We start from the raw sequence: 71,766 nt of genomic DNA on the forward strand, positions 1-71,766 counted from the left end.
CCCAGGAAGGCAGAGAAAAAACATCACTTATAGAACACCAAATATTATAAAATTATCTAATTACTTATGTAATAAATAATTACAGGTAAGGATAGTGATAATGAAAGAACCTTATGATTCTTATTTTCCATGGTAAAAGGAAAATTTGTGAAGATGATCTTGCTTTTCAGAATAACTACAGAACACATAGCTGTGTTCATAGCTGAAGATAATATACTTTTGACAGGGCAGCTTGACCCAGAATGCCCAGATAGGTTCAGGTATTTTTTTATTGTTTAGCAAAGAATTGCTTCAGTTTAATTTGTTAAGTGTTGGGGCATTTTCTAGTCATGATCGTAGCACTGATGTTTTTTATGCATTCCCACAGAGCTGAGCCCTACCATCTGGTCTCTGTGAAGATACAGGCTACACATCCTGTAGATGAGGAAAAACTACATATGCTGCTAGAGCTGCCTGTTTTGCTGCAGGAGGCACTGGTTTATTAGTTTGTTAGATTTCCTCAGTACTAAATCCAAGCAACATTAGGACCGAAGGCAGGTAACTTCATTGACTGTGTTGTAGGCCCTCAGTCACACAGAAGGAAACCTCTGCTATGTTATCTTTTAACTTCAGGTAGATTTCCCAGTTGCTTAAAAGACAGATGTTTTAAAAGAAATAAGAGGGGGTCACTGGGAGAAGCAGGGTAGCTGACAAGAGCTGCTAATGCTGGAGGTGGCCTGGAGGGAGTCAGTGTGGTGTGGCCAGACTGCTCTCAGTGATTTTTGTCTTTCCCTCCCAGCCACCACAGCATCAGGGCTCTGGATGCAGGCACAGCCTTGGGAAACCAAGTAATGCAACTAATGAAAATAGCAGCCAGCTCTATGTTCCTATCTGAACTCTTGACTTTTGACCTCAGTGCTATTGTGACTGTAGTTCTGCCATTGTGACAAAAAGAGATGATCATGGTGCTCAGTTCTGCCCTTACTTCTCCTTTATGCAAACTTTGTGTGCTGAAGAGTTATGTTTGCAAGTGGTTCTGACAAAATTTACTTACAGTTCTATTTTATAATGAATTTGTAATGAAACCTGAACAGTGTGCATGACCATCAGCAGTCAAGAAGGAAAATTATTTTGCTTGTAGTGTGGTACTGAAGGTTTGTTTGGCTTTGAAAGAGAGGAAGAGAAGTTATGAACAAAAAGTATTTGTATATTAAAGTATATATGTGTGTGTGTATGTATGTATATATATTAAACAGTAAGTTGATACCTTGTCACAATACAACTTACTATTGTAAGGAATATGCAGGCCATTAATTTTTTCAAAATAGGTGTTTTAAAGCTGAATTAGATCTTAAAACCAGCCCTTCATTATTTCTTCAGTCAATACGCACTTGCGAGTAAAAGCCCTCAAGATAGTTAAATGACAAGTAGTCCCCAATAATATTTAAAAATTGAAATTTTAAAAATCATTGATTTAAAACACCCTCTTTTCCATTTTTAGGAAATGTTATAATAATTGTGATAACTTTGAACTCATTAAAAAGCTATATGCTATGCAGCAAATATGCAAATAATATTTTAAAGCTACTTTTTAACACAAATTGTACATTTTAATGAATAATAACATAATTAACACTTCTCACAGTTCTATTTTTCACTTACACTGTATTATTGAGCACATATAGATGCATAGTTTATATATGCTATAGATACATAAAGAATTTTTCTAGATTTTCCTGGTGGGAACTTTGAGAAACCTGTTGAGAGAGGGCTGGTGAAACTCTACATGGTTTGAGGTAAGCTGCCTGAGACAGTGGCCATTTAGCTCTGTTGATATAATCTCATTGTTCTGGTTTTAGCATCACAATCCATTCTCCTAGGTTTGCCAGCAATTGGTACTCAAATGACTTTCACAGTCCCTCCTCACAGGACACTGTGTTGTGACACTGTCATTTGAGGAGTTGATGTTGGGCATAGTCGGAACATATTTTGGCATGGCTGTGACAAAATTCCATTTGATGTAATCAACTAAGGACTCATATATCCCTAGCCTCCATGAAATCCAGGTAATCCCTTTTTTTTTTTTTTTTTTTTTTTTCTTCAGAAGTCAAAGATGTGTTCTCCTACTGATATCTCTGTTGAGATCTTGAAACTTCTCCCAGACTCGACCAAAAGCATCTACTTTATGTGCCCAAAACACATGCACCTTTAGTCTCATGCTTGGCACCTGTCTGCTCATGTCTGAGAGTCTGCGCTGGTTCCAGGCAATGGGTTGACATGATGGGATGTGGTAGATCTTATTATGGAGTAGTGTTTCTCCCATGACAAAAAATTTCCGTGTTCATTTATGCCATCTGATGGAGAAGCCCTCGTTTTGGTCAAGTCAGGGATACATTTCCAGACATGGGATGAGGAAAGATCAGGGCATATGGCTCCTTAGTACTGCTCCTGGATTTTGTCAGGCACAGGCTGGTTGGTAGTCAGAGGACAGCTGCAATAAAGCACTGCATTAGGTGGTGACTCCAAGCATGCATTCGTTTCGTGCTGATCTGGGTGCCAGACGAGCAATGACTTCCTTGATAATAATGTCATTTTTCCATGATCAAATTACACTTTTTTTACATCTTCTCGCTTGCATTAAAACGTAAAAATAATAATAATAAAAAAAAATGGACAAGGAGTTCACCATTTCCACGGCAAAGCAACTTACTACAAGCTTTTGTTACCTGTAGTGAGTAACATCATTAGCGTTATCGATATTGGGTAGCGCTACTCTGTCTCTCCAGTGAACAGAGAGGAGAAACGTGAAGCTCAATACTCGGGAGGAGGGCAGGGCTTTGTGAAACTTCGCCAGAACCTCAAGTTATCGCTGCGGTTTCTTTCTGCGGCGGCGGGGCCACGACGGAGAAGTGGATCCAGAGGCGGGAGGGTGTCACCAGCACGGCATTAAGCTTCGGGCTGAGTCCGGGTAGGACAAGCGGAGGGACGGGGGTTAGTTTGGGACAGGGAGGGATCGGAGCAGAGAGACGACCGGGCCCTGCCCGTCCCGCCTCTCCCTCCTCTCCTCTTCTCTCCTCTTCTCTCTCCGCCAGGCTTAGTCAGAGGAATGTGGGTGGAACACCCTCCTCCCCCGGCGCCTTAAAAACCCGCTCGGACCGACACGCACGCAGTGTCCCGTCCCAGCGGAGCCTCCCCGCCGCAACCCCCTCCTCCACGCCCGGGCTCTCTGGTTGCCCCTCCGGCCGGGCAGGATGGTGGTGTGCGGCCTCGCCTGCTGGAGGTGCCGGTGGCTTCTGCCTCTGCTGCTGGGGTTGGCCATCATCATGGGCATCATCGCCCTGGCGGGCAGGGGCTGGCTGGAGTCCGAGTCGGAGCCTTACGTCCAGCAGGCGTCATTATGGGAGAGCTGCACCCGAGGCGATGGGGACCTCAACTGGAACTGCGAGTCTCTCATGGACTACGGTAAGAGAGGAGCCCCTTCACTTCCTCTACCCTCCCTGGACCCCGGCCTTGCCACCAACTGCACCCGGCGGCAGTGACTGGCAGGGAGCGGATGGGGCTAGTGCTGGCCCCGGAGCGGTCGCCCCGACGCTATGATGGGGCAGCTACCTTCCTCTGGGACGCGGTTTCCTTCGCAGAACAGTACTCACACTGTTTCAGGGCTTAAACTAGCAAAAAAGCATAGGTCCGGGTTGCTGCAGAGCAATTTTTTTTCCTTTGTTTTTCTATTTTTTTTTTTCCTATCAGTACAACACTGTGAAGCCAGGTTGGCTTGTGTTGCTTTTTAAAAAAAGTTATTTTACCACCAAGGTGACCACAGGTTCCTTGGGCTCTGCAGTTTTCTTTCTCTCAGTGATTCTCAAACTGCAGTGTCTTGGCAGTCTGGTCTGGCACACTGGCCAGTGCCCCCTCTCCACTCCAACAGCCTCACGGGCGAGATGGTGAAAGTGGAAACCTTCACCCAGAGTGTCCATTGCAGAGCCACACCTGGGGGACAGCGAAACTGCCTTACCCCAGTCCTCTGGAGGAAGAGAGAACCTTAATTTAGCCCTGCCTAGCCAAGGGAACTTGAATATTCAGATGCCTCCTGATCTGCAGCTTGAAATGACCTGGGTTTGCAGATGGAAAGAGCACTGTTTCCTGAATACACATCTCTCTTCCACGAGGGCCTAAATCAGGTGGTAATGCTGCCTCCGTTTAATCTTGCTGAGCTGCTTCTGAATCTGGAAATGCCAGCATAATATTTTCACTGCACACTCCCAGTTGCTCAGGTTTTGGGGGACTTTCTGGTTTTTTACTAGAACACGTGGGTCTGATGACATCTGCTTTTCACTCAAAATACTTCTGGCCAAATAAGCAGACCCGCCTTAAGATCCTGGATGAGGGTGCTTAGAGGACTGGGAAGCTGGACGGGCGTTTCAGCTGGGAGAGCCGGGACTTGCTGCCCTGTGCCATCCCCTCGCTGCCCGAGCGCAGCAACCTGGCTCCCAGCAGCTTTCCATGGCAATCCTCCCGTGACAGCTAAGCTTTGAGTGTGTTGTGATGAACATCACTCCCCCATTAGACAGAGGGGAAAAGCTAGTGCCCTAGAGTTGCTGGAATTTGCACTGCACAGCGAAGAAGTGCTAGCATTGTAGAGCTGCTGAATTTACTTTTACACTGCTCCTCACACCCCTGAAGAATGATGGGTGCATGCTTGGTGTCTCTTCTCAGTGCTTCGGGGCAAAAACAAATTTCTGCATTTTTGTCCGGTTAACAAGCTGCCCGAGATCGATAGTATTTTGACTCTATTTATTCAAGCCTCGGCTTATTTAAACCAAAATTATTTTAAATCCTTGTCTTATTTCGACAAACCTGACTTTGCCTCTTTTCTAATTTTCATGACGAAGTACTACTGTCTACTCAAATATGATTTACATTTAGAGACAGGATATAACACGTGAATTCAGGTCTGACTTATTTTGTTTCCTTTTTTCTATGCTAATGCAATTAGCATAAATAGATGAGGGCATTTACAAAGAAAAAACGTCTAGCAGGCTTTTACAGCACTGCTGCAGGAAAATGAAAGTTAACTGAGATGCATAGCTTGTGTTTTGCATACAATAACTACTATGCATTAACTATCCTGTGCCTCTCCTGGTAAAATGAAAACTTCAGAGTGAATTCCCATTAAAAGCTTGATTAGACAGCTTTTTAATTGAGGCATGGCATGTGTGCTGAGAAGAGGAAGAGAAAAAGCAGACAAGTCACTTATTTTAAGTGGGGAAAAAAGGGGCAGGAACAGACAAACAAAGATTTGCAAATAAGAATGTCTCCTAAACTGCACTGCTTCTTAATGAACAGTTGAAAATGCCACATGAGAACGAAGTAAATGGAAAGGGAAAAAGAAGACTGGGACATCATTTGGGACAAAAGGAGAGGAAGAATTTTTGTTTCTAACTCTATACTGGTTTGGATTTGGGGAGTACCTGACTGGCAGCGTCTATGGACAACGACCAAAATGTTGCAATGCAGAGCTGGTGTACTGCACCATAATATGACTCAAGATGACTTAGTGTAGACCATTGCAAGATTAAACTGTTGACTGTGTGTTGAAAAGGTATCAGGAAGCCATCAGATATGACAAGGATTGCTTGCAATGTGGTTACTCTGAAAGGGTGGTTGTCTTTATAGTGATGAGACTGTAAGTTTAAGAGCAGTGTTTGTGGGTAGCTGCGTCCTCCTGGATCTGAATGGCTCCCAGTGACTTTCCTTTGAATTGTCACTGTAAAATATTGGTGTGTCTGTGTGCAGTAAAGGAGATTCCACGGAGGTTAACTCTTTCTTATATTACAATCAGCCAGTTGGTATTCATTAAGTGTACCTAGCAGCCAGCCTAGAAAAAGGGAAGCATTCATCTGAATCCTTAGTAAGTGCCAAAAAACCCCACAAAAAAACCAACCAACCAAGCCCCCCCCCCCGCCCCCTCAAACAGGTAGAAAGGGAAAAAAAAAAAAAAGAACCTAGAAGTAGGAACCCAGCCTTTGTGAATCATGCTTCACTGCGGCTGTGCCACTGTACCTGCGTCCCTAGAGGCATGGACTTTGACACCGCAGATTATTGTTGAAGCTGAATACATGTGGCAGCTTCACTGAGGGGCCAGGTAAATAAGGGAGGAATGTTATAGGTATGCTTATCTTTTCAGCACGCCTCTTTTCAGGCATGCTTCTGTCTGATTTACGATGCCAGGATGTGCTGGAGACAAACTTTGTTTATAGTGTCATCCAAGTGCAGGCACAAAGAAAATCCTAATGGAAGCAGTGTAGCAGTGGGTGTCTCAGTCTGCACCCAGAAAATATTTACTGAATCTCCCTAGTAACAGATCCCAGCAACCAGGTGAGGCTGGCATCCCTGCCAGTGGGATTTGCTGGCCCCTGGGCAGGTATGCTTTCACTGATAGCAACCTGCAGGAGTTAAAAGCTGGAAATTTATAGGATTGTGCCTTTCCTGATCTCCTGTGTGATGTACAAGAGGCTGAAGCCAGGTTTGTACTAGTGAGTTTTTAAAAAAGTTTTGCTGTATAGCAGTTGCTTTTCCTGCACTCTGAATACCAGAATAGAGCTGTGATTCCCAACATTAATTTTCAACCCACCTTTCTGACAGACCTTTGTCTCTGGCCTGTCCTGTGCTCATAGTGGGTATGCACATACCTGCCCTTCACCAGTCATGCTACCATGGAAGTTTTCACATTTTTTGAGCAAGAAATAATATTGACAGTGCTCTCTTGTTAGCAGTGCTCTAGTCCTTTGTTTTTGACAACAAAAGCAGATATCTTTGGGCATTCTGTTTAATGGGGTCTCAAGGTCAAACACGCATTGCTACTGCCATTTATATACAGAAAGATATTACAACTATAGTGTAAAAATGTGCCTTGTCTATGTCATGGTAAATACTTCTACCCTAAGATTCCAGTTATTCACAAGCTAACAAACTACCTTCTACTTTTGTAAATAAATGATTAAGATGAGAAAGGCTTCAAATTCTGTAGTAGTTCATCTTCCTGCTAGACTACTTTGCCAGTCCTTCTATTAATTTCTAAAGGGAAATCTAGATTTAAATATCCTGCGCTGTAGTGCTTCCAGTCTTCCCCCTGGTGAGGCTGAGCCATGGCTAAATACAATCAGGAAAGACACCTAGTACTAAGGCTCTACTGTTTTGTTGTGTTTTCTTTTGTTTTGTGTTAAAATGTGTTTCATCATATTATTCATGCTCATTATTAATTTTAAATAATCCTGACCCCTCCTAGTTAATTGCACGATAACATTTGCAGCTTAGTTCCTTTACATACTCATCATTAATCAAGCCATATAATAAAGCTCTTCATCCTTTCTAATAATTATAGACCTTCAGCCCCTGAACAGTTGGAGTTTAATGTTCTTTCAACACCATCTAATTGCTAAATACTTTGCTGATTAGATGAAAAGAACTTGACTCTGCTTTGAGGCAAAGCCGACCTGGGAACTCTACTACCTCCAACTGTTCTTCTGCTCTCCTGCTTATGCAGCCCCAAATTACTGTGGTGTTATTATTTGATTTCATAAAGAAACCTCCTTTTTATGCCTGTTTTCAGTAAGAAATACTCTACCAAATGAAGGGAGCCGAGATTTTTCCATTTTTATTGAAAACTTGAATTCTGGCTAAATGTCTCCTGATTTCAAGGTACTTCTGAACACAAGCCAGCTAAAAACTGGGACTGATTTGTCTGTCTCTGAGTCTGAGCAGGTCTCTCCAGCTCTCAAGGCAGCAGTGGAGTGTAAATCTGCACTTCTCCCCTCCCAGCAGCCTGGAGCCATAGGCCGAGTATCTTGCAGAGAGAGAGCTGGGTGCCTGCAGGGATAAATCAGCTCTTGGGAGCCTCTGGGAGGAGAAGGAGGTGGGAAAGCCTGACTTAATAAGGTATGAGGATGAGGGGGGTCCCCCACAGTGAAGCATCAATTTCAGTCAGAGCCCTGCAGGAGCCCCTCCTGCTGTCTTGGTTGGTGGGGGAAGCAGCACTTTGAGCTGGGAGCATGGAAGGGCTGCACCCGATGAGTTGTTAAGGCTGCAGCCTTCTACCCCCACCTCTTCAATCTGTCACTTCTTAAAAGACTTCCAAGTTTTTTTTTTTTGAGGTTTTTCCTACATTCTCTATATATACAAGTACAGAGCTTTTTTCTGCTCTTCATGTGTCTCACATGGCAGGCTGGCCTTTCCATGGCTGGTGTCTAGGCTGACCCAGAGTAGACCCATTGACAGCACTGTGGCCAGCACTTATGACTCAATTTTATCAGGTCTTATCAGTATCAACCCGCTTGAGTTGATAACCCACTTATTAACTATTGCTTGAGAAGACAATCCAGCAGGAGGAGAGGAAAGTATGGGGTCACCAGCACCAAGCTCTGTCACAGGTGAGCACAAAGCCCGCTGAAGTGCATAATGGTGGCATCTGCTACTGCCCTGTTTCTGAAGACCCAAACCAAAGCTTGCCTTGATATTAATCTTCCTGACAAGACATCTCCTACAGCTGTATGTATTGTCATTTTCATATTGCCAGAGTTTAGAAAATAAATCACTGTGAGGAGAGCCAGGGCTGACCTGTATCCAAAAGCTTGTTACACTTGTAAAGCAAGCACAGAGGATATGAAAATATCAAGGACAGCACTGGGAGCTTTCTGGCTCTTATCTCTTCCAGTCATGTTTGTGTTGCACCAAACCTCAAGGTGTCTAACCTGCAGCTGTATTTAGTTTGCAAACTAAATTTTAGCAGATGGATGCCAGACTTTGCTTCCTACGTTGTGCTATCACATGTAATGCATCTGAAAAGGAATGAGCCCTGGTAACTAACTGTCCTGGGATGGCTGTGTGTAATGTTTAAATATGCCTTTAAATTAGTTACCTAAATTCTACTGTGGAGACAACATCCAGTACCTGCATTAGGTATGCCAGAGAATATTTTCTATGGGAAGATTTTATCACACCACTGACGTAGCTTTCATCTCCAGGTGCTCATTGGGTGTTCTCCCTCCCTCCTCACCCTGCAGCATTCTCTTAGGGAAGGGATGTGAAACATGCAAAACTGGAAAGCTTTTGCTTTCTTGAGTAGCTCCACAAAGGGAGATGGGAAAGAAAAGCCTTGCCTTTACCCTTTCTATGCTAACGTGACTGTCTTCAGGCGAGAGCAGTGGTTTTGGGGGCTTTGGGCTGAGATCTGACTGATGGATGCTGTGCTTCACTTTTGCTATTGGAATAGGGGGAAAGAAACCAATTCAGACTGATCTAATGAAAAGAGCTGTGAAACAATGCTTTGCTTTCAGAGAGTAAATTGATGCACCTTTACTAGGCTTCTGAGAGTTTTACTAATTCACTGTCTCAAATTACTAGGTTTTCCCCATTAGAGGATGTGAGTTAAGGTGGAAGATTTTAACTCTTTACGAAAAGGTTCTCTGTCTCACAGTCTATTTCCACTTAGTTTTTACACAGGAAGAATGGAGACCACATTGAAAGGAGGGTTTCTCCAGAGTTGCTTCAGCTGTGTTAGAACATGCAGCTGTGACGAAAGAGATTTTTTGGAAAATCTTCTGGCCTAGATCTTGCTGCTCCCTTTATTCCTGTGTCAGAGGGAGCTCAGGATCTGTCCCTACCTCTGTTGGAACGTGTGAAAGTAGAAACCCAAATTATGCAGATGTGGGAAGTGAGCTGTGATGACAGCTGACTGGAAAACAAAGCAGTAGCCAGTATGGCTTGGCCTTTGTGGGCAGGTATCCTGCCTCCAGGGCAGCAACAACTTTGCTTGTTGTGGCTTGCATTGGGCTCACTTGAACTCCTCCTTGGCTTCTAAAGAAGACGAGGTCTGGCTATACTGAGGACCTTTTCAGATGCCTGTGTTACTGTGACGGGGGGAGTGCCAGATGTGGTTTTTTTTCTGTGAGGTTCTTCTTACCTTTGTTTTCCTGGCCCTGGCCTGTAGTGGGGGAGTTCTGAGCACTGGTGCTGCTCTGCTGGGATTAGGTCACTTTCTTTGTGCCTGAGCCTCTCCAAACTCCAGTTGCTTGCATCACCCCATCCCATCAAATATCAAAGTAATGATTCAAAGAGGAGCAGAGGATTCTTCCATTTTATGTCAGATTCTGACATGTCTTCTCTACCTGCTACACTGTAGCTGTTTCTATTTTTTTTCAGCTGTGAATAAATAGATAATTATCTTCAAGAGCTTTCTCTTTGTCATCTCTCACTTCAGCTACTCTGAATCTTTTTTTTTTTTTTAATGTTAATTTTGCTCCACATGCATTATTCTTGTCATAAACAGGCAAGAAGCTGTATGCTAACATCTCTAGTATTTACAAGCAGTTATCTTCTGTGATGGTACTCTCTTGTCTGCTCTAATACTTCCCCAAGCATGGAAGTGGCTTTGTAAAGTTGCATGTCAAACAGGAATGGTAACGATAAAGTACATTCTCAGTGGGTGTGTGCCCTCACATAGTGGTTGTATCCACTCTGAATTGTGGCTTCATAGAATTTGGAGGTGTTTTCTCCACCACCATGATGTGCTATGCCCTTGTTTTCAGCAGATAGGTCAGCAGGCTGGGAGTTCTGTGCTGTTCTACCAGTGATAGTGCCTCTGTGCTCTCCAGCTGCATGTTTGGACACATCCAGTACTGCTTGCTTCTAACATAAAGGATTTCAGCAAACTATGATTAAAGGAAACCGAAGACCTGCAGTGAGCTACAGTTCAGTGCGTTGCTGCATGTGACATCTTTCTTATTTTCTCTTCAAGGATGGGGAAGAGCAGCGGCTGCCACGTACCTCGTTGGCTTTGTGATCCTGGTCATCTGTTTCGCCCTGGCAGTCATTGCCTTCTCCATCGAGATCCTCCGCTTCAACTTCGTGCGAGGGATTGGAGGATTGCTCTTTGTTGTTGGTAAGGCTGGGAGCAAAGACAAGGATTTTTTTACATGTGAAACAGGCATCAGCAGATAAATATGCGAGATGGAGCCTCCCTTTATGAAATAGCTGTCTTTGTCTGGTTTATGACTCACTTTCATGGGAAACAAGAGAAGGCTGATTTAAACTCTGAGGGGAGAATTGTTTAGGGGAGCTCCAGTGGCCTTTTTCAGCTTTTCCCCAAAAACCATGCACAGGAGCAACCGACACCTTTATCCCTGCAAGACTGAGGAGCTGAGAGCCCAGGGTGCTTCCCACCTTCCCAAGAGGAAGAGGAGTGACAGGGCTGTGGAGCAAGCAGGAGGCAACCGGCTGGGCAGGGATCATTATGCCTGGCTGTAGGACAGGGCTGGCTCTGGCAGGCAGGTGAGTGCCCTGGCAACTAAAGAATATCAACTTTAGCTGCTGCAGCCAGATAGGTGTTTGGGATCTGCCTTGGCCAAAAGTCGTGTACCTCTGTAAGAATGCAGATTTTGCTGTAGGATTGAAACTAATCCTTACAGATCTTAAAAGGACATAAGAGTTACCTAGAGGTACCCTTTTTCAGTGGGAAATGTAATATCATTCATTATAATTTTCTCTTGTTTTTCTTTCTTTCTCTCCCCAGCTGCGTTCCAGATCATAGGCTTGGTCATCTACCCAGTGAAATTCACAGAAGACATTCCACTGACAGGAGATAATATGTTCAGCTGGGCCTATGGCTTTGGCTGGGCCAGCACTGTTGTTGTAATAGGTTGTGCTTTCTTCTTCTGCTGCCTCCCCAACTGGGAAGATGAAGTCCTGGGAAACATCAAGCCTACCTATTACTACTCTTCCCCAGAGAGAGCACCATACTTAAACTGAAAGATTAAATCAAAGTACAAACAGCTGTCAAAACAACAGAGGAGCACTCTGCTGTAAATTAGTGCCATTATAGGAGTCTTAAAAAAAAAACCAAAACATCTTATTTTTCTAGAGTATTCCTTACTAGCCCTGGCAATAAATCAGTAAAAAAACCTTTGCCACCTTTAAGCAAACAGCTTTTACCTAAAGTATTATTTATGCATTCTCATGTCAATTCTGTTTGGCCTTCCCCTCCCAACTAATTGAGTCATCCTTATTTTCTTCAAACTTTTGCTTATGAATAAAGATGGAGTGTTTCAAGTGTAGAAAGGAAGAGGAGAGATTTTAAACAACCCATTAGAGGTACCTGCAACTACTTTGTTTCCACCTCTGACAGAATAGCCTTAAATGGAACTAGAGAAAAAAAACATCCTTTCAGAGAATGCCTTTTCTTCCACCAAAATCAGTCCCAGGGAAGGAATTTCCCTCTGAGACTGTTGCAGTCACATGCTGCCTCTCCTCATTCCTGTTACTGGACTATTGTTGACTATTAGCTATTGGAACTAAGGGGAAAATAAAATTAAAATTTATTTTCCACCGATTGGTGCTGTTGGATGAAGTTCTCATCTAAAGCATGGAGCTGGTGTGTATAACAGTGGCTGATGGTGTTTTTGTGGCCACTGCAGAACTTGTGATGGAGCCACATACGATTTAATATACATTGTCACAGAGAGAATCAATAAGCCTTCAGCTGTTAACCTACATACATCTTTACATGGTATTTGAGGAATGGTGATTTAGAAAATGCCTTTGAATTGAAACGTGCACTGCTCTTTATGTCTACATTTTTAAAACTGCAGTGCTTTAATTATCAGCTGTGGTTTGGAGGGAAATCTTGGCTTAAGATGTTGTAAACCTCCACAAGTTTCAAAAGCACACTGTAGGTACTCCAGAGTTTTGTAAACTTGGGGATGCTTTGTGAGTCACTAGGGCTAGCAGGTAAAAATAGAAAAGCAGTTCTGTGGGCAGTTAACATATGCAAACTTCATACAGACACCTAGATCTGACTCAAGGAGTAATCTGGCTGGTTCCTGGGTTCTGTTTCTGGAGCCAGCAATTCCAAATAAATATTCCAGAGAGGCAGAGCTGTGTCCGTGTTGGTCATGCAGCTGCAGCAGCTTACAGCAGATTAAGCTCTTTGTCAGAACTTTTTCCAGCTGGGGAAGAAGAAGAAAGAAGCTCATTTGTGAAGCTTCTCTTCCAGCTATGGGGGAAGTAGATCTAGCAGAGGCAGATTTCTTAGGGGGGGTACAGGTAGGGTGGAAAACAAATGAGCCTTACTCTGTGTAACAAGCAGATGGGGACTTAATTCTTAGCATTGTCAACCTAGTACTCAGGAGAGGGTAAGTGTGGGTATATGTATTCATCCATGTACACAAAATAGAACTTCAAAAGCATTAAACGTAAAGCTAAAATAGTTTAGAACTAAGACTTTTCCATGCCAGGTATTTCTTGTATTATATATTGTATAGCTTTCTGTTTTGTGACACCTTTTTAAATTTGGTAATTCTGTATATTGCATGCAATCCTGTTTTGGAAAGGCCAGGTGGCCCTTCCAGGCCTGTCTTTTGTAACTGCAGCATAAACATCTGCAGACTTCAGAACTGTGTTACAAGCTCAGTCGTGGCATATACAATCAATTGTATTTATGATTCTTGCAGAAAAAGAGAATCCTGTGACAAATGTCTAATTTTTTTTTTCCTTTTCTGTACAAACTGGCTGGTGTGGAATACTGTGTAGACTTCTTTGTATCATGAGTAACGTTTGTGCCTAAGTTTCTAGTGAATTTAAAACACAGCAGAGAATCCCAAGTCTGGAAAATCCTTTCACAGCTAAAGCTGAGGAGGAGAAAAGATGTAAGGAAATGGACACCCTTCCTAATGAGAGGGAGAATGGTATGGTAATAGGGCTAAGCATAACTTAAAGTATTTTTTACATTTGTTGTTTTTATTTTTCCTTTTTTTTTTTTTTTTTTTTTTTTTTTTAATAAGCATTGTCATAAGTTGTTAAAAAAGCACAGATGTAAAATAAACTTGGCTCTGAATATACTGGGAGGGGTGGAAGCATAACCAGCATGTTACACAATTAAGATGTTCAGGAGAAAGCTATTGCAAATAGTCATTAATTCCTCTCAAGTGATACTAATGTATGTGGCACTCCTTTCAAATGTGGTGGCTTAATTAAAACTGTTTTAACTGATGGTTGTAGGAACTCAGTGGTGTTTGTGGTTCACAATTCATTTCATAAACTCAAGCAAGTAGACATTCCTTACTTCACATGAATATCAGTATCCATGAAGTATCAGGTTAACAAAATTAATGTTAAGACCTCATATGTCCAGGAGGGAAAAACTTCATTTTCTAGTCAATTAAGGTACAAATAAAAAATAGGTAATATTAGGTAATATAAGGTAATAGGTAATATAAGGTAAATTAGGTAATACAAGGTAAATAAATATAAGGTAAATAAGGTAATATAAGGTAAATTAGGTGTACTCTGCAAAACATGGCCATGAACCTTCATCAGAAGCACGAGGCATAGAAAACTCTAAGCCAAAACCTCTTAAATGCACCACAACTTGAAGGGGGAACCCGGTAAGTTTTAAGAATGTTTTGGTCTAGAGGAGGCCTCAGATGTGGGAAGCCTATTTTTTTAATCAAAACTGCACCCAATAACTTTCATGTTCTGACCAAGAATTTCAAATATGGAGAAAAAGATGCTCTTTTCAGTGGAAGACTGCACTTGTCCTGTGATTAGAAACCTTCTCATTTCTAACCTCAGATTATGCATGGCCTATGTTTTCTTTTTTTTTGGTTGTTTGTTAGCTTGGTGGGTTTTTTTTGTTTTGTTTTGTTTTTGGTCTTTTTGTTTGTTTGTTTGTTTTCCCACTTTTCTTTAATTACTTTTACTTTTAAATTCACTGCTAGAGAAAATACTTTTGTTCCCTTTAGATTTTCCCAAATGCTTTGAAGATAATTGGAGGGTTTGTATAATACCCATTCTTTTGACATGAAAAACATTTGTACTCTTGTTTACCTTCCAGTCTGTATTCAGCTGCAGCCTAATTCCAGGCTTACTAAAATTCCCTGAACAACCCTGGTGAGCTTCAGGCTGCAGGGCAGCTACTTCTAACCCAACCCTGGAGAGGAGAGAGCAGTTTGGGAGGACTGCAGCACACTTTGCTCTCATCTCAGGAGGAGATAGGAGCAACCAAAACCATGTGTGACTGGGTGTGAGGAAAGGCAAAATGCATGAATACAGGCTGGGAGAGGGAAAGGTTACAGACAGCCCTGAGGAGAAGGACCTGGGGATGGTGGTGGACCAGAAGTTTAACATGAACCACCAATGTGCACTTGCAGCCCAGAAAGCCAACAGGGTCCTGGGCTGCATCAAAAGCAGCACAGACAGCAGTCAAGGGAGGTGATTCTCCCCCTCTGCTATGCTCTTGTGAGACCCCTCCTGAGGCACTGTGTCCTGTTCTGGAGTCCCCAGCATAAGAAGGACATAGAGCTCCTGGAGAGTGTCCAGAGCCACTAAAATGATTAGAGTGCTGGAGCACCTCCCCTGTGAAGACAGGCTGAGGAAGTTGGGGTTGTTCAGCCTGGAGAAGAGGAGGCTTTGAGGTGCCCTTATAGCAACCTTCCAGTACCTGAAGGGGCCCTACAAGAAAGCTGGGGTGGGGCTTTTTATGTGGGTGTGTAGTGAGAGGACAAGGGGAAATGGTTTCAAACTTGAAGAGGAGATATTTAGTTTAGACATTGGGAAAAAACTCTTTCCTGTGAGAGTGGTGAGACACTGGCACAGACTGTCCAAGGAAGCTGTGGCTGCCCCTCCCTGGAAGTGTTCAAGGCCAGGTTGGATGGGGCCTTGAGAAACCTGGTCTGGTGGGAGGTGTCCCTGCCCATGGAAGGAGGATTGGAGCTGCATGATCTTGAAGGTCCCTTCCAACCTTAGCCCTTCTATGAGTCTGAATTACCTGAATGGGATGATTAATTATTAAATCTTATGGATATGGGAAGCAGCTGCCAAACCCCACTGGGACTTTGTATTTTTAGTTAATATAACAAGTGACTCATTTTTTAGACAATTCCTTGGCAGGATATAATTCTTAACAAATATTCTCTTGACCCTCACATCCTGCATTTAAGGACTTTTGGACCTAGAATATATACATAAATCAAGCCAGTGTAGCAACAGATCAGTCAAAGTAATTTCTCTTGGGGGCGGGGTTGTTATGGTGCACTGTAGAAACAAAACCACCCACATACTAAAAGGAAAAGTTACACACAAAGAAGAGTAATTGACATCACTGAGCACTTATTAATGATGTAACAAGCACATATATCAATGGAAACCAAAACATTCTAGGGGTACACAACAGCCAAGAGAGCTGAGGTGCTGGTCCCACACTGCAGAGCAGTGGAGGTTACTGGCGATAAGGGACAGCACCCTGAAAAATCAGAGTTTTTAGTGCTAGTAGGTGAAGCTGCACAGATTTAAAAATGAACTTGGAAGATGATACTGACAACCAGAATAGAGCACAATCAAATCAGGAGGTGATGTTTGTGATGCTGACTTTCTGAATGCAATTCTTGTAAAAAGTACATGCAGTAGTGAAACCCATCAGCAAAGAGTCCACACTGTCTGGGATAGGTCAGCATTACTGAGCAGGTGCAGCAGTTTGTCTGTGTAGAGCCCAGTGACCAAGACTATATCAGTTTTGCTGTGCATGTGAAGTGTATTTAAATGATAGGCCTGATGCATCCAGGTCTGTACTGGTAAGTCTGTAAGCAGACTTTTGTCAGAGCTTTCCTGGCATCCGAAGTTGTGGGCCAAGCTGCTCCAGCTATGAAGTGTGACATCCAGAAACTCCAGGCAAAAAGTCAATGGACTCAAATTTTGTCCCTGTGAAACTGTTGCAAGTTGTCAAGAAGAATAACCCAAAGGGTATTTTTAATGATGATTTTTGAATGCCCAAATTGAATAAATTGAATTTCTAATAAAGACTGTAGTGGAAAACATGCAGGCATATCTGCAGCTTTGTAATACAAATATTGTAACGATAAATAATATAAATAAATAATAACGCATGATAAGCAATATGAATTGTGTAATGTAAATAATAAATATAAACATTTCCCTGAATTATATTCCTCATGGGTAAGCCTTTGCAGGATTGGATAATATTTAATAGAAGGATTCATATCACTGTTGATTTTTATGGAATTGTAGACAACACATACTATTTTTCACAATTCACATTCTTTGTGAATATGGACGTATTTTATAAGTATTGAAAATTACCTAGCATCAAGGGGAGATACCAGAAATCAGAGTTCACTGACTTTGAGAGGACCCAGAAAGGGGCCTCTGGAGTTAGGGGGTCTGGAGTGAACACTTGTCCATGAAACTTTGGGTCTAAAAATCCAGCTAATTTCTTCCCTCTGCTGTACTGCCCCAGTGAATGATTACAGGCTAAAGTACATAGGCTGGCTGTCCTGGTCTTGAATACGCACAGAGGCATACAGGGGCAGGAGCTGACATGTGGCCACTATGCTTCCTTTTCAGTAGACAGCCTCTTTTAATTTCTCTTTGGGGAAGCCATCTCATAGGCCAAGAAGTAAGCAGAGCTCACTGTTAAAAAAAAACCCAACACTTTAGCTGAGTCATGATGTTTGAAAAATTATTTCTCTTCTGATTCACAATAGAAAGAAAAAAACTTGTGACATAAAACTTGGAAAAATCGTAACTGTCATTTTGTATGAAGACTATAGGAAAAGTTGAAAATGTTGATGGGAGATCAGCATTTTTATTTCAGCCCACATCCCAGGTTGTTTCCACATTAAGCATTTAAAACTGAAGCAGTCACTTCTATATAATATTTGGATTCAGCAAATCCCTACTTTTGGGTGGAGAATCTCAAAGTGAAAATTCAGGGCCAAAACTCTTAAAGAAGTATGATTGGTATGTGTGCCTTATCTGTAAATCTCGAAGTGCTTAAACAAGTAGCCAGTGCTGCTCCCAGGTGACCCATAAGGCACAGTAAATGAAAGCGATTTCTTTGACAAAGCAAGGTAAGTAGCAAAGGTGTGGCACCTGGGAGCTACCTAGGTAAGGCTGATTTTATTCCTTTCCTAAGGCAGCTGGGCTGTATGTTTTAAGTGCAGTCACTGTTAGGATTCACTGCAATGGGACAACTATTTAGGCCTATACAACTATATTAGGCCTAGATAGGCCACAGAGAAGTTGTGAGTTCCAAAGCAAGTAGCTTACATTAGAAAGTTGAGGTTGTTCATCCTGCGGAGATGTCACAGTGATCTTCCAGTACCTGAAGAGGCTACAGGAAAGCTGGGGAGGGACTTTTTATAAGGGCATGTAGCAACAGGATGAGAGGCAAGAGTTTCAAACTGAAAGATAGTGGATTTAGGTTGGATATTAAGCAGAAATTCTTTAGTGTGAGGGTGGTGAGACACTAGAATAGGTTGCTCAGGGAAGCTGTGGCTGCCACCTCCCTGGAGGTGTTCAAGGCCAGGTTGGATGGGGCTTGGAGCAACCTGGTTAAAGGTTTGAGCATCTGGAAGGTGTCCCTACCCATGGAAGGAGGATTGGATCTAGATAGTCATTGAGGTCCCTTCCAAACCAACCCATTCTATGACCTCAACTGGTTCATTTCTTAGGAGGGTGTTCTTGTTTTGTAATGAAATCAGGTCCTGTTCAAAACACATGCCCAATATCCTTCTATTTAAAACAAAGGAATTGCAGCTGGATTACCCTGTGAATAATTCTGAAGGTATTTTTCTACATGTGTTTACTACAGATGAAATATTGGTCATGTTGAGAACACTACTGCCTTGGTGCCCAGGTGGTGAAGAGTACAGAGAGTAACTGGAAAAAACAATTTAGCCTGGGTAGAATTTGGCTGACTGAGTTGCATCCTGCTATAAACTGTGATTATAATGATATTTGCAGTGCAATATTCCAGTTCAAGGTGCAGACTCCTCCAAAGGGAAATGGCAGATTGACATAAACAGAAAAAAAAAGACCTATGCTTATAAAGGAATTAATGAAAATAATTATAAATCTCTTAAGATTTATGATAGCTCATGCAGAAAACGTTCCTCAGTTGCTCAGACTGACTTGATAGATGTAAGATAGCGCTCAAGACAATTGGTCATAAAGTAATCCTGGCAAAGATTTTAAAAACATCTCTGTGGTTTCTTGTTTGTAAACTGTGCAAATAGTAGAGAATGAAAATACTTTTGCTGCAACAGCCATGAACATGCACCACAGCTGGTCAGCCCTCTTCAAATTAGTGATTTATATAGATCAGCTGACCAGGTTGGCAGACTAAAACTGGATGAAAATGTGCTGCCAATCATTTGTGACCTTCTAATTCCACTAAGAAAACTGTTTCTGTCTTGGCTGAAAAGAGCCTCATTTTATTTTTAGCTCTAATGCCAAAGCATTGTTTGTTTTATCCATATCCTACTGCTTACTTGATTACTTCAAGTAGCAATGCAGGTTCATTAGGAATATTTTCAAGCTGCAGAAAGTGCTCTAGAGTCTAGCAATTTAAACATTGACAATATATCTTCATTTTCAACAGATGATATTGCTAATAACCAGGAGGGAATATCCACAGAAAGCATTTGCTCTCACATAAACACCCAGCTCACAGGTTGCAGAACACAAAGGATGTTGAAGATAAGTCATTAGTTCAAATGATGACTCTCTGACTAAAGCTATTGGTCATTTTCCCTGTTTGCCATTGAAGTGCCATGTTTACACAAGACACTTTCTTTTGTCACCTTTGAATATGTCTATACCTCAGCTGCTCAGGTATCACAAATTACCCTTGTATTGAATGTGATGATTGCTTGAAGTTTTGAGTTACTTAAGGATGACAAATCTGGGCAAGACACAGAAACACCCACAATGACTGAACACTACTCATCTTTCTTTCGTAGGGTGATAATGTATATTGTGCCATCATCTCAGTATGTTAATGTTAACATTTGTGACAATGGGCATTTGTCCACAGGGGAGCTAGAAGAAAAACGTGATGAGAAATCCTTCAGTCATAAATGTCTATCTGAAGTGGGGCTGAGTATTCAAAAAAGCAGGGAAGAGAATTTTGTTCTGCAACAAACGAGGGGTCTCAAATACCTGACAGTGCCTAGTTCATACTGGATTTCAGCTACAAAATTGCTTTATTTGGCTGTTTTCTCTCAGGGCAAAAAAAGAGAAAAGACTGAGTTTTTAGAAAATTGTAACTCTTCTTGAAGGTTTGAAACCTGGAAAGAGACTGGATATAGACATGGGAATGAGGATTCAGCTAGAGTCTGCTGTCACATGCATGAGATGGTCCTGAAGCCATTTTAAAAAAGAAAAACCTTTAATATCCAAATCCAAACCTGTGCTCCCACAGCTTTTTACAGTTTTTTGTGCCCATTCACACCTCAGTTTTGGCATCAGAAAGAACATGTGTAAATAGACCTGGACAGCTTGCAGGTACCAACATATTGCACTAAAGGTGATCTTCATAGTTGTTTTAATGTTAATATCTTTTAAAATCATGCAATAAATTATATATTTCAGTGTTCTAGAACTGGTAAATGGCATTTTAAACATTATATTTAGGTTATCAGTAACTGAATCTGTGGATAGTACAAATGTGGACTACAAGGGAAGATATATAATATTCTGATATGATGGCTTTGTGAATTGCCCTTAACAAAAAAATACTTGAGGTTGTCTCTTCTAAAGAGCAAGTGAGGGGTCCTCATAATTGGCTTTTGTCCTAAGTAACATTCAGATTCAAAGGCCATATCTATAAAACTGTTCATTGCTCTAACAGAGAGATATTAGGAAGGAATTCTGTGAGGGTGGTGAGAACATTGGCAAAAGTTGGTCAGAGAAGTCACAGATGTCTCATACCTGGAAGGCCAGGTTGGATGGGGCTTGGAGCAACTTGGGCTAGTGGGAAGTGTCCCTGCCCATGCAGGGGGGGTTGGAAGTAGATGGACTTTAAGGTCTCTTACAAACCTATGATGCTATGACTTCTCAACCCATAAGGAAACAGCCTGCACTGACTGGAGAGAGGCAAAACAGCTACACCACTACTAGCCTACACCAGGCAAATAAGCTAGCTCTGATTAAAGATAAGGCAGGGTGTTGCATTAACCCGTTCAAGCTACTTTCATGACAGAGCTGCTACCTTTTCAAGGTGCTGCAGCTCATTACTATGGATGTCCCAGTATGGGTCTATGCAGGCTCAGTGCCCGTACAGTGTAAAAATTCTATGTGCATTATTAATTTATTTTATTTAGTCCATTATTGAACTGTGACTATTAACCCAGCAAGCTGCTGTGGAGTTTGCAGCGCAGTATGGGTGTCACATTTCACCATGAAAGCTGCAGTGCAGTAGCAGATCTCTGTGAGTGATTAAAGTCCGTACTTGGATGCAGACCCCTCTGACAAACTCCACCATGAGAGCAAAGGGTACCGTGCATGCTCTGTGCTTAACTATATTTCACAGAAACAGTTTCAGTCTGCAAGGGGTGCAACTGCTTCCAGATGTGGACATGTCCGAGTCTACATCTGGGTTGCAGCTCGTGTTAGTTCAAAGGGTGAATGCAACAAACTGGGCTGACAGACAGAAACCTCTGCCCACACTCATCTGATGGCCTCTCAGTACATGGCAAGATGATGTTTCATCACTACATTTCTCTCACAGCACACTGCAAACAGGCTCTGACAGGCCCTGGGCGGTGTACCTACAGCAGGGCCATGCGCTGAGTATGTTTGTCAGGCACAGACAAATCCAAGTTTTTGTTCCCCCACTAAAGCTATACTCAGACAATACTATGTTTTTAATGATAAATCTTGTTTATTTTCCCCTGCAGCTATGCCCCACAAGCAGGAGAGAGGGCAGTCATACATTCTTTATTGCCTTGTTTTTATAGCAGCTCGAGGAATTTATTTTTTTTTTTACTTTAGATAATAAGGTGTATTTTTGTTTAAATATAGTCCTAGAAAAGAAGCTTCCAGCCTCCAGGTGGCAAGTTTCAGAAGCAACCACTCTCTAAATGCAAATGGTTTCCTGGCGTGTCTTCAGTATTCCTCTGCCATAAAGCAAATCCCTTAGGAGATAGAAAGGTGTCAACACAGCTGTGAGATGCTGCTGCTCATGGGGAGTGGTAGGAAGGAAAGCGTTAAATGCCGAGGGTGAGCAGCACCGATTCATTACCTAGTCAGCAGGGCAGAGAGGATCCCACAGGTAAACCCAGCCTCAAAGCTTCTCCCCAGTTCAACTGGTTATTGCTCAGTGGCAGCTCTTACTCATCTGAATTTAGGTGGAGCTCCCTCCCTCCTTTCTTCCCTCCCTTCTTCCCTCCCTGCCTGCTGCGTTCCTCCTGATTAAAAAGCTTTTCTCAAACATCTGCACAAAGGCCAGCAGGTACCAGCACTCCCTTCCCAGAAGCTTGGCAGAAGCACCCTTTGGGTCAGTGGCAGAGACGGCAGCCCGCATCCCACCGGCCTTCTCCTGCCCTGGAAGATGGTGAAGTACGGCCTCAACTACACACGGTGCCGATGGATCCTACCCCTGCTCCTGGGCATAGGAGTCATATTTGGTATCATTGCACTGGCAGGCAGGGGCTGGCTGGAGTCTCAGACCTTGCCCTACGTGCACCAAGCATCGCTATGGGAAAGCTGCAGGAGGCTTGAGCAGGGTGGGGACTGGAGCTGCGAGTCCCTGATGGGTTATGGTAAGTGTCTGCGAGGGTGCTGGGGAGCGGTCTCGGAAGCAGTGGGTCATGTTTCTGAGCTCATCTTCCCTCAGCTCACCTAACTGTGTTGCCTGATGTCTGGCATTTATATATGGAGTTATGGGCAATAGGGGCTGTCACAGATACATATCAAGGCTTTTGACTAACAGGATGAAGAAGAAAAATGCTTTCCCCCCGGTGCAGAAAGAAACCTGGTTGCTTTAGATGATGGATTGCATGCTAATGCTCACAGTAATGTACCAGTGCAGAAAATATTACAGCGTTTAAGGTTTTCTTCCTCTCTTAGAAGAAGCTAGTAAGCCCTTCTCAGCAATCACTGTTTCCCAAAACTCAACAGCTACTGTTGATCAAAAGTCGAGACAGCAAGTTACGTAGATAACCCTGGCATTAATGTGATAAGCCAGTCCTGAGTGCCAGCAAGAAACGGGGAGGTAAAAATGTAAGATGGTAGAAAGATATTCCCAGGGAGTGTCAAGCTGCAGAATGCTGCCCTGAAACTGCTCTGCTAGGTGGGTCGTGTGAAAGAGTCTCTGTGATTGTGAAAGAAAGCTTTAAAAGATGAAAAGATTTCTTGTTTGCACTAAGTTTTGGTTAAGTATGGTATTAAACATGTTGACCCAGGTACAACCTTCAACCTGAAAAGATGTAAACCGCTGCATCTGGGAGAACAGGCTAAGAGAAGGATCATTCTATGGATTATAGGGTCCCTGTTCCCATTTTTTCTGTTGTTGTTTTGTTTTTTCTCACTTTCTTTTCCCCTATATATTTGCTATTGGCCAGTCAGAAAAAAATTGTTGTGAGTGATGGGCTGTTAGCCTGATCCAGGAAGAAAGTTCAATCATTCTTACATGCGCTCATTCAAATTAAAAACAATGTTTTCTCTAAGGCTCAGAACCTCAGCTGCTCTTGCTAAAACTGAGCATACAAACACTTGCAGAAGCAGTCGCTGGGATCCCTAATTATAGCTTTTCAGAATTGGTCCTTAGAGTTTACCGTCTATGGTCAAACTCTACCTTCTATGCACAAAATCCAGTTGTAATGAGTTAGGAGGCCTCTGTGAGTGCAGAGCTACAGCACAAGCTCCATTGGGCATCATGCCCAGCCCTGCCATCAGAGTTGCTGTGCCAGCTGTGTGGCTGAGCACTGATCAAGCCAGTTTGATGCCTCTGGCGAACGGTGCTGAAGAGCTGGAGAAAGACCACGGTGCTTAGCAACAGGCTTAGGGGTTCTTTCCAACCCTGAGTTTTCATGGAAGTGAGCCCTCCTCCTGATCTCCAAGTTTGGCCCCACCTGTGCCATAAATGTCAGCTTTAACTGAACAGAAAATATTTAATTTCTCCTCGAATCTCTTGTTAATACAAGAGAAGTTTCACCTTGCTTCCAACTTCTACACAGTAACTTGGCATTTCACCAAGTGACAGTGGATTATACTGCCAGGTTTTTGTCTCTCAAGATGATGCCATCCCAATGCAGATCTCAGCTGGTGCAGGGGTGGGCTACTCCTGACCCATAAAAGGGTGAAACTCATGCCATTGTCCTGATTCTTTCCTGTCCCTTCAGACACCTTGTCTCTAGAGGTGGGATCTGTCCAGATCCAGTCTTGTTCTACAGTTTTCCTATGATTCTCTCCTTGCTCAGCTAGTGTGGGGTTGAAATTTTTCTTCTGGAGCTGCTGCCTTTCCTCACACAGGATTCAGGTGCCTGATGCTGGGCTTGGATTTCATCCAAAAGACCAGGCCACGAGACAGCATCCAGGTCTTATGCTCAGCCTGATTCTACCTCCCTCAGTGCTGAAACATAGGGTTTTAATAATTCTGGGATTACATTTATCCACACTGCTCCAGAAGGGTCATAGTAAACAAGCACTCAGCATCATGTTCTGTGGGATGTTTCACTTTGTCTTGTGCCAAGCTAAACACAGTGCTCAATAAACAAAGTCTAATTAGCACATTTTCCTGAGCAGAGAGACAAAAGGTGTGATGTAAACAGAAAGGACAGAAGTGGTTTACATCTTTCCTGAGATGAACTCTTTCTCTTCCCTCTCTGTTCCACAGTTCCTGCCTCCTTTCCTCTGGGCTTTACTCTCAGCTTCCCTCTCTAATTTGCCACAGGCTGGGTAGGTTCTGAAATTTGGTCTTCCTGCAGGGATGATTTCACTGCCATACCTGATACGCATGTGTACCCAGCAGCTGCCAACGAATATTCTCAAAGGGATTTGTACAGTGTAGCTATCTTAATCCACTGCAGATGTCTTCATCCTGTTGTAATTAGACATAATGATAACATTCTTGCAAGTTCTTCAATATAATGTGTGAATTCAAATTAAATTATCCACCTGCGGTATCTGTAATTCCTCCTGAATTCCTCTTGAAGCAGAGGCTCTTTGGCTTAATGTATGCATATACACAGACAGAAGACAAAAAGACATCACTGAGATCAGTCAGTTTGAAGGGAGGGTTGAATGATTCATTGGTTGCACCAGTGGAGTTTGGGGTCTCTGAATAGCTTAAGCTGACACAATTCAAAACTTCACAGGGAAGACAAGATGCCTGTACAATTTATTTTGGAAAGCCAGGAGAATAACTCCACCAGTAAGTTATCTTCTGTGGACACATCTACCCACCCTATGCAGTTTATGAACTCTATACAAAGTGAGCATATGAAGAGTTTATATACCCTATTATTTTTTATATTTTATAAACCCTATTATTTTCCCTATTTATTATTAGATCTTCTGCTTTAGCCATATGACACTTATCTAGACTTTACCAGAAATCTTTTTCTGTCAAGCATATTCAGCTCTAAAAACAGAGCTTTCTAGGAAAATCTATCTCATGCATTAGGACATTTTCTAGAAGTGAAGAGAATCCAGTATGAGGAATTGAGAGAAGCAAACTGGTAGTTCTGTAATTTTCTGGCACTTGGAACAAATAAATGTCTCAATCTGATAACATGCGTGAACCTTTACAGAGACTAAAACATTTTGGGCAGATAATGACCACAATATGGAATGGATCTGGTTGGACATGGCTCAGCTTGCAAATAAAAACCAGAGATTAAATCCTGTTGGGAAGCTAACATAGCATTTTTTTGTTCTTCTTGATTTTTGGCCATATATCCTCTCTTGAACAAGTTGTGTTTCACAGACCATAGACACCTGTGTAATTTATTCTACTGCAGGCTTTGAAGATGCTCAAATGTGTGGGTTTGGTTGGGGAAAATAGATGATTTTATTTTATGAGTCTTAATGTGATACACACTAGGACGAAAATCTCCTGGCTACACTTGCCTGATCTTATGTTCCACCTGGCTCTGCAGCTCTTCAACATGCAAATGATGCCATCAAAATAACTACAAGCTTAAAGCTCTAAATCTAGAGGTTGGCTGATCTGCATGGTGCAGAGATCCTGGGGGAGGAAAATCCCATGCCCAAAAAGGCATTTCCACATGACAAGTGTAATCCAGATCTTCAGTTATTTTCACATCATAGTATTCCACTACATCCTTTTCCAAGTGTGTGTGGAGGGTTCCATAGTTGTGGAGATTGCTGGAGGGATGAATGATATTTCCATCTGAAAAGGGCACTTTTCTTCACATTGTCTTCCAAACAACTAAGAGGTAACTGTGTTCTAGCTAATTCCATTTTTATTTTAGTCCATGAATATTAATGCAATACTGCAAAATAGGATTACTAGTATCATAGCAAACAAAAAATACTTCAAATGTGGCAGCAGATGAATATGTCTACAGGATACATGTAAGATGGGAATGCTGCAAAAGACAGTATCCTCTTGAGGAAAGAAATATTCTGCTTTAGTCTCATAAGAACCCCATTGATAAGTTGATTTTTCCCCAGTTTTGCCTATATCAGGATCTTTGGTCTGGGAAATCTTTGCTATGCTGAAGCATCATTTACTGTTCTGAAGGAATGACAGAATAGAAATCACTTGATAAAATTCCCCAGCAAAAGTAACAACGGTGAGGTACATGGTGTGGTCAGGGTCAGTCCTGGACCTCTCTTGGTAGGTATGCTGCACCTACCACTGGCTGCACAACTCTCCTTCTGGAAATCTTGAACAAATTAGTGACACATCACATCCACGGTACAGAATAGACCAGACACAAATTTTCCGTGTTGCCACACTGCCTATGTAAAACTGTTTTGCTTTCCCCCGCATTTACATCACATTTGATAGCCAGCACCTAATCTTAGGAATGGGGAAGCCCTCACTTGCCTCAAGTGCCCTGAGCAGAGTGATGCAGGGATATTTCCAGAGGGATGGGTTGGGAGACAGCCCCTCTCAGCAGGGCCTGGGAGGAGAAGCAGCCTGTCTGGTGGCTCTTTGGCATCCCAGGGTATCTGATGTAGGAACAGAAATGAGGCAAACAAGTAGCTGTGCTTTTGAAGCAGGGACCAGCCCCTATTGCAGGCTTCCCCTGAAGTCAAGGTTCTGCACCTAAAGGCTTTCAGAATTTGGTAACATTCAAATAGATTTGGGAAAGTGTCCTTGAAGATTTTTTTTTTTTTTTAACACTTCCATATGGCTTCTCACTGACAGCTTGCATTGTTCCAAACAACCTTCAGTGAGTCTTGTAATGCTGTGTTTCTTCTTCATCAAAAAGGCTGAGGAGGTCTCTGACCAGTCCAAGGGAGCCTGTGTGGAGAACGCAGGATGGAGCCCAGATAATGCTCTGTGCATTGCCTGGGTTACAGGGCAAATCTTGACTCCTTTGACAGAGAGTGAACTGAAAATGAAAGCTTTTTGTTGTTGCATTGTAGTGTGGGACAGTTATATTTATGTATGGTGATTGCCAGTGGTTTTAATGACAGTGTATAGAGAAGCACTTAATTTCCTAAGTCATCCATCTCTGAAAAGTGTTACATGACCTGGGACTAACCAGTGAAAAACAAGATTATAACATTAGTTACTAAATAATGTATACTTTTCAAGCATTAGTAAAACTTAGAATGACAGAAAATACAGGCTTAATTAAATGAATGTATGTCACAACAACAGTATATTTAAGGAACTCTGATGCAAGAAAGAAATAACAAATTTGATTTTTCCCCTTGTAGGACACATTATGTTGTTACTGACAAGTTTTAAGAGGAGGGAATCAAGCCCAAAGCATTTAATTACCATGGCAATTTTTATTCCTTATGCTTTCCCTTGTAATTTTAGGGTTTTCTTTTATACACCCTTTTATTTTAGGGTGTCCTTCTATACATTTAGTCACAAATCCATTTATTCAGTCTCTTTTCTTAATAATAATAATTTCTTAATAATAATTATGCTCATTAGAAATTAACTCTACTGAGAGCAATTGCAGATGGCATCCTGCTGTGTGTTAGCCATCCTCACTTCAATAATTACAGATAAATTTGGTGGAAAAATAGCAGTTGTGTGGAGGGTTCTCATCTCCTCATCTTGAAATATTATCTGCGGGTATTGAGGACTTCATGAAGATCCTCAACATTTTGTATTGTCAGGACCTTACATCCTTGAAGAGGATACCATTCACTCACACAGTTAGATCTCTGCTGAAAATGTATGGAAATTTATGGCTGAATTCTCATTTCCCTTAACCTCATCTCTTCCTCTTGTTTATTGAGGTAATCTGATACACCAGGGCTATAATAACCTGTCCATATCTGGAATGATGATAAGGGCTGTAAGACAGATTTTTAATTTTACCATACGATTAAACAAGTCAGATTATTAAGCAGGAAAGCAGTTAAGCAGGAAAAGAAAGCAACCAAGCCACCTCTCAAAACATTTTTTTTTTTTACAGTTCCATATTACTTCTCACTGACAGCTTGTATTGTTCTAAACAACCTTTAGTGAGTCTTGTAATGCTGTGTTTCTTCTTCATCAAGCAGCGTTACAAGATTTCTAATCGGTCAAAAATTCCCAGGAGCTCAAGTGGTTGTGGAGTGATGATGGCAGCCTATGTCTCAGAGGTTTCTGGCTTCCTTTTACTGGTACTAAATAACACTTCAGATCACACACAGTCCTCCTGAAGTACTACTCTGCAAATGAACACATCTAATGTCACATATTATAGTGTGCCTATATGTACACTGTGTCTAAATCAGGCTACCAATGTAGGAAGCCTCTGTGCAGTTCATTGACAACTCCATCAGTAATGGAGCAGCAAGTGATAAAGACCTTGAAGTCGCATTGTAAAAGCTGTTTCATTCACAAGAACAGTAAGTGGAGCTTATGATGTAGTTTACAAACACATTTTGCAAATGGTAAAATCCTACTTCAAACAGAAGGTTAGATCCAGATTCACAGCTGCTGTCTGTAAGGAAAAAACTCCCTAGTGCAAAAGGTGACTTTTAGCAAGGTTTCAGAACAAGATTTGCCCACAGCATAGAAATTGCAGGTTAACAGTGAGAACAATACATGCTACATATGGAAAAAAAATGTAAATTCAGGTTCTTCATCCTCCAATTGCCCTGCAAAAATAAAACTTAAAAAGAGACTTTTGGAAAGGTTCCAAAACTCTGCTGTTTTGATTTGATGTCCGACTTCATACCCTATGTTGTCATGGAAGTGGATTCTGTTTAATTCCCATGAAGTATTTTAACCCACCTGTAACTCAGGGGTAGTTAGGAAGAAGGAACATATTGCTGCTCTGATTAATTGAGCTTAAGTATTTGTACTGATTAATCAATACCTGACCTGTTTTATTTACATGACCTTCCCAACTCCCATATATACATGCAAGTGTAAGTAACCCTGCTTTAGTTTAAAATAAGTGGGAAAAATATAGGAGAAAAGAATGTTATAGCATTGAAGTACATAAAACTGAGCTTTAATCTCAAGATATTCTCAATGTATTCAACTGCTTCTGAAGATAATGTGAGATAGGGGTACTCCCTAACTCTCTCATGAGCAAAGCTTTAATTTTGGTGCACTACATGTACATTATTTTAATAGCTAACTTACTCCCTTGGTGCTCCCTTTGATGATGGCTCTACACCCTCTGCCACGTCTACCTCCATAATGCTAAGTAAGCAACAAGGAGCAGCCTTTATTAATACAAGATTTGCAGAAGGCAGCTTCTAAGTCAAGCTGGCACATGCCTGGGCTTATGATGAGATGAATCTGAACCACTCCTTCAAGAAGTAACTGCACCTCCCCTCAAAATGAAGTCTAAATAGGTTCTAAGATGAATTGCTTACCTCAGTAAGAGATTTGCAGAAGTAAATCCTTGGTTGCAGGTTTTACCTCTATATGTTTGTAAATAAAGTCAGTGGTGGTGAATTAATAGGCTTTTGCTTTAAAGAAAGTTAAAAGTTCGCCAAACCAAACTAAGCTATCACCTTAGCACTAAACTATGGCCAAGGCCATATTGTTGGTAAAGAAATGACTGCTTTCTGCTAATGCATACAGTGTTTTCCTGATAGGTAATCAGTCCATAAGGTTCTTTTCCTTACTGCTGTCATCTAAAATAATATAAAATGGAAGTCCTAATTCTTTCTCACTTATGTGGGACCATTTTTGCAATGACATTTTCTTGTTGTTTACCTATATAGGTCATTCTCTGCTTCCATGATTGTCTTAAGAAGTGGAAAGCTAAAAGCTGGTTTCTGCTCACATAAAATTAGGCTAAACTTTATAGGAATATACTCTGTTATGAAATGAGAAATTCATACAATCTGCCAGTGAATTCTAAAGAAGTAATGGTAGGGGAAAAAAGAATGGAGTTACCAAACAGGATGCCAAACACAAGGACCAAAAATTTCTTATTACACTCCAAATGATACTAGCTCACACACACAAAATACCCCCCCAGAAACAAAAAAACCCACAAAACAAACAAACAAACAAACAAGAACAACAAAAAAAGCCAATCAAAGAAAAACAAAGTATTGGCTTCCCAAGGGAAAGATGTTCAGAGAAAACATTTGCTTTAAGAATGATCCAAATGCAATGTAGAAACTCAGAGAATAATACACACCCAATCACACCTTTGATTTTTCCCCTCATTTTATAGTGTTCATAAATTATCCATGAGTAACATGATTTTCTTCATCTGCATAGCTTTCCTTTGAAATTATTTTCAGTCACTAGCTTTTAGTCTGCATATACAGTTTATTCATGAGGCTGTTTTTCATAGTTTCTGATTTGTCTTGACTGTGTACATGCACAATGGTATTTCAGTGTCAGTTCATGTGAGCAGCAAACACTTGCACTTGTTTTCAAAAAAAAAAAAAGCACAGAAATTTCCTGTAGTTGACATGTTACAGAGCTGTGATCTCCAGAAGATGGGATTTTGCACTGTCCAGTGTTGCACAGGTAACATGGGGAATTCAGAGACCTGCATGACAGTGCCTTGCATGTATACCAACAACTCATAAGCTCATAAATTGAGATGTGGACAAATGAATTGGATGGGCCATCTTAAGATTTGAGCCATGGGGAACATATGTTCTTCTGCAGACATGCTCACTTCCACATGGAAACTTTCTCGAGGAAAACAAACCAAAATGAAATGCATAAAACCTGGCTAAAGCAGTTCCTTTTCAAAGCATACGCTCTGCAGAGTTCACCACACCCTGATGAAGAGCTGCAGGTTGGGAAACCTACGTGAGTTCTGCTTTGTTTCCAAAATAATGCTCTTTCCCTTTAATCAGAGAGGTGTAAAACAGGTTGAGCTCTGCAAACTCAGCCTGGAAACATTCTCATTACGTACAATACAGGGATGAATCATCACCAGGGCAGATTTTAGTTCCTGTAAGAATTGTTTTTCAAGACTGGAGGTCAAGCTGCAAGATTTGTGTTTCTTTCCCTCGGTGGTATGAAGGAAAACAGAGCAAAATATTAGTCTGCTACATTTTATTCCCCCCTCCTCCCTGTTTCTTTTGAATTAAAATTGTCCTTCCTAGAATTGCTGCACAATTCACTGCAGTGGCTGATGTGTTAAAATGATCAGTCAGCAAGAACCTTGAAAATAATTGTTGGTGCTTGCAAACTGTCAATGAGCATTTTTATATTCTTTCCAGTGCCAGTTGTGTAAAATTTGGAGAAATATGTTCTTATTGATTAGACCAGGAATACTTCTGAACTCTTGGGCTGCTTTCATAAAATATCACCCAAAGAGATTTGGTAGTTCATGTGGTTTGAGGGCACCAGATCAAGAACGACATGAGGGTGTCACTGTAAATGTTTTCCCATGTTTTAAACTCTATACACCAGAAACAGAAATTTGTATTTGTCATGGGGAAGTAGATGGCACATGCTATTTTCAAGGTACAACAGCTCTCTTCTCAAGGCATGACAGCTCTTTCTTGAAGGCACTGCTTAGAGCATGAAACATAGCGGGGAAAGACTATCTAGGCTCAACTTACTGCTGAGCAAGGAAGTTTATTTCCTTATGTGTGAAACACAAGGAGCGTTCACATTTTTGCAAACTGGGAAATGCATGAAGGAGTAAAATCAGGAATCACAGAATCATAGAATGGTTTGGGTTGGAAGGGACCTTAATGATTATCTAGTTCCAACCCTTCTTCCATGGGCAGGAACACCTTTCACCAGACCAGGTTGCTCCAAGCCCCATCCAACCTGGCCTTGAACACTTCCAGGGAGGGGCAGCCACAACTTTCCTGGGCAATCTGTGTCAGTGTCTCACCACTCTCACACCGAAGAATTTCTTCCTAATGTTTAATCTAAATTTCTTTCAGATTGAAACTGTTACCCTTTGTCCTTTAACTACACACCCCTGTAAAAAGTCCCTTCCCAGCTTTCCTGTAGGAAGACAGGAAACCAAAGACATTATTGATACTGGGTCTCTAAAGAAGTCCATCAGCTTCCATATGGCTGCAGTTAGCACTAGGGTATTCAGAATGTGTCTAGGTGGTACAATACAAGACACAGTCATGCTACCTCTAAACTCTGTTAAATTTAATAGCAGAATAATAATAAAGCTACTTTATTATCGTGCACTGTCTCAGCTAATTATCTCACTGGTAAGATAAGCTCTGGTCTCTAAATTAGCTCAGACATCTCCTCACACAGCAGGGAGTTTAGAAGGGAGGCACTTATTTTCATTTTCCAGCAGTCACACATTACTGCATTCCAGGGTAGCCTGGACTCTCACAAATTTCTGTACAAATCACTTTAACTAGAAGTGCTGTCCTCCCTCTGCTTGAGATAGGCATGAAAACATGGGTTCCTTTTCCCTGTTTTGGGGAAAAAAGGCCTTGTTTCAAGATTAAATTGCTCAGTAAATTGCTAGCTAGAAGGAGTTTTCTCAAAAGTGGACACACCATTCTTTTCATAGTGCTCATTTGTGTACTTTCAGCTGATGGAGGAGCTGAAAAAAGGAGAAATAGAACTGACATGAAATTGTTACAGGATCATTCTGGTATTCAATGGCATTCTCACATAAACACTCTTTCTTTTTTTTTTTTTTTTTTTTTTCCTGATGAACATGATTTAACTCTTAAACAACCAAAAGCATCACAAAGATTTTGAGGGATCCTCACAAATAGCTGAATATTTTCACAGACTCAGCCTGATACCCTATAACCTGCTGCTCCCTCTGTTTCTATTTTTGATTTTTCTGAGAGGTGGGCTAGATCCTTTCAGCTTTTAACTGTATGCTCTCGAGTCAAATCTACTTGGCATTAGTGTTATACCCATGATTATTCTTAGGTCTGGATTCACATTTTTTAGAAAAAAGCTTTGCTGTTAGAAAAATTATTTACACTTTCTTCATGTTAAGGTAAAAAAACCCAAACAAACAACAAAATACTCCACAAAGCAGTAACAGCAGATAGGGGAATATTTGGGACCAGATTAGTCACTCACTTGCCAGTTTTCTCTGACCACTTTAGTTCTTCTAATGCTGTCATTTTAATAGAATTCTGAGTATTATTCTGAGTTATATTGGTAAAGATGCTAAGCTACTCTACTACTACTGACTGGCACAAGTCAAAATAGTATCTCAGGTATAAACAGTCACAGTTATTCCTACTCATACCTTTTGCTACCTTTTACCCCAGACAGGTAAGATGTTTGCACACCATGAGCTTAGGCTACTGGTAACATACTTTTTGCAAAGGTCAGCTCAAGTCAGGGTACTGTACCTCAGAAAAACCCCACAGGAACTCTTCCATATAATCCTATTGCCTTACTTGGAGCCATGTATTGGTTTCCTTACAATGCTGAGTTGTTTTTTTTCTCTTCTATAGAAGTGAGAGTCAGAGGATTGGCTGTTAGGTTGTATTAAGCAATGCCTCCTAAGGTTGTAAGCATCCTGCCACAAGCATGTTTATTCTTGCCATGGAGCTGATGCCCATGGGGCTGGGTGTGCACCCAGTCTGCTTTCATATAGTCACAGCATTTTTTACTCTACTTTAGGAAAAACACCTGGAAAATCCTGCTGGAGGAGGGAGATGGTGGCATGGGCAAGGTGTCACCACACATGGCCATGGCCAGCAGGCCACTTGGGCTCCCCTGAGTAGCCAGCCCAGGAGATGCTCCCACCTCAGGGAACAGTGCTATGCCATAGCTCCTCTTTGGAAGCAAGGCTCAGCTCTGACAGATCATTTGCTGCCCACAGCAGTGCCAGTGCCAGTGCTAGTGTCTGAGATGACCTCCCAGATCTTGGGGTGCATCAGCACTCCCCAGGTGGGCAGCTGTGTTCTGATGTTGCTATGGGAGGGGACAACCCTTTGCCTAGGAGTTTTTCACCTAACCACAACCAGTTTCCACCTAACAGAAAACCATCATCTCCAGATGTCCTTGTCATTTTAATCTTCTGCCAGAAGTTAGAACACTGGTATCCAAAAGCAGGGAGGTCACTGCTGCTGGGCAATTTCTCTTACGGCCAGCTGTCCCTTTTTTTGCTGTTTTACAGGGGTGTCTGAGAGCATGGGATCAAGAGCACCCTCAACAGGGTAAACTGAGGTTTTTCAAGATATTTCTCTTCCTGGAAGTTTCCTTCCACACTCTGCTTGGGATTCTGCCCTCTCACCTGTGTCTCCACATTGCATACTCTACTATATGTGTGCTATATAGAGGCCTTCAAGTCTCTTCCCAAGAGAAGAGATTGGGCTAAAATACTGGGCCAGAAGCTGAGATGCTGGCACATCTTTGCTCTCCTTTTGAGTCTTCCCAGGTACTGCTTGTTTACAGGAAAAATAATACAATTGAAAAGCCCTATGAGCAGACAGAAACCTTTTGGCACAAGGAGGGAAAAGGACATGGCATGTAACTTGAAAATGTAGTGCAGCAGGCAGTATGAGATGATCAGTGGTCATTGGTAGGGGAAGGTATGGTGAAAAGCAAACAAAATGGGAAACTGGTTTTGATGGACTGATGGGAAGAAAAATAGAGCTGGAAAATCCTGATCCATTTTTCTAGTTTAGTAGGAGAAGTGGTGTGGGACTGATGGAAAAGAAGTTGAGGAGTGTCATTCAGCAGTAGGGACAGGACTGTGGCTTTCATGCCTACTCAACACTAGCCAGGGAGGAAGTGGGACACTTTGCATTTTATTACTTGCAAGCCTCAAGCAAAAAAACTGTCGAATCAGAAGTCTTCACTTACTCAGTTTCATTGGGAACTTGTACTGCACTGTGTTTATTTTGATTTGTAATTATTATCAGGGTTGTTTGGGCTGTGATCATTTTTGAGCACTGCTGCTACACACATGGGTAGAAGCTGACACTTTGCAAACAAATGGTGTAGGCGGGGGAGAGAAGTCTAGAGGTGCTCAGCAGGTTTAAACTGTGTATTCCATGCATACATACACAATGTAGTAAGTGTCAAAGTGGGGTCTTTATATTCAGAAGTGGAGACACTTTGGTCTCTTTGAACAGTAGTTGTCCCACAAAACTTAAACTATTGAATTAATACCTTTTTCAGTTGTTACGCCAACACACTGTGCTTAGATCTGATATATTATACCATAAAGTAATCTAATTTGAAAATGGAACCATTATTATCCTGAACAGGCTTTTCAAAATGAAACGGTTCTGACTTGGGATCAAAAACAAAGGTCAAATTCCCCTTCAAAACATATTCAGAATCTTTAGCTCCATTTAGGATACAGAGCTAAACAAAGGCTGAAAAAGGCACAAACCACTGAATATTGACATTTATGGACTATTGCCTTACCTTTAATTTAAATGTCAGGGTGGTAGCACTTGTTTAAACACTTTTTTAAAAGGAAGAATTCAGTAAGTTTCAGAGATAGTCTGATTTTCATTGTCCATGCAAAATGCTGCTGTATTTACGGTATCTGCTCAGGCAAAAACATCTTGCTATGGAATAAGAGTGCTAATCCTTTACATTCCATCTCTACAGTAATTTTAATCTCAATTTTAAGTTGTTAAATATAAAGCAGAAACCTGCACACAAGCCCCATTACATTTTATACATTTGGCATTTTTATGTGTTCTGCACTTAGTGAATGATTTCTTGTGGAAATGTAATTTCATCTACGAGAGGAGAGAAAGCTCCTGTACTTTCCTTATGGGAGCTGACTCTCTTTTCACATTTGTTTAAAATTATCCTTTTATTGTAAACCAGAGAAAAATACTTCAAGGGATTGTTTTGTTCCTTTCTAATGCATCTCCCTTCTGATTTCAGCTTGGGGAAGAGCTGCTGCTGCCACATACTTGGTTGGCTTTTTACTTCTAGTCATCTGTTTTGCTCTGGCCATCATAGCATTTGCCATTGACACACTCCGGTTCAACTTCATACGAGGGATTGGAGGCTTGCTGTTTGTTGCTGGTAAGGCAGAATATAAAGTCAAGTTTAGTTGGTGAATGTATAATACTAGAACTGAAATATCCCTCAGCTGATTCTGTACTCTGATCTTTGCCAATGTGCAATTGAATGCTCAATGAGAAATAATCTAAATTCTGTCATAGCAGTGGATCCATCTTAGGATGTTCTTAAACATGGGTGGGTTTAGCTACAGGCACTATGGAGGCAGGAAGCATGATGAGTGTAAGCTTAAACGTGCTTTGTTTTATCCTCTTTCTTCAGCTGTGTTCTCCATCATGGGCCTGGTGATTTATCCAGTAAAGTTCTCAAGTGAAATTGAAATGACAGGAATCAATATGTTCAGCTGGGCCTATGGATTTGGCTGGACCACTGCCATTATGGAAATATGCTTGGGATTCTTCTTCTGCTGCCTTCCTAACTATGAAGACCAGATTTTGGGTAATGTGAAGCCCACATATTTTTACTCTTCCCCATAAGCACCAGGAAAAAATGCATTCATATTTCAGATACATATGACAGACCAGTGACATTTTCCAGGATATTGTTATTGGATGTTAGTAGACAAGGCTGGAAACTTTTCAAATGTATGTAGAAAAACGGTACTGACATTCTGCAATAAAGTTATCTGCTCTGTTTTGGACCTTCACATCTGATGTGGGTTGGTTAGATAAAGTCTAAACATTAAACCCCTTTGTATTTCCTCATTCATTCTTGTGAGTGGGGTGTATGTGCATTCCATTGCCTGTTAAATACATTCCTATTTCTAGTTAAACTCAAAAAAGCTGAACCTGCCAATAAACAAAACAACATATATCATCTTCCTGAAGGAAAAGAGATTACAAAAAGCCCCTTTTGTAAGTACCATTTTTAACCTGAAGATTTTGTACATATTTCAAGTAGCCCAGCATCCACTGACAGACAAAATAGTAGATTAGTCAGCCAGCACTTGATAGTTTTGCTTCCATTTTTCATTCATTCACTTAAGCCATAGGGGCAGGGTAACAAAAGGACAAGAGGAAGCCCCCTGCTAAAGCCAAGCATTGTGACTTTTACCCATCCATGTGGAATGTAAGTATTTAGTTATAAATATTTGTAAGAGTAAAGCAAGGACCATCAGGAAACCCTTAAAGATCCTGGCATGCTGTTGCTGGGCCAGCACAGAGCAGGCAGAGACAGCAGGATTTGAAACCACCCCTGCAACTCACAGACCTGGTTTGAGGAGACTTCTGGTGTGGCTTTCTTCATGGGCATCTGCCCCTTTTAATCATTGTATCAAAATCTGTGGCTTAAAAGAGCTCTATTATACTCATCTAGTGGGGTTTTTTTTCCATCATAAAAGAGTCAGGAAGAATATAAGCAGAGGTATGATGCCTTTATACGTCAAGAATAGACCTGGAGAAGTGTCAATATAGGTATCAAACACTTATTAAAGGGCTCCTTTTATATTTGTTTGTTGTTTGGGAGTGTTTTAAAAGTGGAAAGTATATACTGCCATATGTAAGTATGCAATGCATAATAGCCTTGACCATCTTATACTTAGGGTCTCATAGAGAAAACCACATAAAGATCATAGAACATCTTTCAGTATCTTATTCTCCACAGTGCTTCAAGCCTGGGTACACTGTAAGAAATGCAATATGCTGAGCAGGTTTCTGCCTTGTTAATCCCAGCTTTATAAAGTCCTGTTTCTTAAGTGAAAAAATAGATGCTTCTGCTATTGGAAAAAGAAGTCTTATTGAAATCTGTGGCTACAGAGGATTATTAGTTGTAAAACATCTTCAGTTTTGTAAGTATTTATGTAAATTTTGCTGCCAAAGGTTTGTTACTGCAAAGAATGAAAGAGAGAAATTTTTGTAGTAAAAGCTCTGGGTAGCTAAAATTAATAAAGGCACACAATTTAACCATAGCATTTTGTTCTATTTTGTTTTGGTTTGTTTTTTAAAACAATTGACTCCATTCACTTTTATGGAGTGACTTTTAACTTTGTTCAATAAAGACGAGAGGTGCATGAGATGAATGAGGAGAGGATATGCAACAAGGAATAGTTAGACAAGAACTTGCAAATACATTAAGATATTTCCTAGTTAGGCAGAAATTAAAATGCAATAGAGTTGAAAAGCAATAAATTTGCATAAATGACTTGCAAATCTTCATGCAATGTTATCTGCTCAGAAAAAAAATATGATAAACCTTTTCATTATGCTTATTATACCTAATAAATGACTGTATCTATGTATTGTTTCAAAAACGAGTCTTCTCTTCTCAGGCAACACCTTGAAGCACCTGGCTGAATTTTCATAGATGAGAATAATTTGCAAATCTAGCATCACCACAGTTTGTATTATTCTTCAGTCCTGTTCTGGCTCTCCTGAGGCCTTGGTCACAAGTGATTGGGAGTATCAGATTTGCTCTCTTTCCTCATGGGCTGTGTGTAGCCAAGTAACTATAAGTCCAGGTTCTGTGCTATAGTGTGTAGCAGCTCATTTTAGCATGAAGGGAAAGGAAGCCACTATGGTTCCACTCAATGTTTTTGCTCCAATGGATGTGGCAATCCCTTGAGGAAGCAAAAGGGAACTTGAGCAACCACAGGTTGTATTTACAGTTTCTTTAACATTAGCTGGAGACTGACCCAACATCTGGAGGTGAGGAAAGGTGCACAAAACAAGGCTTAGGTGTGTGGCTCCAACCTTGATGAGCAAGCTGAACATAATTAAAAGGCAAAGAAAATCTCCAGCCAGAGATCCACCCCCTTCCTTGCTCCTTTCCCTTGCTACTCTCAGCAGCTTCACCACTGCCTCCTCCTTCTTTTTTGTCCTTCTCCCCTTCCTTCTTATCCTCCCTAAAGGCTACAGAGCAGTGTCAGGGCTGGTGGATGTGACTCTGCGGATCACAGCCCCTGTCCCCATTCCTCACAGCCACCTTCTGGGGAGGGAGGAGGAGAGAAGCAGCTTTGCTGACCACAGCACAGAGATTGGCAACCCTAGATTGGTTCCTTGCCCCAGGCTGCTACAGGGAAAAGCTTTCTTTAAAAAAAGGGAGAAGGTTGGGTGGGTATCCAACAAGCAGAAGTACCACAGGGGCTAGAGCCCCAGTGCCTGTCTTCAGGGTAGTTTACTTCCGATTCTGCCAAGCTATTTTAGCACAGATCCCTTAAAAACACATCCGAAGCTGTAGGGCAAAAAAAACCCAATGAGAAATGTAAAACAGTTGTAGAGATCCCAGTACTGTTTTCTATGACTGCTGCAACAAGGAAGTACAACAAAAGCCATGTGCAAAATGCAATCTCTTCTGACAGAAAAGGAATCTGAATCCAGAAGCAGAGGATGTGCCTCATCTAGATTATTAACTCGCTAGCTAGATAGTCAGTTAGCTAGGTTAGCAACTAAATTATTAAAGTAGTTTACAACCAAGACAAGTAGATTATGAACTAACCAATTTTTTAGATTATTTTCAGATAAGTCAGCATCAGAAAGTTTGGATTTTCAATCAAAGGAGAAATTAGAGGAAGATAAGCCACCCCTTTAGCTCTGCATTTCTGTTTGCCAGGGTTCTTGCTCCACTAAGAGCAGCACAATAAAAGATTTCAAGTTTCATTGTGCCCAATGGCAGGGCTGTAGCACTGGGAGATCAAGAGAGAACAAGTGTCTGCAAGACTTGGCTTTCAAGAACATTAAGTCTGCTAGAACAACAGAAGTAAAGACCTGACTGCCAAAGGCATTGCTGCTGTTCCTCTCTAATTAAAGCATTAGGGAAACATCCTCCAACAAATACATTTTATCTAATACAACTGTGCTAATGAAAAGAAAAGGAAAGGAAAAACTGTGCTGAAACCAAGTGGAATGTCAAACATTCAGGTACAAAATGAAGCAAAAGAAATAATGAAGACTTTATACTGGTAAGTTAATATGTTCAATTGAATTTCTGGTGTTTCTGAGAGAGCTTGTATAACATGCAGCCATCTTGATCTTTTCAAATTTCTCTGCAAATATCTCTGCATGTCTCTATACATATTTTCAGGCAGCAGCCTGAAAGAACAAAAGACCAGCCTGGTCTTAAAACACAGTCCACTAAATCAATAATTAAAATGTAATCTAGTTTGCAACTGTATTAAAGTTGTGCATATTTTGTTGTAAGAACTAATGCTATGACCCCATTGACATAACTTGCAAAACATTTATTGATTTTCTTGTGGCTGACATTTCATCCTTGAAATGCAAATCCTTTTTTCACATGTGCTCAGAATCATTAGTATCCCTATGGGATGCTCCATCGATTTCAGCAGCTCTGTTTGCTTCTGGAGTAAGACACTAGCCCAAATGAGGTTAGAAACAGGAGTCACAGCAGATAGGATCATCCTCAGAAAAAAAATGACAATGTGTGTATTATTAGTTATAGTTTAAAAACATTTTGTCAGAAACACAACATGGTTGCAGTAAAATGTTCATTGTTCCTTTTGACACATGTGAGTTGTACAACACTCACACAGTTATTATTACTGTTGTTATTACTTCTTATAATTCAATTTCTTGGAACACTTCCTTGCACATTTCTGTATTCAGAGGATTCTGAGTGGTCTGAAGAAGACTAGATTTAAGAAAAGAATGAAACAATCAGCTTTGTAATAAGGTAGGGCAAAACTGTCTCATTTATACACTCTGTTGGAAAGTGAGAATCAAACCATCTTGCTAGAAGGACAGTGAACTGAGCAACCAAGGAGTTAATTCTGAGTCATATTGGAAATTCAGAGCTGAGAATTGAAGCACTACTATATCAATAATTATAGGGAAAGAGAAGTTACACAAATCTTCCCTTGTTTTCCTTTCTGTCAAAATGTCACTTTTGCTAGAAGTTTTGGGTTGAAGAAAAAAAATATTACCCAGGTGCAGCTGTATAATAATCTCTTGGCCTAAATTTTACTTGCAAAGTTCTTCAGTACTAAGTGCCAAAAGCAGCTGGGTAACCTTAAGGTTGCATATGGTTTAGCACTGGATTTAGTGGAGTTAGGTTAATGGATGGGCTCAGTCTCAAAGGTCTTTTCCAACCAAAGTTATTCTATGATTCTAAACATATATGTACTTTGTATCACCAATTAGTCTATAGTTGACCTCAATGTGAGTAGAAGTGCACCAGTTATGTAAAACACACTTGGTTTTGCATGTTATTTCCAGATTTTCATTCTTTTTTTTCCTCACATATGGAAATTTTCTCACTTCTGTAGAACATTTCTGCTTCTTTGTAAACTGTCCCAATTTTACCACACCCTGTCCTGACAAGCACACCCATGCTTGCCACACTCATATCTGAAGCATATACACAGTATTAATAAAACTAGGCTTATATCCCTTAACTGTCCCTCTTTGCTTCTTAAGTTATGAGGATTTGAAGGTACAATAGCTTGCTGACATTAGGCAAACTACAAGAATGGGAGATTTTCACAGGCTGCTTTAGGATTAACCCTCAAAAGAAGAAAGAAACAAGAACTTTAGTGCAAAAATGGTATCGCAAAACTTACTTGCAGTTCTGACAGCAAAATATTTTGGGATGACTAGCAGAGAAATTACCTTTGCAGCTCCCCCTGTACTTATGAGCATGCACACTCTGCTGCCTTGCAGTTGCCCACTAATATCACCATATCTTCTGGGAACTTGTTTCTGAGTCCTCCATTACATAGAGCAGCCCTTTACCTCTGCCTCTTAGAGTGTCCAGGGAAGGGAGTTTGGGGAAAGCCCGAAGGACTCATTTGGCCCCTCTGGGATGTGGCTGGTTGTGATAATCAGCTGGTTATTCACCTGGGCAGAAAATTTCCCTCAGTTTCAACCCAGAGTCCCAAATAAGTTACTGGAAAGTTGAAACTGCCACTCTGAAAAAGAGTTTCGAGACTTGTCAACTCCTGCTTAGACTAGGACAGAAAAATATTCTTGTAAAATGAAGGAAAAAATCAATGTCTCAAGATTTACAACCTTCCTTAAGATACTCCCATGTATAATACACAGCAAATGGAGAGAACAGACACACCTATTTATCTTCATCATTGTTAGGCTTGGTGTTTTGACACCAAGAAATACTCTTTGGTTTAGTAATAGGAGGATGAGTACAAAGAGCTGAAACTTTGCACTTTGCCCTGAGTGACAGCTCAGATAAGGACCTCCTGAGTCACTGAGTGCTGTCCCTGGCTATCAGAGAAAATTTCTTCCCACCTTGTTCATTATCTGATCCCAGCTCTGCTTTGCCACCCATCTCCTGTAGGAGGCTGATCTGAAATACTATCTCGGAGTCAGCCTCAATTTCCATCCAGCAGATATCACTAGCCAGAAAACAAGTGTACATCTTTCTGGCACTGCCTATAGCAGTACCCAGACCTCAACCTGGGGCAGTATCATTAGCTCTAAGGTTTCCTCCAGCACAACTTCTTTGAACTGGAAAAACTTCAAGGGTTGGACTCGATGATCTCTGAGGTCCCTTCCAACCCAGCCAATTCTATGAACTTGCATTTTGTCAGCTCCCTGTTCCCTTCAACACATCCTTCCCCAAGCAGCAAACTGCCTTCCAAATATGTGTTCCCGTCCTGACTCCTGCCTCACTTCCCACAGCTACCACTCTGGATAATTACTGCCACCCTCAGTAATGCCCTGGGCATCCTTCAGGTCCCTCCTTCCCTTTGCCCAGCCTGGAGCACACTTATTCTGAGCTGGCCATGCAGCAGGCAGATAGGGAGCACTCCTCACACTGTCCCTGTGTGGGCCAGAGGACAGACTTGCTCAGCTCATGTGTGCTTAAATAGCATCAAGGCTGAGCATGAGGGAGCACTTAACCAAAAAAAAAAAAAAAAAGGGTAAGCGGGGTGAGAGCAAACTTCTTCAGCTCTCTATGTGCACAGCTAAGACAAAACAGGATACAACTGCTTAGTAGAACACTTTTTTCCATGGTGGACTTGAAATAACAAGTTCTTCCTTCACCTCCTAAGGGCAATTGGGAATTATGAGGCTTGCAGGAATGAGTTCTTCAAATATTCCAAGAAAGTGGGAGGGTTTCTATTCCACATATGTTTCCATCTCTTCCTAGCAAAGTAACTTAAAGATTGCTTGGGAACCTGCAACTGGAGTGTAGCTAACATGAAGCTATCAAACCAAAATTGCTTGAAGATGGCTTCAGGCATCATGGTGGGTTATTACTTCCCAAATATAACATTAATTTACACAGAAAGTTACTTAGATCACACACTGAATGTTTTGGGAAAGGATGCTTTGTTCCAATGTATTAAATATTGCTACAGGTGGGGTACTACAGGTGGGATAATTGCAATTACAGGTGGAGTAATATTGGACATGAGGATTGACATTCAGCAACCTCATGTCATCAGAAAACCTCCCATCTGAGTTTTTTTTTATTTGTAGCTTACTATGTAAAAAGATCAAGATTGTTGGTATTAAGTGTTCCTAAATGATTGATTCCTTAGGCAAACTTAATACCAAACATCTTGATTTTTTTTACACAGTAAAAATTGGTTTCTTTTTATTTGGCTATTTTTGTGAACCCCATCCCACATTAAAATATTATTTTAGCTTCCTTTTCCACTATATTTTTTCCCAGATTTTGGAATAATAGAATTTTAAAATTAAGTATTTAAATTTTATTTCCAAAGGAGGCAGGTATGTCATCTAGGCTATTTCATTTTTATTTCATAGTGCATTAAAATACTCACAAATGACAAATCTGAGAGTTTTAAGTCCAGCTGATATCTGATCTACTTTTTAGTGAATACGCTGTTTGCCCCAGCACTGCTCTTTAGTTCTGCTCCTTTGCTATTGAAAGCAGTAGTACAGCTAATGTAAAGCTAATGCAATCTAAAGAGATCCTTTCTTTCAAGTCACTAGTGATAACATACAAGCCAGGAGATGCAGAGAAAGGATGGCTTTGTGTGTTATCAGATGAGAGACTGCAGAAGGGCCAAGTTAGAGGTGACTGGGCTTGTACCTGGGCTCCTCCTCACTTACTTGCCTGGTTTTGAGAGTCCCTGCCAAGTCAAACACAAACATAAAGACATGTTGACAGCCTGTGAAAAGCATTCTGAAGGCAGGGAGGCACTGCAGACTAATTCCAAGTAATTACAGTCCTGCTGCTGTATGCTCTTGCCGCTAAGGATGTGATCTCTGCTTCACTGCAGCTCTACAGATGTTTTAGTTTCCTTCCATTAGAAAGCTTCATTTGGTCTGTGTTAATAAGGTGAAGCTGTAGGCTGATGTAGCAATAAAACAACTGAATCAACTAGCTTGCAGAAAAGGTGTTTGAAAATGTCTGAGTGTTCCCCTCACAGGGCTTCAATCCTATGAGCAAAAAAAGAGAATCGTTACCCTTCAAATACCAAGTCCTATCGGGTTTTGGTATTGCCAGAATACTGGATAGATGCAAATACCAAGGATATAGAATATCTATTTATATGAAAATTAAGCTCAGCATGAAACTGTTGATCTGGATAGGAAAGCCCCTTCCAGGTTTGGGGCAGCTGGCACCCTTCTACTGTCACAACAGATTAAGAAATACACTGCACAGTCCCAAGGAGCTGAATCTGCAGAAAACCCTAGGCCGAGACGCTGGTGATGAGACATTCAGTATCTGTTCTTGGCCAGAAAATGCCCCTCGGGCTAGGGCTGGGCTGCTCCACACCTCCTCAGCAAAGGCAGGAGGTACCAGTCATCTCACCCTTGGTGCTAGGGAGCTGCTCTCCTGTGATTGCTGGAGGGCAGTGAGACAGCTGGCAGAGAAGCCACCAGAGCACTGAAATTAAAGTTACAAGATGCTTTCTCAAGGCAGTGCTGGGACATAGCATGGTGCTTTATAATTATGTTTTAGGAGCCTCCACCCTTTCGCCCTAATTCCCTATTTACTGTTGTACCCTTCCTAATAGCAATTGCAAAAAACCTGCACACAAAGGGAGGAGGCCAAAAAGGACCATTCTGTGTAGGTCAGTAGCAGGCTGCAATCTGGAGAAATTGCTTAATGTCAACACCGCCAGCTTCTCAGCCCTGATGCCTAATTAATTTTCTCTTGTAGACTCATTGATGGTATTTTTCAAGGTACAGGGAAAAACAGCCAAAAAGTGAAATGGAAATATGGTGGGGATGGAAAGAAGGGGGAAACTGGCATGAGGCAGCAAGGCACTGGGATGCAGACTCTGCAGCCTTGATGATTTCTCTCTTGCCAGACAACTGTAACTTGTCTAAAACAAAATGTTAGGCTAAATGTGTCACCAAGGGTTGTTTTCCTAACTGTGTCTGGATGGTAGACTGTCTTCTCCAGAAGGACTCCTCTGCTTACCCCTGCTTTATCCTAGATGACACAGAATTACACAGAAAAACCAATGCTCTTTCAACCAATGATCTTTCAGAAGGTGGAACATCAAAACTATACAACTAATGGTATTTTAAAATATTTTCTTGTTGTAGTTTTGTGAACTGTTTCATAGGTTTCATGAGCCATGCTTGTTTATACATAGATTTTGACATTGCTCACAAATCCTGGTTCAAATTCTATGTGTATAAGACCCATATCTCATCCTCAAAAAGTTTGACAGTTGAAATTCCCTGGTGGCTTTAAATGAGCAGTAAACTGCTCCAAATGCCAGATGGCACAGATGAAACCAGGATTTATGATGGAGTCCAGCAGCAGCTATTTTAATCAGGAAGAAAGTTTTCAGTAATTGCTGAAAATGCTCTGGTTTACCATTTCTGAGTAGGTACCTACTGGGTTGGGTATGTTTCTTGGTTGGTAGGTTGCAACCATGAAGTTCCCTTGGACATTAGTTGTCCATTGCACAGATCCTCCTCTGATGCTTTTTCCTCCCCTTTGCTGGCTGATGGAAGAACTCTGCAGCCATCCAACTCTTTTCATGTGGCTATGAATTAAGGAAAGACCATAACCTCATGAGGGTAATTTAAAGCAACACCTTTGCACATCATTATGATAGTAATTGGGTATCTCCAAGAGGATGTGAAAAGGATGTTTCTCTCTTCATCTGTGAAATAAAGAATTTCCTTTAAACTTAATAGTCCTTGTTCTAACACCTGTGAATAACAGGATGTATTACTAGCAACTGATAGAATTTATATCATTAGACATTTATGGATTTATCCTGAACCCTTTAACAGTCTGTTTCTGTTTCACCACAATTTTCTCATTTGATTTTGCATCTAGTAAGAGCCCGGGTGGACATTAAAATGGAAATTGTGGAAGATTTTCATGTAGAAAGCTTTTCTGCTGGGAAAAACCCAGTTTCGATTTAAAAAAAAAATCAAAGCAATTCTTATGACGAGCTTGGTTTAATAAAAGACTTTCCCTAAAAAAATTATTAGAACAGACTGTAACACTTTATTTGCAGACTTAGGCACTTCATTTTGATACTTTTTTTTATTCATGCTAAACAACAAAAGCAGTTTTATTACATGCAACATGCATTTTTTATCTTATTTAAACAAAAGGACCTTAACCTTATGAAAATAAATTTAGTAAATCCTCAGTTTACTGAGGATTTTAAAATACTTTTTCTTTAGTTTTTTTCATGTGTGTCACAACAGGTCAAAATATCAAAATATTAGAATGCAAATTGCAGAAAAGAAATTTCTTCATTGACCACTGTCAGTAAACAGAATTTTTTGGGATGAATCCTATGACAGCCTTGATTCAGGTGAAATGATTGGGACCAGTGATATTAACCAGAAGTTATTTTTCATTAATGAACATCTTTACAGGAAAAAAAAAAAAAAGGTTTGAGTAGATGTGGAAAAGAGAAATATTCCTGCAGTTAGATGCAATGAAAGGAAAAGATAGAAGAAATATCCATTTTTGTAGGAATGGTGAGTGTCCTGTCCACTTGAAGAGAAGGTATCAAACCTCAAGCTCTGTAGTTGGAGCTCCAGCCTATTTGGCTGGGTCAGATGCTGCCTTAGAGTGAATTCATGTTCAAAGTGACACCACAGCACTGGCTGCATTGCTGGCCTGAAGCCATCAAGAACATGGCACATTGGTCTCCTTAGTCTTGCCTGAAGAAGAATCCTGGGACAAGAGTGCAGGGGAAGCCACTGGACCTGGAGAAAAACATGAACAAGAACCTTGCCTCTTTCTTCACAACAGGAGAAGTTGCAACACCACCATCAGTTTATGACCAATGTGGCTGCTATGGATGAAGATCATGTGTAGCAAAGTACCGGCTTCTGTTTCAATCCAAGGTGGCACCCATGACATTTCCTTTGCTCCCTGTGTAGTACAAGATGGATTACAAGCAAAGGGAAGAATATTAATTGTATAATTAGCAAATGACTTAAGATGAGATGTTACTTATTTGGTAAGAGCTTTAATTGCAGCACAAACAAGCAGCCACATTTCACATAAAAGCTTTTTGCTCATAGCCTTTCAGGAGTTATTAGCAGTAAAGCTTTTTGAAGCTGGCCTGGACTAAAAAGCTGACTGAGTGATTAGCAGCTGCACTAATTGGAAATCGTTCAGCCATCAAGAAGGAAGTTGGGGCAAAGAACAAATGCACATGTTAAAGACAAGAGCTGGCATTCCAGTTCAACATGCTAATATTAACCCTTCAAGTCTTCTGATATCAGAAATCCAGGACAATCCATCCATCTTTCCATAGCTTAAAGAAGGCTTTCCCTAAGTACCCAGGGAAAGAAAACCCAGAATCCATCCAGAAACTGTAAAAAAGATTGTGGGTTACCTTTCTTTTCTTTCAGTTTTTCCTAAGAAATTCAGAGTGACCATGACTGGTTGGGTCAGTAAGTGAACTGCAGAGGAAGTGAGTGGTGTAGAAGGAAGAGGAGAGGGGCATACTGACAGCATTTCTTAAGGAAGATGTGACAATGAGAGAACAGCTTGAAGAGAGCTTGAAATGGTTGCTAATCCTGATGGGAAACATCAGTATTTCAAGTACTGCAGTAGATTGCTCTCAATGTTGTTTTTTTAATTACATCTTGTTACTGCTGCAGCTAGTGATTCACCTGGGAGTACTGTGAGGAAAGATTTTAGCAAGCTGCTTGTACAAACTGAGCTTTCAATGTCATAATTTTCTCCAGGAAAGGCACAATCTTTCAGCAGTTTGTGTGTGAAGGTTTGGGAAAAAAGGGAACCCATGGGGAGGTAGAACTTAGCTGTCATTTATTGAGTGGAAATCTCAGTTTTGCCTTCCAGTGTGGGTATGAGAGAGGAACAGAAAAGCATGACCAATAACCCACTGAGTGCAGGAAGAGAGCATTATAATCCTTCAGTCCTACTTACCTCCTCTGAGCATCTGTTCAACAAAAAGTTGGCATAAGAACATTTCATAGAGTTGTTGTGAGTATTCATACTTGAAAGGTAGGCTAAAACTGGGGATCTTTTTGCATTTGGCTGTAACTGATTGCTAAAGCTGGCAAACAATCTAAAGCTGCCAATGCAGCCACTCCTCAAAGGCAACACCCAAGACAACACCAGCACCACCACCCTGATCTGAAAAAAAAAATAAGAAATGAAGAAGCTGCTTTCCTTCCTCTTTACTCCTCTGTGTTCCAAATTCATAATTCTCTCACATCAGACACTGTGGTGATTGAAGCAGATGAAGCAATACTGCCTTTGTGTCTTTTCCCAGGTTCTAGAGAAAGGGCAACTGTGACAGCACAAAATAACTGAGTCAGAATCATATTCAAAACACTCAGAAAATTTTCAGTAACCTTTGTTGCCAGTTCACAGCAGCCTGAAAACTGTTTGGCAGTTGTATATGTTCACATCATCTTTGTTTTGTTTTGTTTTGTTTTGCTTCTTTCCTTTTCTTTCTGTCCTAGTTTAAAGTTCTAGAGTGGCTGAAGCCTGTGATCTGCAGCATGGCACTGGTACAGGGCTGGCTGCAGTGCACCAAGGACACCAGGATAACTTACCATGGTTTCTTTAGCAGTGTTGGTGTAGCCATTCTCCTCCCTACTTATGGCAGGGCAGTGATTTCCTGGGATGCCTTGGAATTTGCCGCATGGCAGAAGTTGGTTTGTTCTTGTAACTGAGCAACATGTTGCTGTCCCACAGGGGGCTGATGAATCATGAGGGTGTTGGTTAAGGCTCATCAAGGTTTGGCTCGGAGAAAGAACTAAACAAAGGAGTCTAACAAAAGTTGTGCAAGCCATGAAAACACTAACATTGTCATGGTCCAGGACAGGGACTAGCCCCTGCAACAGACAGCAAGATCTGAACTTGAAAAATCCCTGGCTTTGAAGCCAGGGGTGCCAGGGAGCAGAGGCAGCCTCATCAAGTGACCAGAAAAAAAAGTCATATTTATTCTGATCTCTTTTACCCCTAAAATATAGGGCTAAATACCCCTAATAGACTATTCTCTATTTAACTAAAGCAAGGCTCTCATGTTTTCATGTGTGAGAGTGAACTTGGAGCCTAACAGCATGCAGACACCACCTTTTGGACGAACATTAAGGGATTTTAGGGCTTCTGGAAAAATTAGAAGCTTTGACGTTTGATATAAATTTTAGAAACACATGCAGGCTTAAGGAATGGATTATATTAATCTATTTTTCTTTTAACTTTGAACAGATTTATGAAAGTTTAATATCCCACAGTGAGATTATGCATTTTTTTCTATTCCTTGCTAATAAAACAGAAAACAATGAATGATGAGGCTGTATCAATTACAGTATGATAAAGCTGGTAAATAAGCAAACAAATATACACATGAAATGCAGATGTTGAGTGATTATGTGTGTAAATCTATAATTTGAGTATAATGAGAGTAAAGTATGTGATATATTCGAGTATAATTGTGAATAGTGATATATTTTGCTTAGGTTGTATATGAGCTGTGGCAGAGATTAATCTTTACCTTGGAAGGCAAACCTTACACAGACACAGAATATAAAGGCAACCAACTGAAAGCTTGTCCTTTACCCCAGGTATCATGGGGCTAGACCTTGAACCACTAATTTTTTGCTGTTTCTTTTTAAAGATAAATCACCCTTGGCTGAGTTTCATTCCGGATTATTTTTTTTCCACCAACTCACTGCTTTCCTCTGATTTACATTATTTAGCCATGTTGATTGACAATAGCATGAATTAGAAACTGCTTCTGCAGTTGTGGTGTCAACAGAAGAGCTGTGGAAGAAAAAAGTATTTGAGAATCATTTTTTCTGCTGCCACTGGACCCAGAAGAGGGTCCCTGATCTTCCCTGATATGGAGTGCATCTCTGAGAGCTTATCTATTTGGGCCCAGCCATGTTTTCATCAAGGTCTTTGGCAAGACTTTATTTAGGAGTACATGGATGTGATTAATTTTTTCCAAACACTTAATTCTCTGCCATCTTCCTTCAAATTCCCATAGACCTCCCTTAGAAATACCTACATAACATCACAAAAAAACCCCCCAGAAAACCCCACATCACTTGGTGGTGATGTGTGTGTTATTGGAAGGCATGTGCAATATTGATTTTGTATATATTTGTATGTATTTAAATATTTTTTCTTCGTTATTTCACTAAAGCTGTTTAGTTTAGTTTCCAATCTCCAAACCCCTCTCACTTATTTGCTTTCTTTTCCATTTCTGGGAAGGTCAGAAGGGTTAATATAGAGCATTTCTCATTCATTTAGTTGCCAGAATTAAATCTTGACATATTGATACTAACACTATTAGTATTGACATTTTCTATTGTAATAAATTTAATACTATGGACGAATGAGGCTCTAGACTTTCATAAACACTTTTGGTCTCTTCCTTTACCAGCCTTCCTATATAATGATTTCTGGAATTACTGAGTAAAGACTTAATATATAAGATCTCATAGCTACCTTAAATTTTTAAATAAAGAAGATGGACTTGTTAAAAACAAATAAATAAAACTACATTGAGAAGCTATGAATTTTAATTATATCCCAGTTACCTATACTCCTTGCGTTTTGCATCCTGCCCATTACAGCTGGTTTCTCCCTGCTTGAATTCCTCAGAGTTGGTGACATTGCTGGAAACCAGAGGAGCCATTCTACAGTGATTCCCATCACCCAGTCTGAGGAAAACTATTTCAGTCCAGGAAGTACAGTACTGTAACTATTGTGTGTCAGCATGCACATTTTTCTATATTTATGGATTCTGATGCTTCTTGTAAGCCTAGCCCTGCAAAAGCGAATGGCAAAACCCTCTCTGACTACATTTTACAGAAGCCAGTTCAAAAGCTAGGTTTGTATTTACTTTTCTGGCCCAATGAGTCTATTAAAAAGGTTCATTAACACCTCCCCCTCCAGAGATTATGTGAGCCTATCTTCTGCAGTCAAATGCTCATAATTTAACTGAAAATAAACCTACAGCCACACTCCCAGCTCAGGATGGAACACAGGAGCTTTTACTTCAGTTCTTTGCTTTAGACCCCACTAAGCTTGACCTTTACCATGCAGATCTCTTAGGAAAAAAAAGAAGTTTAGTCATATGGATGAAGTTTTCCATCCACTCCCCAAAAAAGTAAAAAACCCCTTCAGTCCAATCTGCCATGCATATTCAGTTAGTAGGGAATAGTGCATACAAAATGAAAGAACTAACTGCTGCATTCAGAAAGGCTACCAGCACACAGTACCTCAAGGGCACTGTTACTACCCAATATCTGTACAAACAACCTTCATGTGGCGATTTGTCATCAAACAGGCTTAGAAGCAAACCTTCTGCAGCTCTAAGAGTACCTACAAGCCTATTCCACTCTGCATAGATTTTCCTTTTATGCATGAAGCGGTCAAAAGAGTTATGGTCAGTGGAGTTAATGGAGCTGGCGGCCGGTCCTGAGTGGTGTCCCCCAGCGCTCAGTGGTGGGGCCACTCCTGTTTAACATCTTTATTGATGATTTGGATGAGGGGATAGAGTGCACGCTCAGTAAGTTTGCAGATGACACGAAACTGGGTGGAAGTGTCGATCTGCCTGAGGGTACGGGAGGTCTGCAGAGGGATCTAGACAGGCTTGATCCATGGGCCAATGCCAATTGTATGAGTTTTAACAAGGAAAAATGTCAGGTCCTGCACTTTGGCCACAACAGCCCCAAGCAGCACTATGGGCTTGGGGAGGAGTGGCTGGAGAACTCCCCAGAAGAGAGGGACCTGGGGGTGCTGATTGACAGCTGGATGAACATGAGCCAGGTTGCCAAGAAGGCAAACAGCATCCTAGCCTGTATCAGGAACAGTGTGAGCATCAGGACCAGGGAGCTGATCTTACCCTTGTACTCAGCCTTGGTGAGGCTGCACCTTGAGCACTGTGTACAGATTTGGGCACCAGAGTATAGGAAGGACATTGAGGTGCTGGAGAGGATGCAGAGAAGGGCAATTAGCTTGATTAGGGGTCTGGAGAACAGGTGCTATGAGGAGAGGCTGAAGAAGCTGGGGCTGTTCAGCCTGGAGAAGAGGAGGCTGAGGGGAGACCTCATCACTCTCTACAGCTACCTGGAAGAAGGCTGCAGCGAGGTGAGTGTTGGCCTCTTCTCCCCAGGGACTTGTGATAGGACAAGAGGAAATGGGTTCAAGTTGCACCAGGGGAGATTCAGATTAGATAATAGGAAAAGTTTCTTCAACAAAAGAGTGGTGAAGCATTGGAACCAGTTGCCCAGGGAGGTGGTAGGGTTGCCATCCCTGGGGGTATTAAAAAAATTGGTAGATTATTTAGTGGCTTAGGTGGTGTAGGACTGACAGTTGGACTAGATGACCTTGAAAATCCTTTCCAGCCATGATAATCCTTTGATTCTATGATTCTAAGTTCAGCTGCAGCTTATGCCCTGGAGTTTTTTCCAGTTTATTCTAAACCAATTGAAGTAAACAATAATTAGCTGTGGATGGTTGTGGGTCCTAATCAGAAGGAAGAAAGGATTCATGCTTATTAATTCTTTTATATCAGGCAAGTTTACCTCCCAGGTAGAAAATTGTTAGGACCTTCAGTGGATCTCTTTAAAATGTCTCACAAGGATCTCAGGCATGTTACCTCTTTCAAACTGCTCTAGGGGCTTCTAAAGTAAACCTTGAGATATTGATCTGTTCTGGGTAGTCTGCTCAGGTGTATTTTATATCCTGATTTGCTTGTTTAAACTGTGAGAGCAGCTCGAGTCTTTCTGTGTCTGTGGTGGGGAGGGAGGACTTAAATCTTAATACCATTTTGCAAGTAAGAAGTTATTTATCATTTAGAAAAATAATAATTTGTGATGTCTATAACTTTAAAAACTGATCATTGAATCCTCCCATGTAAAACTTAGTTGCTGACTACAGCTTAGTTGTTGTTGTGATATTTTTGAAGCTATACTTTTCTCAGTTGTATGACTGAGCTTACCTTAGCTTCCTGTGTTATTTGTAGCTTCATTAAAGTGTCTTTACTTTCATTCCTAGAGACTTAGTTTTTGGATTTAGAAGGTTATAATCCCTCCTAGGGATTACCTGGCAAAACTTATTTTCCTCAGTGGGCAGAGCCAGTTGAACCTTGTGGTTATACAGGTGTGCTGTTTTTTGGAAGGAAGAGATGTCAGTATCATTACAGATAGTCTGATGGTCTTGGAGAGCCTTTAAACATCCCCCTGCCACAGTGGTTACTAAATTCAGTTGAAAATCTTGAAAATTTCTTAAATGTTTCCAGTAGCCAGTCATCAAACTCTAATGTCCCTTTTGGCATTAAATCAAAGCAGTGTAGGATCAAGAACTTGGACTAATGGCACAGTATTTCACATAGATAATGCTGAAATTCAGTCTTATAGATATTTGTACATCTCTTGTTCATTTGCTGGTTCTGGAACTAATATTATTTTCCACATGACATAACACAATACAAAAAATATTTACCTGAAAATAAAAGAGAAACGGGGGGGTTTTAAGCCAAGGTTTGTAAGGATCTCCATTCTTATGCGTTTTTATGACAACTGTGCAGCCAGTTCTCTTCATATCCTATGGGAAACCCACTCCATTGATATACTTTGTGCAGACCTTGTATATCTAAAATAAGGGCCACCTGTACTTTAGCTGTCTTGGAAGCTCTAAGTATTACATTAATTTAGTCCAATAGAAAGTTTTACCATTTTCCTATTGGACATATGTCAAAACCAGATTACACTGGGATTTTTACAAGGGACCTGGAAAACTCAATGGTATGGTGAGTTACAACTTAAGGTCGAATTCTGGTAAATAGTTCAGATTTCATGGCTCTATGAGGCAGAATTTATTTCTTGTAGGTAGACAAAATCATATCCTACCTCACATGGCAGAAGAGGGAGAAAACAAACCTGTTGAAGCAAGTCCAGAGAAGGGCCATGTGGATGATCAGTGTCTACAAAGATGGGCTGAGAGAGTTGGTGTTGTTCATCCTGGAGAAGAGAAGGCCCTGGGGAGACCTTATGGCAGCCTTCCAGTATCTGAAGGGGTCTACGGAAATGGGAATGGCTTCAAACTGGAAGAGGGTAAATTTAGGGTAGACATTGGGAAGGAATTCTTCACTGTGACATTGGTGAGACACTGACACAGGTTTCCCAGGGAAGCTGTGGATGTCCTGTCCCTAGAGGTGATCAGGGCCGTGTTGGATGGGGCTTTGAGCAGCCTGGCCTAGTGGGAGATGTCCTTGCCCGTGCAGGGGGTGTGTGGAACTAGGTCCCTTCCAACTCAAACCATTTTATGACAGTATTGGCTCCTCTGCCACCCACAGGAGGAGATGTTTTTTTTTCTGGCAGTGCCCAGGCTGCAGGTCCTATGACCTGAGGGCTTTTAAAATGTGAACATGGTAAGCAAGAAGGCTGAAAGTTCCTAGAGGGCTAAAAACTGCAAACAGAGCTATTGTGAGTAACACATCTAAACTGAGTCTTATGTGGTCTACACTAAAGCCTTCGGCAAAACCTCAGCTGATTCAGTCAGAAGCAGACCACACATGCAGAGCTTTGATGTACACGCTAACTGTTTAGACAGAGAAATGTATAGAAATCCCCTCTTCTATATATCCTCTGATACATTTTCCAGTGTGGAATCCTACTCAGAAGTGCTGGACCCTCAGATCGAAACCATAGCTCAGCTTCTCAGTTCTGGTTTCAAGTTGTTGTCAGTGAATCATATAATGGACTGGCCAAGTTCTGTAATAACGTGCCAATTGATGGGCACATGTCTGCCTTTTTTTACAAGGTTGGCACGTGTCTGCAACTGTTGAGTTCATAGTTTCCCTCTTTTGTGTCACGTTACGATGACACTGTCTGCATATTTAGAGCTGTTAAGCTCTTGGCATTAGGGGAAGCTACAGAGCAGTTCATCAAGCCTCTTTCATTCAGCAGATTAGAGAAGGGAAGGTTCAGTTTTCCAAATATGCTGATACAGAATATGGTGCATATGAGTGTGTGAGGGAGAGTGACCTGTACAGGAACAAACACATAAATAGTGATGAGGCCAGCCTGGTGCTGCTAATGAGCAGGGTGACATTAACTGCTGCTCAATTGGAGTGCTGGCTGCACTAATTAACAGAGGAAGAAAAGTCATTTATGTAATTCGTTGTCTCTAAGGAGAGATAACAAAACTGAAAATCAAAATACCTAGTCTAGAAGAGAGCACAATCTGAAGAGACTCAGCACAGCCAAGCTCCTTGTGGGGCACATGGATGATGAGGTACCTCCCATGTTTACTCCTCATCACCTGGTGCTTTCTGACTGCAGGGTAGTACCATCCCATACCCACAAGAACACTCTCAGCAAGAGGTCTATGATCTTAAAATATATATTATTATGTCCTCAGAAAATTATGAGAAGAGAGGTATAGTCAGCAAGCAAGCCTAGGTCTCAGGAGAGCTAGACAAAGAAAGGTTCATTGTTTTGCCTGCTACTCATACCCTGTGTCACCTCAGGAAGTCACTGTGAGTACATCAGTAAAGGACAGCTATGTTTTTAAAGATGCAAGACAGGAAAGAAACATTTGAAGGAAAGATCAGTTCTTAAAAACTACCTTAGCTGGAGTTTCAGATAGTCTGCAGGGCTGAAAAATGCATTTTTTTCCTCCATGTAGGACCTCTAACTTAATATCTCCATTAACACAGACACCAAGAAGATCCTAAGCTAAGCAGTGGTCATTCTGACACTGAGGAAGCTGGTAACCCCCTTTCATCTATTAATCCAGCAGTGGTATGTGCTGCCAGTTTACAAGGTGGGAAGCCACCTACCATTGACCGTGCTGCCAGGGATAGCCCAAAGCCACTGCTCCTCTCTGCCAGGTGTCACTCATTCTTCCTCTTGAGGTAGGGATGCCACAGAAAAAAAAAGATAAATGAAAGTTCAAAGCCAGAGAATGGAAATTGGACCTAAAATTCTGCCTTTTTTCAAAGTACTGGGTATGCATTTAAGACCTGTAATAATCATGGATATGTATGATATTCATGCTCCTGGACAGAGGTGGCTATAATCCAGTTCCCTGTGTCTTCTCCCTTCTCCTCATTGCTGTAGTGGTTGGATGAGATGATCTTCAGAGGTGCCTTCCAGCCCCTAGTGTTCTGTGATCCTGTGCTGCAAAACTGTGCTACCTCTGTAGCCTGGTGGGATGTGAAGCCATGACAAGAGGACAAGACAAGAAGATAAGAAGACAAGAGGACACAGTCTTAAGTTGTGCTGGGGGAGGTTTAAGTTGGACATTAGAAAGAATTTCTTTACTGAGAGGGTGATCAGGCATTGGAATTGGCTGCCCAGGGAAGTAGTGGATTCTCCGTCCCTGGAGATATTTAAAAAGAGACTGGATGTGGCACTCAGTGCCATGGTCTGGTAACTGCAGTGGTAGTGGATCAAGGGTTGGACTTGATGATCTCTGAGGTCCCTTCCAACCCAGTTGATTCTATGATTCTATGACACTCAGTGTGCAGGATGAGGTTACTGCCATGCTTCCATGGGAAGCAGCTGAAACTAGGGCTCCCATGGCTTTGTGACTACTCTACCTTCAGGCACCTCAAGTATGTAGAAACCTTTAGAAATAGATATCAGTCAAATAAGTGTTTGTTGATGTGAACCCATGTGCTTCATTCTGACAGTGCACCATTTCATTATATTGAAATACATATATATTTCATTATTGACAAGTGACAGGAGAATATTTATGGCCAAACTGCAGGCCTAAATATACTGAAAGATTGTGAAATTAGAGACATTAGAATAATGAGCAAAAATACCTGATATATCACTTTGAGGTAGTGATAAAGCAGTTACCTAAGTGATCCCTTTCCATCCAAATCAAGACCTACATTAATCATGTCTAACCTTACAATTTCAGCTTGTACAGATACATTCTGGCTCCTGTCCAGCTACTGAAAAGCTTAACCAGATTGTAACTGCATTTTGATTATCTGTTGCTTAGGGAGTCAGCATCTGTAGCGGGATGGAGCCTTTCTTGCTCCTGAGGCTCGATGAGCTGCTGGCCTCTTCCTTGCCTCACACCAGAGTGAGCTGAGCTGCCCTCTGTGGGTGTGTGTCCCACCCTTATTGGCCCCCTGGTCTTGCTCATGCCCAATAGGGGCCTGTCCTAATCAGGCACAGGTGGACTCACACCCACTCTTTGGTAACTCGAGGCACCTGGTTGACAATGTTTCTCTACAAGCATCAGACCTCCTGAAAGAACACAGGAAATGTGAATGAGGGCCATCAGTATCCTTGCAGACACTACCTTTCTTCTAAAAGCACTTTAAGAGCCATGGAAGAAATCTCATCTCTCTTGAGTACATCCTTTCTCCTAGAATTGGTCTCCAGCTGCTGCCTATGCCCTGTGCTAGTGTTTGGGTGAGGAGATGGTACCACTTCTACCAAGTGCAAAATAAAAGTCCTTGATTTGGGAAGACAAGTCAGTGCCTGCATACTCATAGGAAGGGCAGTAAGCTGTTAAGAGACCCATGCTTATGGCTGAGTAACAAATGGTCTAGTAGGCAGTGCAGAGTTAAGGAGTTAATCAGCACCGAGGCAGAGATTAATGTGTAATTGTAGCAGCTCCAGGCAGTTTAATCTGCTTCCCTTGGCCTAGTGACAGAGTGAAACTGTCAGCGGGAGCTCTGTGAAGCCTGCTCCACCCAAATCGGGGTGGTTTCAAGCAGAAAGTTGCTGCCAATCTGCCACTCCTGCCTTCCTTCCTGCACATAGCCAAGCGGAAATCACGCACGGCTCTCCGGCTCCCAATCTCCAGCTCCTAAACTCCACCGCACCAAGTGAATTACCCGTGATTGTATTCTTGATGGAATCTGCCGTCTCCTCAAATTGGTTAGGCACGTTCACGGGCTGTGGAAAAGATAAGGGGGCTGAACAATTTGAGATTAGTTTCTGCCTCCTTTTGCTGGAGCTGTATTCACAGCTCACAGCCCCGGCCCCTGAGCAGGAGGGGAACAGGATTAAAGGGATTATTACACAAAGTTGCAACTCTTCACTGAAATACTGTTTCTTTATCTGTTTTTTTCTGTCAGTCACACTCCACTGCTCTAATTCTAGACCTAGCCCAGACCTGGGGAAAGAACTTTCCTGCATTGAGGATTAATTTTGTACCTGCACATCTCCTGGAAAGTGACTTGCAGACATATCTCCTACTGTGGCACAGGCTTTCTTTCAAAAAGAATACAATATCATCACTTTTATTTCTCAGCTTTCCATACTGCCCATGTCCTATTAAATGAGCTGATATACAGCATGCCACAGCAGTGGACAACTACTGGGAAAGTACTTCTATATGCATGTATATATATATATGCATTTTATATGTATATACACACACACATGTTATTGCAGGCATATATATATATATATGCATTAGCCATATATATATACCTACATTAACAGCAACAGTGGTTGAACCTGCAAGGGAACATCCAGTAGACTGGGTGAAGACACTCAGATTTGAATTTGGCAAAAGGTCTGAATATCTTTCCTTTACCTTAAGAAGCATTTGGTGGAGATCCTAAGGGCTTACACTGCATGAAAAACCATGGTGTGCCTAAGATGGTAAAATCAGTCATTTACCAGAGTAATTTGAATTATTTTTCCACATGCAAGGCCTTGTCTGCTTTAGCAGGGTTTCCTTCCCAGACTTTATTGTGATTATTATGTCTGCTAAAGAAATAATTACTTTGAATTCCCAGATCAAAGTTCTCTGTGTCAGTTCTCACGCAGAAGTGCAGAGAATATTTATGAGCGAACTGCAGGCATAAATCTACAGAAAGGGTGCAAACTCAGGTGCACACCAGCATGTACATGGTGACCCCAAGCCAGTGCAGTGAGGCCCTTAGGTGTTAGTGGTGGCAAGATGCTCCGTGAAGCTGTGACACAGGCTGCAGCAAGTGTCACTTTTAGCCTCTGCTGAAACAGTCACTGAGTTCTGCGTGTTAGCATGGGGAGAACTGCCTTGCAAAATGACACACTTCTTTTGATGTGAGATCATTACTGTCATTTTGTGCCTCTTTCTTTAGGGATGATAAAGAGAGGGTGCTTCTGTTGAAAGAGCGAGATCCCGGCAACTAAAAAAACCTTCACACAATGATCAGAAAATACCTGAGCTGACCAAATGGATTTGATACAAAATGGTGCCACAGCGGAGAGGTGACATTTTTTTATCCTGTCTCAAGGCTTTGGATTTGACTGCTTGTTCTAACCAGTGCTGTGACGGTCAGCAAAGCTTTGCTTACAGTCACAAGAAAGATGCCATAAGAAAAGAGGGCTGGGCAGGGCCTGGGAGTACATATTTTCATGGCTCTGGGAAAGGAGGGAGGCAGGCAGAAGGCCCAAGGGCCGTGCCAAGCAGGAGTCTGTCTGCTGTCTGCTGTCAGGTGTTCACGGATCCAGAGTTTATGGATCCACTGAGATATGGGCATGTCCCTACCGCATCCTTGCTCCTTTCACCCAGCTGGAGCTGGGAGCTCCACCTCATTTTCTATGAATAATAAAATAGCTAAGCATTGAGTTTCCAAATGGGGACTCCATCTGAGGTGAACGGTCACCCCTCTCCAAAACCTGCTGGCTATCACCTCCCTGCTGAAACCCCCGCTTTCCCGTGAGCTAGGGATTTACAGAAGAGGACGTGAGTGGAAGAGGAGAGAGAGTCTGTCTTTGCGTTGAGGAGGGATCACTATTTTCCTACAAACCCCCGGTGCAGACTGCTCCGACCCCTCCTCCCCGCCCCTACGGCACTGCCCCTCCCTTCCCGCCAACACGGAGCGGCGCTGCCCGCTCCCGCCCCCTGGTGGCTCTCACAGGCACTGCCGGCCCGCAGGGACCCAGGAGGCGGAGCGGAGCCAGCATCGGGCCGGGCTCTCCTCGGGGATGGGAAAGGCCGGGCCGGGCAGGGCAGGGCAGGGCAGGGCAGGGCAGGGCAGGGCAGGGCAGGGCAGGGCCTGGCGAGCTGGGCTCACCTCAGCGGCAAGGCACGCACAGAAAAAAGGCGGAGCCTTACCTCTCGGCTTTGGGTCTTCTAAGAACTTATCTCGGGCTGGGGATTTCTCATGAGAGCCAGCAGAGCTTTTAGTTTGTTTTTTTCACGAAGCGTCAAACCGCATGAGGGGACAGATCAGTAGCTCCTGTGGGAGCTGGGGTGTGTGGTATCTCCCCAGAGCCCGGCAGCTGTCACCTCCATACGCCGGGGGCAAGCAGGAGCCCTGATGGCTGCGGTGCCCGGGGTGTTGGTGGAGCATTCCTCCTACGTGGTGCTCCTTAATGCCTTTTGGGCAGCTTTAGGTTGCCTTCTTGCCTCTCTCAGCTTGGAATCTACCTTCCCCAATTGCAACATGCCACAAAGCTGAAAAAAAACCCCTCGTGAAACCTGGGACAGACTCTCAGAAGTACTTTGGAATGAAAGTAAGGTCTTCCTCAGATGGAGACAGATAGATGGATTGGTGACCTCTAAGAGAAGGAAGGTGCTACAGGCTGGCTGCATGGGAAAGGCCCATTCTGACTGATGGAAACCCAGCATGCCCACCCCAGCTCAGCCCCTTCCCCAGAGGAGCTCTGGGCTGTCACCTCACCAGCTGCTTTGGGGCATAGCTTTGGGGTTTTTTGGGTGCTCTGTGGGGTCAGCTCCCAAACAACTCTGTAACAGTCCAAAGCTCAGTGACACTAAATAGCACTAAATAGCTCAGTGACACTAAATAAACAAAAGAACTTGCAACAGAACAGCCCTGAACCCTCTATTCTCCATGGAAATCCTGATGCTAACATCACGCCGTAGCAGTATTACGTTCTTAGTAGGATGGTAGGAGGTTCTCAGCATAGTACAATTGGTAACCATCACTTCACTGGTTTCCTTTTGCTTGGGCATCTCTTGTTGTGCAAGAAGAGTCGTGCAAGAAGCTGGGGCTAATGTCCTACTGAAGTGCATTTTCTCATGCAGACATGTGAAGTGTCCCTGCTGGTTTAGCAGGTCTCAGTGAGAGCCTTCATGAGCCTTTGGGATAGGGTTATGCTTGGTCCTGTTGAGATATTTTGACTCTGCTTTATTTCTTAGGGGTTTACACTGTTTCACGTTGGTATTTGTTGCTTGAGTCCTCTTGTTAGGAATTAATCCTGCCTGAATAAGTGTACTCCTGTCTTTTCTCTTACTTCTGTTCTGTAACTTTAGCTTAAGTACTTCCCCATATCTCATCACATCATCACATCTCATCTCATTTCATCATTTTTCCCTAAAGCTGCACCAAGGTCATGCAGCCACACCTGGCAAATTTCTTGTTTGTGGAAGGGAATCTTGCTCGTACACCCTTGTTCTCTTGGTCTCCCTTGTCAGCAGTGTTCTCTTCTGAAAACTGTATGGAATAAACAAGAATTAACCACTAGATGGCTGTATTCAGTAACAAAAGGCCACACACGTGTTCTTACTCTGCTATAAGGCGTATTAAAGACGCGTTCTTATTTTTATAAGCTCAGTTAAGTCTTTCCATAGAGTAATTCATGTGACAGGCCAAATAGGTAGAACAATCTACCCTGAACTCTGACAAGGTTTTTTGCTCTATATGCAATATTGGTTGTTCTATACATGGGTATCTGGACCACCCTAGATAAGGAGGGCTGTAGGGTGCAGTGCAGTGCAGAGTTTTGTGAAGAAGCTCTTCACAAACCCAGCCTGAACAGGACCGCTTGGTCAGCACTGGGCCTGAGTGTGTAGGTCTTGAGCTGTCCTCTATTGCTTAACCAAGACTAATTCTAATAGAGGCCAAGGATAGCATTTCCTGCAGGGACCACAGGGAGCTGCTCTTGCCTCAGTCTGAGATGTTAGAAGTCTCAGGTTATGGAGTACCTGCCAGTCTATGGCTGTGTCCGCCACGCTTTTGGGTGGCAGAAGAAGGGTAAGGCAAACTCTGCACCTTCCCATGAAGAAGAAATCCATTCCAGTACGTAATGATTTCTCTCTGCTACTCCTTTTCTCTCACAGTTTTCCTCTGCTCCAGTGTGAATTACTCGTGGTCTGAAGTTTCTGTCAGGAAAAACTGCTCTAGTACAGGTTCTACACCAGCTGCAGTCCTTCAGAATTATCCATTGTAGTCTAGGGGAATCTGCTCTGGCAGGGAGTGATCTCCAGAGGTCCCTTCTGAACCCTGACATTCTGTGATTCAGTGACCTGCTCCAGTGTGGTTCCTCCCTGGCCACAGGGGATATCTTCTACCCTGTGAAGCAGATCCTCTTTTTCCTTCTTTCTCTGATTTGGTTGTTCCCTCTGCCGCATCTCACACTTTTGTTTCCTCCTCCTCAGTCTCAGGGATGTCTCTAGAAATGGAAAAGTAGTATCTAATATGTCTACTTGTCTTTGAGCCTCCTTGCAATGACAGTCTAGGCCCATCTGGCCTTTTTTCAGTGTCTCTGAAGGGATGTGCAGAAGTGGTACACTGCCAGCCCCAGGCTCTTGTGAAAGCCTGACAAAGCCATGGCACACAGAGCAGGATCTCCAAGCATCATGCAATCAGGAGCTAGCTCCAGATTTTATGAAGAGCACAGTCCAGGCCAGTGGGAAGGTTCTCTGCAGCTGCTGGTTGCCTCTACTTGCTGGTGATGGTCTTGAGTTGCAGAGATGTTCATACATCATTACCAAGAGGGTAAGGGAGCTGTTGGACATGGCTTCTGTTAGTGAGGCTCCACTGATCAGCTGATGGCTATGAGGTGCCTTTGTTTTTGTCTTTCAAGGGATCCCGTGTGTATTCTTTAGCAGATGGTGGCCAAGGATAGTTTTTAATATGTAGCTTTACAATGCAAAAGCTAGGCTTGAGTCCTGAAACATAGGTCAAAGCTGGCTAGTTGTCCATGTTTGTTTATTGCCCTTCTGTGGACATTAGTAAACCAAAAAGGTATTCTTTTTGTATTTCATCTCAGTAATCTCACACTGACCAATGTCAGCTTTTATCAGTATATCAAGGAGTCACTGACTTGCCTCTTTTGCTATCTCTAGTCATAGATTCACAGCCTTAGTGATAAAACAGCAGAGCAGCCTTGTGCAGTTCTGTAGATCTGGCTGTTTCTTTGCTCTCTGGTCCTCACTTTTGTACACTACCACAATAGAAAAGGCAGCTGTGGGTAAGGCCACTTGTCTGAGTGGGACTTTGAGAGCCACAGAATATATTTGATGAGGACATTATGGGGAAACTTAATGCAATGGAGGGGTCTTGCTGAAAGTGCCAGAAAGGTCTGTGCACTGGGTATCATTTCAGACAGGCCCTCAAGTGGTCAATTGGCAAAGAAGTGAGGAGCTTGCTGTGTGGATATAGTTGGTGCACTAGCTGGGAATAAATTATTTTCATTTGCCATGTCTGGCTTCTCTTGAAATGCTTCTTCCTCAAAGCTGACCATGGCTTGTCTCACTATTTTGTAATCAAGGTAATGATATCTTAGTGATGCTTCTGAAAACTTCAGTGGGGTATTATCTCTTCTCCACAGAATATTCTAGTGACTCATGCTTAGAGACTGGCAGCAAATTGTTGTGCACAGAGAAAAGGAAAATTTAAATCTGCCAACAACAGAAGTATTATTGTGGTCAGTTAGGCTTGCAGTGAAAGTCAGAAATAAGAGATCTGTAGTCACTGCAACCTGGAAAATAAAACTTTAATCCATTTATGTTGTCCATACTTAGCAAGCTTTTGAAATGCTTTTGAATGTTAATTATACTGTGACAATTCTGCCAGGCTCTGAGTTCTAGATGACATCTAAATTAAGACCTTAATGAACCTAAAACATCTGTAATTAAAGTTGAAATGATGCAGTCATTTCAGTCGATCGGGTAGATAGAAAGTTAAGACCAATGAAAATGAAATTGTGTGCCTACTACGGAGTTACCCACAAGTGAGTTATTTCCATGTTTCCCAGTGGTTTGGCAGCATGTCCACAGTGCTTTGAGCTGACCATCTCAGGGCAGAGGAGGAGACTGTCGAGTAGGCATCATGCCATCAAGCCTCCCTGGCTGTGACAAATTACATGCTCCAGGCAGAACAGTAACACAATGGCCCTGGAAAACAGGGTGAGGATAAAACCCCCCAGTATTGCTACTTGCCTGCAGCAAGACACTGCCATCTAGCACCCTCTGAAAGTGTTTTAGAAACCCTATGAAAGATTAATAGAAAATCTACTCCTGTCTTTTAAGTTCTTTTTAATCTCCTTATACATATTAGGGGTGTGTGAAAAAAGAGGTCCCCATGCCTTAGCTAGTGTGTATTTCTGTGCCCTGTAGCATCCACTTTTATCTTGTTATATAAAAGCAATAATCTTCCTTGAGGAAAAAATTGTTAATTTTGCATTTTCAGAGGTGGTATATGCATGGTTACAGGTACATAGCTTTAGTCTGCCATACCTGAAAAAATTGATCCAATCCAGAAGGGAAATATAACACTCATGGTAAGAAATATTGTCTATTAAACATAGTTTCATTTGGAAATCAAACTGTATGTTAAAAATCTTTAAAGAAGCAAATTAAAAAATCATTAAAAGGGTTGAAGATTTTATTTCATAAAGGATTTTTAAATATTTGAAACCTAAATGCCACTTGCCACTAAATTCTTTGCTGAAATAAATCAACTGGACCTTCAATTACAATTAGACTAACTTGGACTTGCTTACTTCACCTTTTTTTTTTTTTTTGTAATGTAAGCTGAGCATCTAATTATGTCAGTATTATGTCTCTTTTGCTCTGAAATAATATTTTTGCAGGACTGACATGATATTGGATGTGCTACCTTTTATAACTTATTTGCTTCCTAACCACATGCTTTTTATAAACATTACAATATCCAGGCTGATTTCACAGGCAGAATGTGGAAACCTGGGCTCACAGACAGGCAAGAGGAAAATCAGGCACTGTCTTCAGTATGGCAAGATTTTTCCACCTACATTTTCTGAAGCTACCTCATTCTAGGTCAGGCAATTTAATTACTTGTTTTAAGGATTTTTTTCTCCCCCTGTAGAACAGCTTTTTTGTTTCTACACAGATTAGAAAAAGTAATTGTTAAAAATAGAAGGGGTTTAACAGTTTCTTGTACATTTATAATGTGAGACCTCTGGGTTCATCTTAAGAGAGGAGCAGAAGTTCAGGGCAGTTCTGCCTGATCTGAAGCCAGGCTCCATTCCAATTTGAGGATGTTACCAAATTTCCATCCCAGTTACCAAGGACTATGATGGAAACCTTTGCTTCTGTATCCATATCTGATAGAGTCTTTTAAATGTATTCTTCTTTCTTGACATAAAACAGTGAAATATAAGTATTCAATAAAGCAATGGTTATTATATTTAGCTGAGACTGAAGTAGTTTCATCAAATTTTCAGCTTCATCTTAGTCTTTCAGTAAAAGGAGGGCTCTTTCTCCAGGCTAATATTCTGTGAAAATAGTGACTGCAAATTTATTTACAAGACTTCATAAAAACTGTGCAAAACCTGTTTCTCATTTTTTTTAATTAATGTTGTAGGAATAGAAATCAGTCCAAATTTCAGATGACGTAAATATGGAGTTACACAAGTGTACTCTAGAGACTTTCTTATGCTCAGTGATGATTTATCTAATAACGTTTTGTCCATTTATGTCAATTGCCAGTAAGTCTCCAGAGTTCTGTCTGCTGTTTCTAGTAACAGGACTAGGACTCATGCAAATTCAGAGAAAATACATGGTTGCAGCTTTCTGAAATAGGGAAAAGAAGGGTTTCTTAACAGAGGGTCATTCCTTTTTAGTCAGTCCTTGATGAAGTTGCCCATTGTGAGGCCAAATTGAAAGTGAGCTGTGATTGTGAACTTCTCTTTAGAGCTTGCTGCCTGTGAGTCCAGCTTTGACCAGCATCTTCTTTTTCAGGAACATCATACCTTTAGGAGATAATGGTGTTTGCTGCACCAGCACTCAGAGGCAGGATTAGGTATGTATATATGATAGAGTATTTCAAATACCTAATCTAGTATATCAACATGTTATGAGAGCAGTGATTCTAGGAATGCTATTAAAACACACCAACAACTGAAGCATTGATAAGCTAAAGGATTTGTATAGGTTATACAGGAAAATTGTGGGAGACTCAAGAACTACCTTGAAACCCCCCAAGCCTGCAAAACTGTCTTATTCACAGGCAGGCCCCTAGAAAGGAATAATCTAAATGCTAAATGCTGGACACTGAGCTCCAGTGTTCTTGGTAGTGTGTGTAACGTGTTGGAGCAGTTGTACCTTTCTCCTCATGTGTACACACTGTTTGTTCTGCATACTTTTAGCAGCTGTCATGAAAGCCCACCAGCAAATGTTTATATGAAGTTATTATTGTTTAGTTACAGATGTGACACATAAGCTCTAGGATGAACACTGACAAAAAGACAAACTGCCAGATACTGATTCAACAGGCTCAGGACTGCTCATCTGGAACACAGGGCACCATGAGGTCAAGTACTTCCCCTTATTCAACCACACACAATACCTCTGGCTGCTCTGTATTTTTAGTTTCAGGAGTTTTCTATCTTTAGTATTGCATTGTTCCACCATCAAGTATAAGAAAAGTTTCAAAGTAAAGAGCTGTCAGGAAGCCTTGTTGGAAAGTTTGCTGTGTTAACTCATGTACTTCTTGCAGTCAGATTTGAAGGGATGATAATGGAAGATGTCAAGCTGCAGGCAAATCCATATCAGTGCTGGATGGTTTTCTAGAAGCAGGTGGAGGAGATGCTTTCCTCAGGAGGAGGATGCCAAGAAGTAAAAACACAGGTAGAGAGGCAGCATGTAGCAGTGGGATTTTCTAGGGCCTTCCTTATGGGAGAGTTAAACTGTGTTGACAAGTAGCATCTTGCCTATCTGGTGGTGTCCCTCAGGATTGTAAGAATATTAATGGCTGTTCAGGTCACTTTCAGTCTCAGTGTTGAAATTTGCATGAAGTTTATGAAGAAAAGGTTCTTCTCTGATCATCTCATTTTGCAATTTTAATCACTGAATGAGTATGTTCAGGCAGCCGGGTCTCCCTCTGCTGTGCTGGTAACCCATCCCCTAGAGAGATGGGTTTGAACCTGAGTGACACCAGTCACTGTGAAAGCTGTTACTGACAGTCTGCCTCCTTTAAACCATGCAACAACAATGCAATCCCTAAATAAAATGCTTATGCAAGTACAGGCTATTTACCTGATTCACCTGAAGTGCATCATCCCTCTTTTTTGCTTTTAGAAAGAAACAAGGGGTTGATTTTATCATGAAGCTCTAAGGAGTGAGCTATAGCCCACATAGCTGTATCTTATTCGGTGTTGTGGCATTTGAATAATTTATTGGACTCCATAATGGATAAAAGTCAGCTACTGAAGCTTATGGGTTTTTTTCCTACCTTCAACAGACATTGGAAAGACCAGGAGGCTTTTGAATTCCCTTTTATAAAATGGAGGTGACACAGAGAAAATTACTGAAAGGAAGGAAACATTTGGAAGTAGTAGGTGTGTGACTTCTCAAGCCAAAAAATAACCAAAAACAAACAACCAAGAGAAAACCAACCTAGTTAAATGGCATGAAGTAGTTCTTCAGGGAACATTTCTCCCAAGGTCTTGTGCCATTTTTAGCCTTATTCATAAAAACAGTGCAGCAGCTCTTGAAGGACTTGCTAGCTCCTTGGGACATGTGTTGGCATTCTGCCAGTTGGCATGAGTGAAGGAGGAGAGAGGGCAGGGAAGGTAATGCCTCAGAAAAGGTAGGTATAGAAGACGTGTGTAGAGGACTACAGATTACTAGATCATTTCTCTGGGAGGTCTAGGGAATTTTTTGTTGTTGTTGCTGCTATTATGTGGAGTTTTCCCATGCCTTTATTATGGTTAGAAATAAAACCTACTCTCATGCCAGGGCAGCTGCAGTGCTGGCTGTTCTGGATAGCAAGGGGCAATATGACATTCAACACCCACATCATATTCTTCAAAACATGGAGGGTGCAATTGGAGGGTCCAAAAGCCAGCCCTGCCTTACCCACAAAGGTCTTACCCTTCCGTCTGTCTCACACAGGGTGTGTGGACAGACACAGCCCACATTCCTGAGGCCTTCCCATGCCTCTCTCCAGAAGATGAGCACGTCTCCAACTCTGTCCACTGAAAACAAAAACAATTGCAGCAAGAAAGTGCAAATAGCTCAGCAACAGAGCCAAAAACCTGAGTGTGCTCCCAAGCACAGAATGAATAAGAGATACTCACAGCTGGGTAGGCTGCTAATCACTTGGTGGAAATGTTTCCTAATTATGCAACAGGCAGCCTTAAATAACCTCGTAGAAAAAAAAACACCCAAACACTTCTTGATGCATTACCTCCTTAAAGATGCAGAGAAGCTCTGAGAGGCAGCAGAGATGGGCAGCCTCAGGAAGTCCTCTGGACTTTATAGAGCAGCAGGGGTGTAAGGGGTAGCCCAGCAAGAATTGCAGGCTGGAAAGCCAGGCATTTTGGACAGTCTGGAGTGGTGGCTTGTTTGCAGAGGGGAATACAAAATACAGCAGGCAGGCAAGCCACTGGCCAAGCAGGCAGGAGGAGGCTGTGACAAGCAAAGGGGGGGCAAAAAAAATGGCTGAAAGAGGAACTGGGAAGGAGAATCTACCCACAAGGAAACTTTTTTCAGCCAGCAGTGTGACAGCACTCTCACTGCACGTCAGTCAGTGCTGCCCTGATGCTATGGTTGGCTCAGGGTCCTCCACACACCCAGCCCCATCCTGGTACAAGCAAGGAGCAACAAACCTCTCCAGCTGGAAAGGCCACAGAGGTGGAGTTATGAGGACACCAGAGAAGGTGGGATCCCATGCACATAGAGAATCTGTGGAGATCCACCACACCTTGGAAGATGGTAGAGAAGTGGGAACTGAAGGCATCATCCAAGGACATCAGAGAAGTGTGCATGATGTGCTCCTCCAGCCAAAGTCCTGCTTTCCATCTGACATCTTATAACAATGGATAGAAGTACCCGAGACATTTTGGAAAAATGTGATGATCTTTTCATGTTGCTTGGAGACATGTGGCTGGAGATAAGAGCTGTCTAAACCAACTGATCCTGAACTGAAATAAAGAAAAGCTGAAACTTACGTACAAGCATCTGAGGTACAGAGATGTGGATAAAAAGCATCTAGATAAAGTGTCTGTGAAACAAGAGCTATTTTCACATGGGAAAGGAAGAGGTTGTATGAATCACTATAGGCTTCCAACTTATCTTTTATAGTAGTGAGGTTTTAAGGAGATGAAACACCATCTAAAAGTTGGCAGAATTTGCTTTTTAAAACATGTACCTGTGGGAAGCCTATACTTTGAACAACAACAACAAAAAAATGTCAGAAATCAGAATAAACTGCTTTGTGTACTGAAATAGCTGCATGATCTACCAAACTTTGTCTTATGATGACAAGTTTCATGAAATCTGTGCAGATAAGCTGTCACTAGTGGCCTGTTTCGCCTGTGTCTCACTGACAAGAGGTGGGGAGGAGGATGCATAATTAATACACCGGGGTGAAGTAGAGGACATCTGCTGAAGTAATCCCTCATTACTCTCAAGTGGGTATTGATGAAATGAAATGAAATATGCTTTTGTACTCATATTCCTCTGGATAGCAGAATCTGGAGATGATCCAAGCAGAAGTAGAGCAGGAGCTGCTAGGTGGCCTGGTGTTACAGCATTTCACTCACTGCTGCATGCCTGGAGGGCTGGGGGAGGTGGGGGCAGGGGGATTCCCTCTGCTGAGATGAACCCATGCACTGCTCTGCTGGTGGGCACAGAGGACAGAATCATCCAGTCTGGGTGAGTATTTAAGGGTGAATTTTTTTGTTAAGGTTTTCAACATGTGATCTTTGATTAAGCTATAAGGCCAAACATTTGAAGGTTGGGAAAAAAATCAACTTTCATTTGTTCAGGAAACTCACGTTATTTTGTGATGGTGCAAGAGAAATTTCTGTGTGTGGTGTGACCTATCTTTTCCTGTTTCTCACTGTTATTCAGCAAGATGATGGCTTTTTAATGGCAGTTATTATCTTAGTTCTGGTGAAAAGATAAGTTATGTTGTAAGCAAGACCTCATTTTCTTCTGTTTCTTTGGTTAAGTAACATGATAGTCATGGAGGAAAGCATAGTACAATATAAATATACCCTTTTTATCCAGCCTTTCAGTAACACTGCCAAATAAGAACTTAATGCTAATGTTTTAACATTATATAGAACAATATTGCAAAAAGCTTATGCTGCTTTGACAGTACAAACAAACAACAAACCACCGAAGGAATAAAACTCTATGCTTTCTCTTCTTTCTTTACCCTGATCACAGTTTCTCAGGAAAAATCAGTTATACAAAATTTTCTTCTTAAATTTGTAATTACAGTTCCCTTGAAATTTCAAAGCTTGGAAATATGTAGAGCAGAGTTACTTGTTCCTTTGCTGTGAGCAAGGCTAAGCACAGTTCTGCTCATCTGTCTGTCCCAAGTGACTGGTGTAGTATGAACATGTCCATCCACATTGCACCTCCAGCTCTCTGGAGAAACACTCTGAGAAAAGCTGAGGTGGAAGAACAGAATTTAAATTTTCAAAAAAAAGCTGTGTTCTTGTGGGTGACTGGAGTGGTGTCAGTGGTTAGGAACTCACACCTAGGTCAGGCTTCACCACACACTTTGGATACAGGTGAAAGGCTGGGACAGGCAGGAGACCTGGGGTATTCCTTCATCCCATGCTGGAAACACACTCGTCTGTGACTTTCTGAGACATTTTCTTTCAAAATTAACAGAAAATATGACAAAATATGAAAAAAACCCAAACTAAGCTACACCAAACAAATTCTGCTGGTCTGTGTTCATTATGGAAGCAGCAAAGGGATTTCAAGGGGTTTTGCCTCACAACCTAAAGACCCTGGGCCACATTTTGTATTGTGGAGCTTAAGGAGGCTCCACTGAACTTAAGTTAAAACAAGCTGTAATTAAGTGACTTCTTCATATTTCTGCATAGCCTTGGTCATGCTGAAGAACCCAAAGGAATTGCTTCAGCTCCTGC

General features: G+C 41.7%; 2 protein-coding genes across 2 annotated transcripts; both read left to right on the plus strand.

Moving 5' to 3' along the window:
• Positions 1 to 3,107: 3,107 nt before the first annotated feature.
• On the plus strand, positions 3,108 to 13,771 carry PERP (p53 apoptosis effector related to PMP22). Its single transcript, XM_008494053.2, has 3 exons — positions 3,108 to 3,441; positions 10,772 to 10,915; positions 11,546 to 13,771. Exons 1-3 carry the CDS (start codon positions 3,231 to 3,233, stop codon positions 11,779 to 11,781), a joined length of 591 nt encoding a protein of 196 aa, XP_008492275.1. The 5' UTR covers positions 3,108 to 3,230; the 3' UTR covers positions 11,782 to 13,771.
• Positions 13,772 to 22,282: 8,511 nt separating this feature from the next.
• Positions 22,283 to 36,985, plus strand: LOC103528680 (p53 apoptosis effector related to PMP-22). Its single transcript, XM_008494052.2, has 3 exons — positions 22,283 to 22,589; positions 36,218 to 36,361; positions 36,620 to 36,985. The coding sequence occupies exons 1-3, from the start codon at positions 22,379 to 22,381 to the stop codon at positions 36,832 to 36,834; spliced, it is 570 nt and encodes a 189-aa protein (XP_008492274.1). The 5' UTR covers positions 22,283 to 22,378; the 3' UTR covers positions 36,835 to 36,985.
• The last annotated feature ends 34,781 nt before the right edge of the window (positions 36,986 to 71,766 follow it).

The sequence above is a fragment of the Calypte anna genome, chromosome 3 (genome assembly GCF_003957555.1).
Source record: "Calypte anna isolate BGI_N300 chromosome 3, bCalAnn1_v1.p, whole genome shotgun sequence".
NCBI classification, from domain to species: domain Eukaryota; kingdom Metazoa; phylum Chordata; class Aves; order Apodiformes; family Trochilidae; genus Calypte; species Calypte anna.

What these genes read in the sequence shown, in the direction of transcription:
- PERP (XM_008494053.2), top strand. Translation starts at nt 3,231, where the DNA reads ATGGTGGTGTGCGGCCTCGCCTGCTGGAGGTGCCGGTGGCTTCTGCCT. An exon ending in CGAGTCTCTCATGGACTACG is followed by an intron (nt 3,442 to 10,771) that starts GTAAGAGAGGAG and finishes TTTCTCTTCAAG; the next exon opens with GATGGGGAAGAGCAGCGGCT. An exon ending in AGGATTGCTCTTTGTTGTTG is followed by an intron (nt 10,916 to 11,545) that starts GTAAGGCTGGGA and finishes TTCTCTCCCCAG; the next exon opens with CTGCGTTCCAGATCATAGGC.
- LOC103528680 (XM_008494052.2), top strand. Translation starts at nt 22,379, where the DNA reads ATGGTGAAGTACGGCCTCAACTACACACGGTGCCGATGGATCCTACCC. An exon ending in CGAGTCCCTGATGGGTTATG is followed by an intron (nt 22,590 to 36,217) that starts GTAAGTGTCTGC and finishes TTCTGATTTCAG; the next exon opens with CTTGGGGAAGAGCTGCTGCT. An exon ending in AGGCTTGCTGTTTGTTGCTG is followed by an intron (nt 36,362 to 36,619) that starts GTAAGGCAGAAT and finishes CTCTTTCTTCAG; the next exon opens with CTGTGTTCTCCATCATGGGC.